The following is a 61,160-nucleotide window of genomic DNA, read 5'->3' as shown; positions in this document are numbered from 1 at the left end:
GCCACTTCCAAAGTCACATCCCACCCACGTACAGTCCCTTTCTCACAAGGACAAGCTGCTGTGCAAAGCCACTCAAACATGCTGGTCACAAAGCATGAACAAAGAGGATCAGCTTCTGATTTAAGAAGCAGATAAATGAAGCCAGCTTGAAACTTTAGCCCAAATGAAGAACTTTACAGGCCAGGGCTGTTTCTGCCTTGTGGCAGGGAGCAGGAGCAGACAACACACGGAAGCAGCCTGCGTGAATGGTGGTATCCAAAGTTTGCGGCTTTTCTGCCTTTTTTTTTTTCCTGCTTTTTTTCCTGTTTGTTGCACCACAGAGGGCACAGATATGCTACTTTAGCTGAATTATTTTAGTCTGTAGCTAAGATACACTTCTTTAAATCAGCTAGCTTTCAAGATGCCTCTTCTCACTACCCGGTTAAATAAATGCGTGTTCTTAGTAGCTAAACATAAGCAAAGAGGTTCATATTTTTATCTCTCATTTGATTACCACCTTTGCTACGAGAGTTCCAATAAATATTCTACAGCATCCAGATGAATGGCTTGTTACAGAACTGGGGTATCAGCCATTACTAATTAACCACAGTTTCATTCTTTATATTTTGCCCTGCTCAAATAATTTAACTGGCTGAATCAGTTTAAGATTAGGGAAATTTGCAGGCCATTTAGAGCTTTTGCAGTCAAGTTCATGACAATTTCCTTTCCCCACAGCCGTAACTGTTTCCCTGAGTACCTGCGTACTTATTTTTTGCTTGGGATGTTTACCTATTACATGGGGAAGGTCAGTAATTTCAGCTGAGACAGATTGGCAGAGTTAAGCTCAACGGGAGCCTGACCCCAGGTTCCATAACCAATAGATTAGATAATAGAAGTTTATTACTTTTCAGAAGAAATGACAAAACTAAACATTAACAGACAGATTGACTTTCCTGTGGGGTCACTGTTCATTAAATTTCCCACTGCTTTTACAATCTGAACCACTACAGTCATTTAGCTTTTAGCTCAAGTCCTTAAAGCGAGAAGATTGTTTCTTTATTGTCTTGCAACCATTCTTCATTTTAATGGCATTTTTCAAGCTCTCAACTTAAAACTGGCGAACACTATCAAAAATGAAAACTCTGCCTTCTGCGGCTTAAACACAAACAAACCCAGCTGCTTCCCTTCTTCTCGTTTAAAATCTGTCAGGCACCGGTTTGTGCCAGGCAGATAACTACGTGGCCTAATGGAGACCGCTGGGTAACAATGAAAACCTCCTTCGCAGAAGCTGATGGTAAACTCACAGCAATTATCTATGAAGGTCCCGCTCTGCAGAGCAGCAGGCTGTAGGGCAGGCTGTAGGAAAGTGTGTACTCGCCACGTTTTGGCACTTAGTCCTGAGGAACCAGGACTAGGAACTGGGGACAGGTAGTTGAACAGAGGAGGACATGCCAGAGAAGGGTTTTGCCACTGGGAGTGTGCTCAGGTGCCCCAAGGCAATCATAGTGCTGTAGCTGGACCAGAAACTAGTGGCTTCAAGAACCCTGACTTTTTTTGTCTTCTCCTTTCCTCCTCTAAATGTCAATATACGGACTTTGAACCGATGCCATTACAGAAGGTCATCCAGGTACATTACAGAGGACTGTTGTGGGAAAGGGAACACAGAGAAAACATAAGAAACTGTGGAGAAACTCCTTGCAAGAGGTCCCACTCACCAAAGAAGAAAGATGGTTTTTATTTATTAGGTAGATATGCCATAACATTTATAACCTTGCAAGAAAAATACATTTATTACACATCTTAATCACATACCATATCTACAGAATTCAATAGCTACACGGACAGTATTTTATGGGCTCTTCTTTAAGGTCACGGGATATTTAAAAATACAAAGGCCACAATATCGAATGTTTGAAGAGTGGTCAGAATAAGAGAACCCTCTTATCTTACATCACTGATTTCCCAAGGAAAACACTTTTTCTGCACATACTACATGATTTGCAGTAATCTAGTTTCCTCATTTTCTGATAACACAGGGCTCAGGTCATAGATTTTTCATTGTTTTGACGGAAGATTGAATAAAACTGTTTCATGCTTGCCTCCTGCTAACAGACCGTGACCCTTTAACTTCGTTTCCTACCACTGACTGATCATGGAGCAATGCAACCTGACTGCCTTCCTTCCTGCCCACTCCAAAAATGAAAAGGTGATGAAAGCGATAGACAAGATAGGAAGAGGCCAACATCTGTTGAATCAGTGTTGTAGGACTTAAAGGTGGTTTTTTTGAGCCCTTAACCCAGTAGACCATAGCAGCTAAGGATGCCTAAACCAAGAAACACTTGGGAGAACTTTGCACCTGAGCAACAGTGGGAGAAGGAGGATGTGCAACATCTTAGGCTGTTCCTAACACTGCAAGCTCCAATTGTTTTTCTTTTCTAAATCCAGATTTATTGTTTGGGGCCATCACCAAAACGTTCTTTGTTTTTCCACCATGGAACAGGTGGCATAATGTGCCTTGCAATGTTATTGCTATGTTATAATTTCATCGGGTCATGCTCAAACCAACAGGTTCAACTCAGCCTACAATAAAACTTCCATTCTGCTGCAGTGCCTATGGATGCATTGAATAAAATAGGTGTTAAAAAAGTTTCAAGTTGCTAAATCAATATTTCATTATTTGTTTCATATTGTTTTATTAGCGACAGAAACAAAGCTCAACAACAGATAAAAGCTTGGAAAGATGTAATGAGAATGGACTTGGGCACAACATTTTTAATCTGTTCATTTCTTAATCCAAGCTTAATACATCTTTTCCAACATGATGAGATTAGACAAAATTGCTCAACTCTGTTCTTTGTAAATTTAGTGAAACTACCAGCAGAAAGAATATTTCTCAAGGTTATACACAAGTGAAAGAAAACTTCTATTATAAATTTTCCTTGGCATAGGCTAGAATGAAAAAGAAAGACTAATCTGTGAAGAGGTATTCTGAAGAGAGTTCAGTTCAAGAGAAACCTGACTAAAGGGGAAGTACCTGAAATACAGCAAGATTTAATTCTGCTCAGTTCTTTATCAGTGCTTTTCAACTGCAGCAAGTCAGCCGTTCAACACATTTAATCATTTAAGGCCAGAAGCAGGTACAGGAACTTGCTACTCTAACCTCAGAGGTATTCTCACGCCCAGGGTAGAGTGGAGTTGATACGTGAATACATAAACATATTTAGAAATCCAACTTCAACCACTCTGTTGATTTCTTAAGGCCAAACTCTATTGTTGTTACAGACAGAGCCTTAAAAAGGAAATGACAAGGAGACGTGTTGATGACAGAAATTATTTTCTTCTACAAGAAAAAACATTGCAAATCTCTTGGCTTTAGGGGACACTTTATCTACTTGCCCTATAGAGATAGCCTTATACACACCACCAAAGGAGCAAAGAGGTGATTTTAAAAATCCTAAGGAATGAAAGCACCTATCCGGTTAGACAATCCCTACACGTTTGCTGGAATAACCTCAGCATTCCTGCACGCCTCCCTCCCCGCTGCCTCGCTGCACGCCAACCAGCCTCCCATTAGCCCTCTCTCCAGGTTGACTCTGTCACACAGATACCACGAATGCCTGCACTGGCCGATCCAGTTTAGCACACCAGTATCTCTGGTTGAGGGTGGTTTGGTGGTTTGTACTGCGTGACTGCTCCACTATTCCCATTTTGATGATTTCCTCGCTGTGGATTCGCCGGGTATCTTGATATCAGCCACGGCATGAACGCAGGCCAAGTCAAAGCAGAGAAGACTGTGTCAACTAGATCCAAATATAGACAATAAAGTTAGAAAGGTATCAGAGATACGTGTACATGAACATAACCAAGGGATTTGGAGGACTTCTAGCACGCCTGTACTCTTACTAGTGTAATTGCTTCAATTGACCTGGCTTCTTCCTTTTCTCTCTTCCTTTTTTATTTATTTTTTAAGAAAAATACAAGACCATTATTTAAGCACATCGCTTTCCTTAGATTTGACATTAAAAGAGACCTTTTAACATTTCTGAGTGCCCTTCCAATAATTAGACTGGCAAACCCCACCCAGTAGCATTCTATTAAAATTAATTAACTCACCTGCCAGCAGTTTAAATAACAAAGTGAAGAAAACAATTTGTATCAGGCACTGGACAGTGAGGGCAGGAACATTTCAAAAGCACACTCACATAATTTCTTTATACTGCCTTCAAAGCCTTGTTAAAAAATGCAGCTTTTACAACATGTCCTCAAGAAATTAAAATTAAAGCCACACAATTTTGAGAGAGAGAGAGGCAACTCCATGGACCTGGAAGGCTTTTGATGGTCATCCAGCTTCCTTTGCAGCACAAATCCAGCCACGATGTTGCTCCCTGTAGTTGCACGTGTTTGGCACAAGGAGAGAAGTGATCTCTCAAGTAGAGAGGTCCATCGCAGCTCAGGGGTTTGTAAAGCAGAACGGCTCCCTCAGGCCAAAGGGCAACCAGCATAGGTCTCACGGCCCTGCAGATATCTCTCTCTCTCGTAGCTTGAGCAATTGTTTCCACATTAGCTTTGGTCATGTGCAGCATGTTGCAAGAGGCTGGAGTTGAAGCAAAAAAGGCCTCTAACCGGTGACAGCATCTGCTTCTTACTTTATGTGTTACTTTATGGTCAAATGCAGCTAGCAGACCAGGCAGAGTGGCTGCTACCACAGGGCATGCACCACAGCAGCCTGCGCTCCAGGACCACGTCCTGTTGATGAGCTCTCCATCAGTGCTGGATGCTCTTCTTCAGGAGGGGGAAAGGACAGCATCTCTGCCACCTCTCTCACTTAGCGACACCTCCATCACATCTATGCCGAATGTTAGCCAGCCTCAGATCAACATAGATAGTGGTTGTGATGGTGACATTCACTGTCATCGCAGCCTGAGGAGGTGGGACACTGGAACAGGTTGCCCAGAGAAGCTGTGGATGCCCCATCCTTGGAGGTGTTCAAGGCCAGGCTGGATGGGGCTTTGAGCAGCCTGGTCTAGTGGGAGGTGTCCCTGCCCAGGGCAGGGGGGTTGGAACTAGATGATTGTTAAGCTCTCTTCCAACTCCAACCATTCTGTGATTCTATGATTCTATGATTTGAGAAAGCAGAGGGGAATGCCATGAAGAGAAGAGGGATAGCAGGGTATTGTCTTGCAGCATATCATCTGTGAAATCTTGTGGAAGAGGAGCATTTGTTCACAACAATCTCTCTTCAACAACAACAATCTCTTTAAAAGAAAGGATTATTGAATTGTTGCTGACTATCAGCAAGCCAATCATTTGTCATTGTCACCAGCACAGAGGAGATGCCAGATGAAAGGTCTACAAGCTGTATCTGACTCTGAAAACCTGTGTCTGACAGCAAAATGAACTCCACAGGTCTCTCTCTCTGTCCTTTGCAAGTCCCGGCACAGAAGAGCTGCTGTAAAAGGACATTCCAGAGGGAAGCGAATGTTTTGGTGATAGGGGATAGCGCTACTCAGCTGCCTGGGAAGGAATCTGGCATATGCCCTGCCCCTGAAACAGCAGTCTGAGAATGGGGCTTATACCTTTAATGTCGCTCTTGGAGAAGCCTTTTCAACAGTACAGCACAAAATTTGGTGTAGGGAGTACTGGTGAAGGGAGGTGGTTTTGCCAGCCTCATCATGATAAACATGATAAACATGTTTTTACACAGCAATGTGGAAATTTCTGGACAAATGAGCAATGTGGGATGATCTTTTTTCAGCCAAGTTGCTAGAAGACATCACCGTAGTCAATCATATAACCATCAACTACTGCTGCTCAGGAATTTTTTTTAATAAACTCTGCTATACTGAAGACTTAATACAGTGAAGCTAAAATTGCTCATGGGACCATGCCAGTTTTGACAAAAACAAGCAAGAAAACCAGCACTGGCAAGGACTTTTCAGGTTCCGGATGGAATTTGTGATCCAAAAAGTGTAATGGGAAGGTTGGTGTCACCAGCACACAAAAAACTAAGAGCAGCAGCTCAAACCCACAAATCCTTTAACAGAAAACTACTGGTCTGCTTTCCAACAACCCATGAGAAGTTAAATAAGTGAATTAAGACTATAGTAAGTAGTTTAAATTCACTCTACGCAGAAATCTGCATATACTGAAGGAAATGTCAAGGCATTTCGAAGTTTGAAAAAGGTGAGGACTGCTAGCCCAGTCTAATGTGCAAAAAAGCCTAATGCCCTGCGATAGAGGAAGCCCAAGTTCAAATCCTCGCTGCAGGGCCGTGGGTGAATGGCAAGGTTGGGGCAAGAACCAGCCTTCCTCGTGGGCTGGGGATGCTTGCCCACAGCCCCGAGACAGGGAGTATTTCGGCACTGGTATCATGATTTTGTGAACAGTCTTCGGGCTGCCAATGTTGTGCTGATGCAGGACAGTAAATGCGGAAATCTGAAAGCATTGCGCGGGACAGAAAACCCTTTTCTTAAACACTTCTCCTGACAACGGAGGAGACGGTAGCGTTTCCACAGAGCCAAGCTGCCTGTGTGGAAAGGCTGAAAGGTAATGAAGGTGCCAGCACAAATAGGTAAGAAAAGGGAAACTGAGCTCCAAATAACACTTTATAAGGCTGAAAAATATTACAGAAGAGAATATAACATTAGAAATTATTTCCAATGCTGCATTTCTTTTAAAGAATCTGCACAATAAAAATACCAACTTTTGCACACTTTGATATAAAAGCATCTGAAAGATTTTAGGAAGGAACGAACAAGGAAGTATTATTATTCTGCAGTGTTATTAAACAAAATGCAAAAATCAGCAAGTTGGTTAAGAGAAAAAAAACGCCAGAAACAGGAAAAAAAAAAAGCATCTCACTTTTTACCACTACTAGACATATCTGACTAAATGTGCTAGGCATCCTTTCATTTTGCAACAGTTATTAAACTGTTAAAAAAAAATCTGGAGCTCGGACGGAGAGTAAAATAGCTACATAAATGTTAATACCAATTCCTACGGCCAGTAACAACTCCAAGTAGGGCTTGGGTTGCCTTGCCAGCGCAGGCTCCGTAGAGGAGCGCTTCACAGGCTGTTCCGAGGGCACAGGGAAGTTATTCCAGGCACAGCTGGCAGAGCCGAGCTGACCTGGAACAGAGCCATTCCCTGGAGACCATTAGGGGCACGTAGATGTTAAAGCAACGTTTTGTTCTCTGCTGCAACCCCCCCTCAAATTTTGCTGAGCACCCACCCACAGGCGGAGAACAGACCCTGACAACATAACAATACGCTTATTGTGGGCAGAACCCACAGAAGGACGAGCATACAATCAACTGGGTTGTGCTAATCGTCAGGACGCCGGTCCTTCTGGCAGCCCACGAGTCTCAGCTCCTGCCCGCAGACCACACGCAGCCGCGCCACAGACCCTCTGCCAGACCCTCTCGGATGCAGTAGAGTCGGTCTCAGGTTTGGGGGCAGCATCTCCTCTGCGTGGAAGGCAGCTGTTTTCATTTTAAAGTTGGTTATTTACCTTCAACCTTCCCCGCTCATCAGGTGCTTTCCCAGAGGAATTCGCTTACTGCTGCCTACGCTACTAGCAAATGAATGTGCAAGTGCGCCCGGCCTTTATTACACTTTTACAAGCACTCTTGAAGTCGCAGGCAAGTTGGAAACGATCCAAAACACTGTTTCACGTGGCTGTTGGATGGAAGAAGTCCATTTATCGACACCAAGCTAATGTTCAGAAACACAGGCCCTTAAGACTGCAGGAGAAAAGGGGATACTGAGGTATGACTATTGGGAGACACGGCAGACATCAGCATGGAACTTTTGGGTTTCATTTAAAACTCTGGCGAGGTGGGTACACATGAAAAATATACTCTGACCAACTCTCGTGCATGAGGTTTTCTTCCAGAGGGCAGATATATTTCATCTTCGTCCACCTCTAAGGTAAAAACTATGATTACAATAGAACCACAAACAGAAAAGCAAGCAATACAAAAATGAAAGGAAGAAATAAAAACCAACAGCAATTCTAAGAGCAAACGGAAATAAATGACTTGTGATAAGACAGTTTAGGCGTACCAGCTGGGACAAACTTTTGAGCTGGTTCCTTTGTCCTTGCTTTTCCCTGACAGTATCACTTTTCACCGAAAATCCTGGCAGGAAACATTGTCTTCAGTGGTTTTAATCTTGGAAACGATCCACGTCTGGTGGCTGTGTTAAGACTGGGAGATAAAAGGCCACAGCTGACAACAGCCTGTGCCTCACCGCATGTCCCAGCAGACTGATGCCTGCCTCTGGCAGAGTGGGTGCTGTGCCACTGCCACCGGCGACGGTTGAGTAAGAAAATAAAGAAAAATTAAATTGGGAGCCTCTGACCTACGGAATCTGGTCCAGGGTCTGTTCTGTGGGAAAATACATCCTACACCACGGCCAGGGAGACAGTCTGGTACAGATTACTCCTTAAGCAGAGATTTTAACTGCTGGAAGTATCAAAATAAATTTTCAGAGTACTTGTTTCCTTCTTGCTTTAAGCCCCTCAACTCACGCAGGTACGTACAAAGTTTCCAACTGGAGAAGGAAAGGGCAGGGCATACTAAAAGGCTCTGTTTTGAGTCTTAGATTTTGTTGTTTCTGAGACAGGGTAAAACAGCACAGCAGTCAGTGTGTTTTTATTGCACGATACACTGAGACAGGACAAGGAAAGAAAACGCTGTTACCAATATTCCAGCAAACACTGTTGCAGAGAGCTAAACCGTAAGCAAATGCTGCGTAACATACACAATCAAGAGAAAACAGGCCAGGCCTTTCTTGCACTGACTTGTTATTTAGCATTCAATAACTCACTGCCAAATCAAAAACACAATTACTGAGATCCCACTGCAGAGGAAAAGCGTAGTTCAACTTTCTGGCAAAGCTCAAAGTTCAATTACCCTGTAGCAAATCAATCAAATGTGTGTGCAGCAAGCAATGAAATAGTACAGATGTCACCTCACTGCTTTCAGCTGAACATGTTTTTTCTTTTTAAAAATCAGCAAGTAGCACTAGGAAATATTTACAAAGTTCGCATTATGCACAAGATAAAAGGGAATCTATCAGTGTGATTTAGAGTGGCAGAGAACAGCGTTCAGGGCATGCAAAACAATAAATAATGAACATTCACCACTAGTGACCTGGCGGGACGATTTTTTTTATAGACACCGAGATTCACGATACCAGTTTAACGTTGTATCTGCCACGTTCCAATAGCTAGAAGCCAGGCATGCAGAGGCAATCATGCATTGAACCACGTGCAAACACATTTGCCAGCGCTGATGGATGGATGGTCAGGACACGGAGCGTGTACGTGCACAGCAAACACCACTTACCAAACACGGAGCGTTCTGTTTGGATGGTGTTGGTCTGAGCTACACAAATAAAAGCTTACCCAGGGGAGCAAGGTGCCACACCACACACTTGACACCTTAGGAAGTCACACACGCTTTGTTGCTTCAGCTCTTTGGGCGCTTCTGACCAGTACAAAACCGCACTCGCGTTCATGAAACTCTAAGATACGTACCTCCTACGGGGCTTCACTAACAGCTCCAGAGTCCAGCCGTGCAGTAACCCAGCGAAAAATACCAGGCACATATTGTGCCATTTACGGGCAGCTGAGTGAGAAAGGATGACACGAAGTTTGTCTTGACTGGAACGGAAATCTTTAGTTTCCGGTAGGGATCATTAGGCAAGGGTTTGGGGTTTTTTCCCCCCTTGTTCGCTATTAATGCGTCATTCACAGAGCTGATGCAAAATCTTGACATCACTTTTTTTTCAAATGGCTGAAGTCGACTTCGAAATTAAGGCCCCTGACTTAAACATTTTTTCTTACAGTGTACTGTTTCATTTTGTTGTAATAATTTCTGCTCTCCCTCTGCCTGTTACTTAGCTGTAGCTACAAGTGCTTTTTTTTAAAAAATGGAAAATAAACAAATTCACAAATCTGATTAAAAATGAGCCCGAATCTTGAAAGAATATCAAGTCTACTTGAAAATAAAATTATATTTATATTTTAAGTTGTCAAAAGAAAACAACTGATTCACTGCAAATGATCAAGTACATAAAACACTGGAAATTAAAAGAGCATCACTGAACTACACAAATTTAATTCTCACTGCAGTTGTGTAGAATTGATATTTTGAAACATGAGGCATCTTAAAAAAATTTATTTAGCATATCCAAAAACAAATGTTACAAAAAATTTTCTATAAACATAGGCAAAAATGTTTAAATAGGATAATTTAATGTAAACCAAACCCCTTTAAAATATGCAATACTGTAATCAGATGTTATTTACATCCAAGTGAAGACAGAACAACCTCCACTAATGCTAAATATCATCTAAGCAAATAATTAATTTCCATAATTTCTTAAAACAGCTACACATATTTAAGTTAGTTTTAGTAGATAAATCATCTCAATCCTAATACAAGATGAAATTCAATGTTACATTCAGAAGTGGGAAAGGCAGTATCCCAACTATTCATGTCATCAGTCAAGATAGTACTGCATTCAGATTCGCAAAACCTTTAGAGGTACAACTGTAAATTTGTAGTATTTATTGCACGACAATGCAATTACACAATAGGTAAAACTACTAAGTGATTTGCAAAAAAAAGCTGTGTAAAAACCCAGTACAAACAAAATTTTATTTTTCAGATTAGAAAAGCCAGACACAATACTAAGCTATTCCCACATTTCACAAAACAGAATAAAGTATTTTGTAATTCAACATTACTACAACATGGAGAAAGCTATTAATGTCTTAGAGGAAATACATTTGGATAACTGTCGCACGCAAGTTTTGTTTAATTATGAAATTTATTCACCAAGGCATAAGTTTATGGCCCACAATGGCATTCATGCTCACATACATGGAAAAGGCATAGCCCAATAAATCCAACTCATAGATCATTTTAGATATTTGGTTGTGGCTTTTTTGGAAAGACAAGCATCATTTTTGCATTGCACATAAAAGTATCTACAGGACACAGCAAGAAATTCAACTTAGGAGCCAGAAACATAAAGCTATTAAAAGTGGCAGTGGAATATAGAATAAGAAAAAAAAAAAAAGGAAAAGGAAAAAAAAAGAAAAGCCAGCTCATCTCTAAACTAGACTGCCCATGTTCAGTGGATGATGACAGCTGCTGAATGACCTGATGTGAAATGGGTGATCTCCATGCATTTCCTACAGGAAAGTCTTATATCCAAACAAAAGAATTTTCTGCTAAAACTGCCAGCTGTGCAGGCAGGCACGGGAGATGCCAATATGGCACGGACATTGAAATACCAGCTCTTTTTGAGGTGGTTCCTGCATGTTGAGATGAGGCACTTTGTTTTGGTAATGTCTGCCTAAAGCAGTACAAAACTCTTGCTCAGTATAAAAGGAGCTTTATCTTCTACAAGTGGCAACTCAGGACACACAAGAGCTAAAACCACTTCAAAAGAAAAGGTCAGGCGGTCCAAAAAACAAGACCCAGGCAATTCTTACTGCAAGTGTCCAAAACACATTGTATTTATCTGCCCAATATCTATTATAAATAATAAATGTAAGTAAGAGTTACATTTTTGACAACAGTTTGGCCTGGAATTCATCCATTAACTCTCAATACAACTTGCTTTAGCAACCGAAGATCCCCGGTAGACAACTTAGGCAACCTACTCTTTGCCAAAAATAAGAACATAAAATTAATTATAAAATCCTTACTTCATTTGTCAGTACATTATAACAAATTCTTACAGAAGTGTGCATATACACACCCATGTATGACCATAGATTTCTTTTCAGCAGCTTGGTGTAAAATTCGTTAGGGAAAAGATGGGCCAAGCCTCCACGAGATTGTAGACACCAGCACACACCTCAGACGTCAACAGCAATTTCAAATGGGTGGCATTGGCATTTCATTTGGGGTCTTTGGAACAAGATGCAGTTTGGGTTTCTGTAGTAAGAAAGCCAACATAATACAGTAGTCCTTCAGGGTTAAATACATTTAATTGGTGCTAATTGATTAGTAGAACACAGAACAATACTGAAGCTAATGGCACACTGCCTTGGTGTAGGGGGAAAGAAAACTGAGATGAATATTCACAAGCTAAACTGAGCTATGAACTTTTAAATCAAGCTGGGAAAAAAGAATCCCCACACTACAGTTTGCACTAGCTTAACTATCATCAGTGTCTAAACCAGTTGGTTGAAATTCTGCACAAGCCTCTATTCTACCTTGTACCAAGTCCGACAGAAATCCAGCCTCAAAAAGTCACTCCAGAGTAATGCTTGGGGGTGCATCTGCTTTGTTTTCTTAGAAATCCAACTTGGTGGGTCTTCACAGTTCTGCCCTACCTCAGCTGGACTCTGCAGCTCACTGCTGGAGCCAGGAGAGCCAGGTTAGCCACACAACTTCTGGAGCCAGCCTAGGCTACCACGCTTCCCAGCATCTCTTACTCTGATGAGCACCTATAACCTAAGAGCTGTGAAAAAAAAGGCTTGTGTACACTGAGAACGGACTGTGCTTTAAAAATTCATGTCACAGATAAAAGCACTAAGAGTGTTCTTCGAAACAATGAAAAATGTAAATAGCTTTATTTGATTATAACATGTTGTTAACTTTTGCAACAGAAGCACCTTGTTGGAACAGGTAAGTGATAAAAATAATTGTTGTTGAAAAAAGGTATCTATATTCTCTGCAAAGGATTTCCATCGTCACCAATACAAGGTGCACACACAGTATATTTAAGTACGTAAGAGGCAAAAGAATATCAGGTTTTGAGGAAGAGGTTTTTATTTCATAGTTGGGGAAAAAAAAAAGTCACACACGCTGAATGCTTTCCCTTTTTTTCCCCCTTTTAAAAGGAAAGTAATACCTTTGGGTTTATGCGTTTATGGGTAATATCCTGGTCCCAGTGAAGACTACGGTTGGAAGACTATGATCAGGATTTTATCCACTCTTGAGTATTTCAGTATTTCGTTATTTACCATTGCATGAACTTTTGAGTTCTAAAGTTAACACATGCACACTTCTCACCTCTAGAATACACAAGTAAAAACAGAGAGGAAAATAGAGAGAAAAGGCAGAACATAGACCAAAAAAATACACTATTAAATTCACAAGTTAGTATCTTAAGTTGTTAGGTTCTAAACATTTACAGAATTTTGAGTTGTAATAGCAAAAGTTTTAGAATACACCTCTTCTGCTAGGACTCTGAAATTATTGCTGTTAAGCCAGAATACTCTAACGAGGTACTGGTTTGAACACAAAGGCATACTGCTCTCAGCCTTCCAAGGGCCCAGGACAGGGTGCAGCCTGTAACAAAAATCCAAGTGAGAGAAAGGAACCAACCAGACAAGAGGCAATACTGCAAAAATCAGTCCCCTTTAGTGTAAATAACTATCTAAAATGTTGCTTAAGGATTCCCTATTTCGGACAATTCTGACGGTCTGCAGTAAGAAAGGGGAGGGGGATTCCACCAGTCTTGTGGGGAATGTGGACAACGTTCAGAATAAAACAAGTGACATCCCTCAAAGCGGAGGTACTTTTGAAAAGTATGACAGAGCACCACATTTGTACCTGCACTACACTCTCAATACAGATTCCTTATGACCTGCTGTAGTGAAAAAAATACCAAACCCAAAGAACAAGTGAATCTAAAACAAAAGTGAAGTTCATTGTACAAGTCCATTTAAATTACAGAAATGCATAATAAGCCAAGATAAAGTGCTACAAAATTATTAGTAATTTTTAAAATGTCCATAGCATTCTTCTGGCTTTACTTAGCACTGGGGACAACAGGAGTTAGTTCAATCGCACTGGCTGAACTGGAATTCACAATGTCTTCATATTGCGGGGGTGGATCTAAATGTTGTTCAGTTTCACTTCTTCTCATACTGCTTTCACCAGTGGCTTCCTCATATGAAGGAGGAGGATCACAGTTTGAGAGCCTTGTGGATATTGAGTCTGACTGTCCATCTGTATAGCTCAGACCTCCTGGAGAAAGCCCACTGACTTCATACATTTCCTCCTGTGGGGAATGAACAATGCTGAGAGGTGGCGGAAGTGGACCTCTGCCGTCAGCCACAGCGCCATCACCCATCGCTTCGTGGGCTCCCCTATGCGCGTACACCGACTGTCTACGCATTTTCTTTTTAAAGAGGCATCTCCATATGACAAAAATGACAATGAGGATAACAAAAAGGCCAATGATTAATGGAAATGCAAGGTAAAATGAATACCAGCTATGTCCTGTGTTACTTTCTCCCTGAAGTCCATTTTTGTAGACTTTCCAGAACTCCTTCTAGAAGAGCAAGACAGGATAAGTCAGAAACTATAAGACAGTTAAAAAAAAATATATATAAACACTGTAATCAAGTTGTTTTAAATGAATGAGAAAAAAAAGGCATTTCAAATACTGATGATTAAATTAAGAACTGGTATGGATAAGCACACACAATAAACTTTTCAATTTTTTTCTGATGTGGTTAGTAATACAAAAAGGTTTTTGTTTTTTAAAACCAACTCCTCACTGCTTTTAAGATTCCTGTGACTGCACTCAATGTTTACAAACCTGCAGCACAGACAGGACTAGGTAAATAACAATAGAATGGTTCGGGTTAGAAGGGACCTTGAAGATCATCTAGTTCCAACCCCCCTGCCCTGGGCAGGGACACCTCCCACTAGACCAGGCTGCTCAAAGCCCCATCCAGCCTGGCCTTGAACACTTCCAGGGATGGGGCATCCACAACTTCCCTGGGCAACCTGTTCCAGTGCCTCACCACCCTCACAGGAAAGAATTTCTTCTGAATATCCAATCCAAATCTCCCCTCTTTCAGTTTGGGGCCGTTATCCCTCGTCCTATCATTACACTCCCTGATAAAAGAGTCCCTCTCCCCATCCTTCCTGATCCTTCCTGTAGGCCCCCTTCAGGTACTGGAAGGCTGCTATAAGGTTGTCTCAGAGCCTTCTTTTCTCCAGGCTGAACAACCCCAACTCTCTCAGCCTGTCCTCATAGCAGAGGTGCTCCAGCCCTCTGATTATCGAATAAAAAATAAAAGTTTAATCAGCATGCACATAAGCCACCTGGTGGATCAAAGTTTTTCAGCACCACTGAAGGTAAAAGTTAGGGTTTTGTTTGTTCGTTTTAAAATTGTAATAATATACTCATACAAATTGACAGGGAAACACTGTTTTGGAATGACAGACCACTTTGGCAAAGCACAACTGTGTTGTACTGTCATCTCATAATTTAGACTTTGCCCACCCTCTGGCTCATAAAGCAATTGTTGTCAGCTTATTTTGAGTTGATTCAGGCGCTCTATTTATAGCTAAAAATAACTTCATCAGTATGAGAATATTCCACAGCTTATTATATTCATGAAATTTTGACAAAACAGCTACAGATAAATGGAACAGAAAGTGAAAAGTGAAAATATGAGCAAGGGAAAACAAAGATGAAGGGGGACACCAGTGCTTGAAAGTAATCTTTGCCATATTAATATGCACAAGCAGGAGTACAAAGATCATGTCACCATCCAATTTTCTCTGCAGCGAACGCTAGGAAAAGCTAGTACAAAGAAAAGCATCCCCTGCCTCAAAAAGGTTGTCATCCTCACCTTTAAGGTCTCTCCTACTAAGAAACTCTTCCACTGTGTTTTATAGCCATGTGTAATTTAAGAAAAGAATAACGACAAAAAGCCTTGAAATCCATGCCAGAAACTCTAAATTCTTTAGTTTCCTTTAAAAATGCAGATACCCGAGCCACTCATATTCATATCATCATTTATTTTAAATGATAATACATATCTCACATGCAAGTATTTGTAAAACTACTCACGAGGTAAACTTGATATGGTCATTGTTTGGTTATTAGTAAATTATGTATTTAGGTTTCAGACTGACTGACTTTGTGCACGCACAAATCAGATATATCAATTTTTTCAGTTCAGAAGTGCTGCCCCATGATCAGCATTAAACAGATAATGCCACCAAACTGGTCTCAGAGGCAGCTTGAGTCCAGAAGCAGCACGGCCCCTCTAATGCGGAGGCTAAGCTTGCCCTGCGCAAAGTCAGGACCAAGACACCATGGACAAAACACATGCCCACAATGCTTCTGGATCAGAATTTACTAAGGTTAAGAGCAATGCCATGCGCATGAAACAACTGGCTATCATGTAGTAGTTTTGTTTTTTAAAAGATAAATTGTTCTATCCCTGTACTCAGTGCAAGTTAAAAAAAAAAAAAGCCTTACTCAATTCTTACAGCAAACCAGGATCAGGTGTTTTTTCTAAATTCCAAGGTTTGACATCGAAGCTGGTCACCACAGTGCCCCTTTTTGCTGTGAGCCCAGGTCCAAATCCTCTAAGCTAAGTCAGGTAGCACTGACTTCAAACAAAGTAAGCAAGTCTTGGAAGATGGACTAACCTCTCTAAATGTTTTTCTACGAGGGCCTTCCTTGATACATTGTTCGACAGAGAATCCCAGATCAACTGTGCTGACTTTAGAAAAAACATTTAAGTGGAAAAACTAACATTAAAAAAATGAAATTAGCTGTACAACTGAGGACTTTTGGGATCTCTGCATGATAAAAATCGACAAAACTAAACACCCCACCTCTCCCCATCGGATCATCAGGCAATTAGGAAGGTCTGTTACCTATTACCTTTCCATCTGGTTTGAATACAACTAACTAAATTCATTAGTGGAATAAATATTCTCAACTGAAAAAGCAGAAAAAGATTCATTACCATTAATTGCTCTTATTTGTACTAGAACCAAGCTTCCCACTTCACTGTTCTGCTGCCTCAACAGCAGCAAAGGAATAAAATGGTACAATTTATACTTTCAAGGCCAAAGTTGCAAAGATTTACTGAAAGTCATCGAATACACTGTGCAAGGATGTGTCATTTTAAAGACCGTGTAAGAGAAAGGTAGTTTTGATGAAAAAGAAGAAATTGCCCTTTTCCTTTAGCAATATATTTTGTGTTGCAGACTGCAGAGGAAATATACCCTCTCCAATGTAAGGGTAGTAGGTTGTGACCGATTTTAGTAATGTTTCTATGTTACTTCTAATTCAGCTCTATCTGCTGGAGAAAACGTCTCTGTACCTTCTTCAGAAAGCTGAAATACCAGCATCTCTCCTTGTCACTCTGCAACGTGGCAAAGCAGCAGAAAAGCTGTTTTCCCAGAGTGGCAGGCAATTAGTTCAGAATAGGGTGTGTGGCTGTGAGGGATGTTCGAGTTGATGGTGTGACCGGACAAGTGCGTATAAAGAGCTTAAGGTTTAAACTGCCTCAGGGACGAAAGTAGTTTAGCGTCCACTTTCATTTGCATGCAAAGAAAAGGAAATTCCAAGACAGGTTAGACACATGCTCCACTGTCAAAAATTACAGTGCTTCACATCTAAGGCTATCTTACAGGCACAGAGGAATAAAGTTCTGCACACAGGTGAAAAATATAAAGAAACACTTGTTTAGTCACATAAAAAAAAAGCTTTCTTTAAATTTTCCTCTTTGGGTGAAAAAAAAAAGTAAACAAAAAACCAAAGCCACAAAAAAACACCAACCAAAAAATCGCTAGTGTACTAAACCCAAGGTTTCCAGCTTGCATTTTTGCAAGCCAAATCTCAAAGACTGTTAGCTCCAGACTGAGGGAACTGACAGGAACTGGAGGAAAATAATACTTCAGGTTCGAGTTTTGCAGCTGCCAAGCAGCTCACCCTCTGCCCTGCCATCCTGCAGCTATGCTGCACTGTAAAGTAAAGGCACAGGAGGACAAGCCACCTGGTCAAAGTCAAATGATGCCCAACAAACCCATGGAGAACTTGTATGAATTTGCATGGTGTGAGGATTTGTACAAACTGCTATGAAAAAAACCAAGAGGGGGAAATACTGCAAACCTAGGAAGTAGCTGTAGAAACTGATACAGAAAGTTAAAGAGTAATTTAAAAATTGGAGAACTCGCAGCACAAACTTCCCTTCCATAGTTGCTGGTCTCTTAAACCAACAACAAAAAGGACTTTCTACTTGAAAAAATTATTAACTTGTGATTTATGAAAACACACTCCAGTAATCATTTACCCTTGAGCACTGTACAGCTGGGAATACCAGGTGTACATGCCTTAAAAGGCTGAAAAACTAAGTTAAGGAAACCACAGAATCAGATAACTGCAACGGAAAAGACTTAGAAATACATCTAACATATCTTCCTGCCAAGAACTACTTTTCTGAATGTCCCTTACTGCTTTGGCAAATCCAGTTTGAAATAATCAAAAGGAATTCTCAAGGGCATCCTACACAAAGACAGTTACGGTCAATTTGCCAGAATTTTGTTTCCCTTTTATCTCTAATACTTCTCAGAACAGAGTCAGCATCAGTCAACTGGATCTGAATGCTGAATCAAATAAGGGATCCACGTGAAAGTTCAGAGAGTCGCACCCTGTTGAGAATATCAGCTGAGGCCTTTACTATATTTGGCAGCATCATCAGCCTCAAAGGACTCTTGGTCAACTGTCTGACTTGTTTTAGAGGTGGACTAATAATATGCCATTGGTATTCAGTAGGTAGAGGATATGGACAAAGCAGTAATGGGAAGTGATCTGGTCTGCCCTTAATTTCAGGTGGCAGGAAAAGATTCACCTCTTCTCTTCTGGGTATTTATGCATCATCCATAATTAGACACAGACTGATGCTAGAAATCTTATTTGATCACATCATTTTAGATCTGGTGCTGACAAGTTTAGAGTTGCTTGCTAAACTTTTATTAGTGTTTTGTTTGTTTTGCTAGAATAGAGCTATACAGAGAACCTTACAGTTTCTGTAATACTTAATATTTGTGAGAAATTTGTAACACAAATAAAGATCTGTGACTTCTAGCTTTTAAAATCTTCATGGAGTATAATTTAAAAATAAAAAGCGTTAATGGAAATAAAATCAGTGCTTCAATCACACCCAGAGACTTTGCCCAGTAACCTTTGAACAAATCTTTCAGTCTCCCAATCACCTTTGACAACTGACCAGTGACCACACAGTGCTGCCTGCAGGCTACAGGTACTACAAATAAACAGCTTTACTAGATCAGACCTAGGGCTCACCTAATCTGTTACCTTCTCTTCTGACAACAATCATTAGAGATTGTCGAAAGAAGAGTTCAAAGATAAGCAGGCAGCGATACTCTCCCAGCTTCCACATATTTGTACTTCAAGAACTTCCATTAGCCAAAGCTGACCCCTTTTATTCAATGGTCCCACATTGATTTATCTTTCGTTCATTTATATTGTTGTTCTCTGAACCTATATAAGCTTTTAGCATCCAAGACATCCTGTGGCAAGGCAGTCCACAGCTCTATTATCTGTGGCGAGAAGAGATACTTCTATTTGCTTTGAACCTGCACCTTCTAGTTTCCTTTGAGGCCCTCTTAGCTCTCCTGTCAGATGGATGCCAAGCGACTGACCTCAGTTCAATCTTCACACTCTTCACAGACATCATCACATATTCCCTGACTTAACTCTTTTCTGATCTATTGTTGTTACAGAAGTCTTTTCATATCTTTGGTCAACTGTCACAGTTCTCCAGTCCTTCCTCAGCTACTAATTTGCTTTTGAGGAGATAGGGAGATCAGAGCTATACAGGTCACACTCAAGATGCTCATATGCAATGGCATAATTATATTAATAATAATAATAATTATGTTATTTTGATCCCTACTTCTTTCTACAGATTCTCAGCAATCAGGTTTTTATTTTGTTTTGGTTTTGTTTGACTGCTAGGCATTAAATTCAAGCCTTCATAGATTCAAATTCAGATCTTGTTCCCCAGTTCAATTCAGAGCCAAGAATATACATAAATGAATGTTCTATTTTCCCCCACGTGTGTTACATTTGTCAACACTGAATTTCATACCCTGCTTTATCCACGAGGTCCTGCAAATTCTTCCCTCTTGGCTCTAGCCTTACTAACATAGCAGTATTATCTTTACAATTAACTTTATCATTTTAAATAATAATTCTGAACCTATCAAATTCCCCAAGGCCACACAATATTAAAGGCATTCAATATTTCCATGACAGCTACGCATGTATACTTAACACCACAATGCTAACTTCCAAGAAAAACTCATGCATCAAAAATAACTTGAGGGAACTGCTTGATATTATTTTAATATTACAAATACGGATGTTGCACACCTCCCCAGAAGACTGCAGAAAAACAAAGAACCAAATGCACAAGATAAAAGATATAGACAGAGATTACACAAAACAAAGTTACCATGAGATAAATAAGCTACAGACCCTATTTGAATTCCACTCTATTTATACTATGAAATCATTGCATCTTTGTTACTCTGAACATACTGTATCATGATCCCAGTCTACTGCATCCGTTTCCTTCCCCTGGGACACAGAAATTAAGTCTTACTAAGTGGCTGTAAGGATGGATACCGCTAGGGGACAATGGACTAAATAAAGCCTAAGCAAATGAGGCTGGTCCGGCACAACTGCACATTAGCAGAGCCGGGCCCATCAGCAAGCTACCAACCACAGAATGAAACAGCTAAGGGAAAAAGGATTCAGTAGTAGAAATGCATTAAAAGGTCAGGACCTTATTGGAAGCTCCTTCTCCCCTGTGACACAAAGGCTGCGGAAATGTAACTGCTTTCTACTTTACTATTTCCCTGCAAGGGAAATGCTATCTACCAATACAAGTGTTCCTAAATGGGGGAAAAGAAGCCAAAGTGAGAGGCAACATGTTTAGGCTATGATTTCTCTAGTGACTTGAACTTCTTGTGCTACTTAAGCAAGAGTGATATTGTGTTACATTTTTGTACAAGTAGCACACACTATTCTTAATTGCATAATGAGCTATCATTAGGAATGGCCACAGCAAGCTGAATTTGGGTGGTAAAAAACATGTGTGTGCATGTTTAAAGATTCAGAAAGAAGCAGCTTCGAAGAGACACCGTGTGGCCTACTACTTCATTTTAATAAATCAGGAAGTTCTTATTCCAGCCTGACCCATCTCCACAGGTATGGCCTCCAAAAAAGAGATGCCAAGAACTATGAAGTTCAGTATGCCTTTACAATTTCTGATGTAGAGCTCGGCCAGTGAAGAGTGGAATGCATCACACAGAATGTGTAACTTCTGGAAATATGCAATGCTCCCTGTCCCGCATCGCCCATTAACCCGTTGGCATTGCAAGCACCATTTCCCTGTGCAAAACCACACAAGGGATAGAAGCTTTTTTTGAATGTAAGTTTTCTGAGTCACATTTTCTAGCATCTGTTTTTCACTTTAGATTTACCCTCAAATTCAGCCATGTCTGTCTTGAATTAATAAATAAATAAATAAATGTTGACTGTATGTGCCACCATCAAAAACCTGTGTGCTGTTTTTATTTGTTGGGAAGCAATATAAGATATGTTAGGTATGATGTGCAGCTATTGTTTGCAGAGCCATTAGCCCACAAGCTTCTTTTAATTAGAGAAGCCAACCGACTTATGCAACAACTCTGTGTGGGCAGTATCTGCTTCATTCCCGTCAAGTTAATGTATCACTGCCCTTGCATAACACACGGTAGCACTGAAATTATTGTTCCTTCCATGTTTTAGATCACTGCCGCTTAACAATACTCTCTGGGGGCTTGCAGATTTTAGCTTGAAGGCCACTAGTCTTTCCCTACTTTTAGATTATTAGTCTGGACACTGAACGCTTTGACCAGCTACACCAGCATCTGAGATTCAAAGGTGTATTTTAAATGGCAAGCTTTTTGAGTTGCTCACTCATTTCATATAAACATATTCAATAAACAAAGTTATTCCACAAGCAGTGAGATAAGTGCAGACTTGTGCCCTCTGCTTCTGTATATTCCCTGTAACAGTCCCAATCCCATCATTTCTCCCAAGCAAGACAAATGATACCCAGGTCAGGCTTAAGTGTGTGGTGACAGGAGAACCAGGACACAGGCTATTTGGGTAAATAGTGCTGCAAAACAGACTGTCTTGTCCACCTTTTCTCAAGTGGGCCTATTAATTCATACTCCTTTTCTGCCCAGCTGCTAGTTTTCACGAGATTTAAGAGCATAATTATCTTTGAGACTTCTGCCCCTTTCAAATTCAGTTTAATTGGGATGAAGGGTTCAAAAGTTATTGCTGTGCAGTCTATCCATCTCCACTGTACAACTTTTTGGCCTCTTTCTTTAAGCAAATAAGAAAAACTAATGTTATGTTGGGAAACACAGAAGCATTCAGTACACCCAAAAATTTAATACCAATATACTCCACCCATCTTTAAATACACATCAAAACATACCGTTTTTTCCTCATTTTCAAATGCTTCTCTTGCTTCTTCATAGCTACAGATTTCTTCTCTGCATTCATGTTCTATGTCACCTTGCTTTAGTTCTTCCAAAAATGTGTTGGCTCTCGGGTATCTTTTTAACACAGAATTGGCTTTGTCCTCTGTTAAGAACACTGAGAAAGAGGAGAGACAACAAAGGTCACTTTTAAAATAGATATCCAAAACCTCATGCTAAAACTGCTCAAAGAAAATGTGCTTTTGAGAAATAAAGAGCTTTTTCAAAGTCCTCCCCTTTATTTAATATGATAAAAGGCCTTTCCTAGTTTTATTCATTATTGTAAGTAGATGGGCCTACAATTTCAGTAGTTATTGCTATAATGTCATAAATGTGATGGATCTCGATTCATCATCACAGTCATGTGTGCTTAAACAAGACCGAAGCTGGTTTTTAAGACGAGTGCTCAGAAGAGACAGGCACATGCTCAGCTCAAGCAACTTCTTAAACTAAGATGAAACAGAACAAACAAATCCTGCCCGTGAACAGCCGAAAAGATATTTGCAACTGCTGGAGGGCATCACGGCCAGAATGCTCTGAAGTTTTCGATATAAATATTTATGAATATTACCCATAATCATACACACCAGAACAGCTGCATTTATCAAAGTTTAAATCTGTAAATTTTCTTAAGCAACTCTGAAGCAGACTTGCTGCCTTCACTCCAGAAATGTCAACCCCAAAAACAGTGACCCTTATGAACGTGGGTGGGAGAAGCAGCCTCTATTTTCTTGAATCATATGCAAAAACTTCACCTTATTTGATGAACCAAATAAAACGACCCCAAAAGGCAACCAACGTTCTGACACAGGTATTCTTTATTTGCTTTCCTTGGTTTTCTGCTCAAGGAAGAGGGCTGGAAGCAACCTCTTTTCTTCTGATGTTCCAGCTTTCCCTCAAACTCCCTGACCAAACCATTTTTACAGTAGGGTGCAGCAACTGGAACACTCCAAAATCCATCAGACTGAATTGCCCGGGAGGTACATCTGCAGCGAATGATGCAGAAATTCTCCAGGTACTTCAGGTCAGGAAGCAAGGACACCATGTCAGTGCAACGCTGATCTTGGGCTCTCACTGCCAGCAAGAGAAACTAATTATTCAATGCGCTGCCACACTAATACACCCGTACCACTTCCCTGACCTGTGCAATCATTACTGCATTGGTTCATTTAGTCTGGGACCACTGATATGCTACGAAAACAAACTCTCACTGTCTACTGAAGGACAATGACTGGTTTAAGCAATGATTTATCTATAGTTTTATATGAATCAGTTTGCTGTACTTTTTTTTTTTCTTCATTATCTGATTCTGGATTTTAAAAAAGGATGGCAGCAAGTCTACAAAGAAGGTCACTATACTTGGGCTTTCTTGTAAGACAGATGGGGTGGCATTTTTCAGCAATGAGGCTACTACCATAATTAGGCTGATCTACTATAATTTCATTTTGTTTAGCCTCTGTGTATACTTTCTTGTAAATTGTTAGTCATCTTTCTTCTGCAAATGATTAAATGAAGATTTGACGATTAAGCTCCAAAACACCAGCTATTCCTATACTTTCACAGTCAAATACATGTAGTAGGTACACGCACCACACAAATTACACTATTCATGATGTTGCCAGAGGTTCAGTACATACAACTCTACAACTGCACCTACAGCAATTTTAGTTTTCTACAGCACCACTGGTGAGCACATGGGCATCTCCTATTGTGTAAGTTCACTGCCTAAATAACATAGAAATTAATATTCAAAAACATCTTCAAAAAGGACAGAAAAAAAAAGGATGGCTTCTTTCCATTTCCTGCACAATTCTCCTGACTCCCCTCTAGGCCTGAAGAACTTAATTTCTTTAAACATGCCTCAGTGATCACATGAAGGACTTGTCCGCATCAGGAAGCCAGCATGCAGCCATGCATGGGGACAGACTGCCAGTGCTCTACCTACTTCTCACCAACTCCTCCTGTGGGCATTCCTGAAGCAGAACAAGCTGCAGCCCAGACTCTCTTAAGAATGTCCATATGTGGAGTCACTGAATGCACTATAAATCAAGTTTCCCTTCCTTCAGCAGATAAAACCTAGGGAATTTAATTTCACAGCTGGAATCCGTCCCTGAAAACAGTAATGAGACAAACTATGATAGCTTTGTACTGGATGCTGAGGGAAAAGAAATGAGGAGGAAAATGCAGGTAGCTGAAAATACCCCGATTTAAAGCTTCTGTCTCTCAGAAACAACCTACAAATCTTTGTTTCTGCATGCACCTCCCAATTTACCAAAGAAGCAAATCAAGAACAAAAGTTTAAAAGCTGGTATGTTATGAAATACTGCATTAGATACACATTGGGATGAGTTTCTAGGTAATAGTTTCATTTTCCAAAAAGCTAGGGATACATTTCTGCTTCAAAAATGCATTGATGAAGAAGAGCAAAAATTAAAATAATTCAATATTCAAGAATGGCCAATATATGACTACATATAAAACCCAACTTTTTTATTTAGCAATTCATATTCAGAAAGTGTCTCTCTTGTCTCACAATACAGAGAAAACAGAAATATAGAATACAGAAAATGCATACATCACAGAGACAAAAAAGCCCACTGAGGAAAGTAAACCACACCCCATATTATTTCTGAATGTATCTGATAAATAATGATCTACGATTAGTCCAGACCAGGAATGGCTTTTGACACTACAAGGCTGGAAAAAATTAAGTACATTAATTTGTTTGTTTTGATTTGACATTTTTAAAGCTCTGCCCACTCCTAGCAACTTTAAATCCTGTTGAGAAGTCAATACAAATGTAGCGAGGAAACATAAAAACATACGCTGATCAAAGCAATCTTGATGGAGATACAGATTGAAACTCAGTGATTTAATGAGAACCAGTCATTGCCTGATGAATCCTATAAAAAGAGATAATGGAACCATATTGCAGAGACCTCTGACTTCTTAGTATTCCAGGACCATCATAATGTAGACATTCAGTTATAATTGCATAGGAGTGTGTTAAAAAAAAAACAAAACAAAAAACCAAAACACTGTGGGTTGGGTGCCCACCTAGCCAAGCTACAACATGGCTGAATTTACTGCAGCTGTAGATCATCAGGGCAGAATTGCATGTGGCAAGAATAAAGTAATAAAGCAAGATAAAACTTAATTTTTCACTTTGTTAAGGAGATTAATTAGCAAATACAAGATAAAGGAAAAAATCAAAATTATGATTGTGGCATTATGAAAGATAGACACAGAAACAAAAAATCTGAAGTCTCTTCCTCTCTCTCAATTTTTGTGGAACATAGATGAAGACATACAACTCCCAAATCTAATGCATTGAAATACATGTTTATTTCTTCAAACAGGCTTGTGCTCTGTGTGTAACTGTAATATTTGGCTTTTAGTAAGTTTTTATGCATCAGAAAGCTACCAAAAAAACATTCCAAAGTCTTAGTTTGACCTACTATTATTCAAGAGAGTAATACAGTCAGATCAATCTATTATACATTCTTAGAAAAACCTGTATGCTATCATAACAGTGAATAGATACTCTAGCAACATGAAATTAAATCAGAATCAGAAAGAGACAGGCAAGGACAGCAAAGGATAAATACATCTCAGCCTGACAGGTGAAGCTGTCACAAGCAAAGAAAGCAGGCTTCAGGTCTTTAGTGATACAAGGAACAGGGAGCAGCAGCATGGGAAAAGTATTCTGGGACACAGAAGTGTTGCTGAAGCAAAGCCCAGGGCACTAGGGACACGAAAACCAGCACTATTAAGACCATTATTGAGACTTCCTTTTTCTGACTCCTTACCAACACCCAAGCAGATTGAAACCACCACCAAATACTAGAAATAAACATTTCATTTTAAATTTGATGCTGCAGCTACTGATAAATTTGAATATTTCTGTAGGTGTCCTTCATAAAACTACTTTATTTGCACAGGGAAGAAGGGAGAAAAATGTTTTGAGCATTTACAAATAGAGCTTAAAAAGTGACTTCTGCTCTGAGATTCTGGTTACTGTGACAAGCTTAGGAACGGTTGAACTAAAGTACACAAGGCTGGAAATTCAGTTTTGTGGTCTTCTTTCTGCAGCCAGCTTTCAAAGATCCACAAATGAGTTTGTGATGATTATTATGGTCTGCATATAATATCTCTGTCAGAACAGATACAATTCCAGTTCGTAGCGTGCACAAAGATCTGCAGCATAGTAACACCAAAATCAGTTCAACAGCAGAGGGCATTTTCTGTATGAACTGACTGGAATTTTGAGCAGATGACAGTTTTGGGGTGTGTCAATGCCCATTTCACAGGGAATAATAAAGAATACACACACATCACTAAGTTAACAAACTTACCACTATCCATGATGATTACTGTCAAGGCAGGGAACTTGCAAGTATCAAGTCTGTAAATAAAAGAGGAAACACCCTATTGAGTTTGTGAAGTATGATGAACTTGGAAAACTTTCTCTTGATTCTGAAATATTGTTACAAATATATGCTGGGAACTCCATGGTCAAGATTAATCATTCCGAGTTGTGCCACTACTACATGCAGACTAATTTCAGTAGTGTAGGAATGCTATCCAAAAAAAGATAACTCTTGTGAAATGGTGAATGCTTTAACCTTTTTCAAAGCTTTCCATATTTATACTATGCAAAAATACAAATATGAAATAGAAGGTGTGTATCATTTTAAACAAACCTGCAACCTCTGTTGTTTCAATTGAACCTGAAAGGTATTACATTCTCCACTGTAATTACTTATACCTTATTTAAGACTTAAATTCACTCTGCAGAGATCATCAAGTCAACTCATTATTTTTAGTCTATGGGTCAGATTTTTTGAAATCAGAATGAACGCATGCAAATTCATTCAGAGTCTGCTACTGATTAAAAGAGGATACCTACATAAAGTTCAAGGGCAGAACAAGACTTGCAATTTGGCAAAGGAACTTGCAAGACACGAGAGGATCACAATCTGCCCTACAAGAACTTACACGTATTTTATACCTCACCTTGGAAGGAGAACAGACAAGAGATGCTCTCAGTTGAGAATTCGCCTGAAGCTCACTGCACCCACCAGGCAGACAGCCAACAAGAAATGCATCTGAAGGCAGCAACAGTGGTTTGAGGGACTGTTTTCAGTTTCTTGGAGTCTTTTTAGTATGGGAGAAGTTAAGAAAATAAAAGCTTTCAGCAAAGAATGAGAAAGGTGCAGCTCTCTAACCAAGTTGGTAGAACACCACGGAGTTAAAGGTTTTCTTTACTAATAAATTATCTACTCCTAAGGTTAGCATTAGTTCTACTTCAGAGGCCAGGTTACACATCAACATACAACACCATACTAAGGTCCTCACTCTCCTTAAAACCAAAACCTCGGAAGGAAACGTCTCTGTAAAAAAAAAAAGTGACAACCATGCACAAAAGTTGGCCATAGCTGCTGTAATAAACAAAGATGGAAAGTTAAGACTTCCAGCATGGCCCATCCAACACTGTAATTTGTCATACAAGAGCAGACTGCAGTACTTGTAAGGACTGCTGCCGAAGTGAATGGAGCTCTATAAGGACATCCCAGTCTGCTAACAAAATTGTAGGATTTGGACTACAAGACATGTGGGATGGAGGAGTAAAATGATTTTAAAGCAAGTTCATCAAATCTCTGTAAAGGCAAATAAATGTGAATAAACACCAGACATTAAAGCACTCTTAAATCTCACAACATAGTGTTTAGCTTTTCATTACCACATATTATAGGGTAACAGAAGCAGAGGACTTTAAAAAAATTCTTCAGAATATATATAACCGCTTTTAATAGCCTGATTTATTTTCTCAGCAGACTACTCTACGCAAAGACAAAACCACCTTTGCCACTTGCTTCTTGAATAAAATAAAATGGAAATTAGCATAATTTTCCGAGTAATCACATTGTTACAACCCAAATATCTGTGCTGAAGAAATTTCCAAGCTTTTAATAATAAACAGGTCACCAAAAAAAATTGGCTATTGGTGTAACTGTTCACCTGATACATCATGAGTTTATCTTGCCATTTATTACCCTCCAGTTTCAGATGGCTCCTTTTCCAACAGCCCCTCAAATAAGACTCACAGCAACAGAAGAGCAAAACCCATGAGTGCTCACTTGCTCTGCTGAGTGGACTTGGGTGTGGATTTCAACAACATTAAAAAAAAAAAAAGAGCAAGACAAACGCATTCACATCCATGCTTACTGAGTCACAACCAGATGGTTGTACCTACTGTGGCAGAAACAAGCGCACCAAGGTCCCTCTCCCCTGCCACGGGATGTTCTCCACGAGGAGCAGAGTGTGACACTGCTTAGGCATGCATTGCTGCCTTGGCATCTGGCAGTAGGTACCTGGTACGTCACAATCTTTGGGAATGAACATCAGAATACACAGATTGGGGAATTGGGAAAAACACTTTTATTTTCTTCAGTGGAAACCGAGGCAAGTATATTATGAGCTAGTGACAAATTAAAGATTTGCTGAATTGGCAGCAAAACACAAATTACATTTCTCTTCACCCTTCCTTCATTACAAAAGGAACCAGTGTGTCCTTCTCTAGGAAATACCACATACAGCTTTCTAGCAGCTGTGGTGCAGAAACTTCCCTTCAACAACCTACATCAGATGCTTACAGGAATCATAAGTATTTAGAGCTCCCTGAAACTAATTATGTCCATTTTCCTACAAATGTGTGTCTTTTATGCTCTCCTGCCTTCCCCCTCCATATCTCTCCGAACTTCTTCATTTCCAAGCTCCCGCAAAACATAGCCAGCTTCCTGCCGTGATACTCAAATACCTACCAGGCAAGAGGCTGATTGCGGACACAGGCAATGGTTGCCCTGCCACTAAATGGACATCACACTCACAGAACAGACTGTCCCACTGCAAAGGAAACGCTTGGATCTTTGCCTTCTACTTAACCGTCTGTCCTGGTTTGAGGTAAAACAGAGCCAATTTTCTGTTCAGTAATTTTACTTTGTAGCTAAGCCTCTTCTAACTAACTGAACTCTCTGAAATTAATGGCGTATTTTTAAAGACTGTGTCTGCTTCCAGCATGATAAGACCTGATTTTTTCTAATTTATGCCAAGGAAGGAATACAGAGAGGCTCCTGCTTATACTTATTGCTGTTAACAGCCAAGTTCAGCTAACTTTGTTATTTGCCCCGTTGGAGGGTCAGAAGCAGAAAAGCGTAGAGGGATTGCACCCAAAACTGACCAACAGGGTATTCCATCCCATCTGCTTCGTGCTCAATATAAAAGCTGAGGGATCAAAAGCTCAGCTCTCTTTCTTCAGGGGCCGGCGTCTGAGGAAAGGAGGACTCTGTCTGTTTGTCTGCCTCTGATCCCTATCTGCATTCCCAAATCCAGATGCCGAATCCAGTTCCCGTCCATCGCTGCGTTCAGTCTGGGACTTTCCCAGTGCCTGCTGATGACATGATCGTCATCCTGGAAACTTGGTACGGAAATGGGAGAAGCACCCCATTGTGACTGGCCCAGATGCTCCGTGCATCCTTGGCACAGACTACCTCAGGAGAGATGGGGGAGAGCAGCTGTTGCTCATTTCAGTGGCCAGTCTGTCCCAAACCACAACACTGCCCCTTCCCCTGAAGGGAAGGAGCTCAATTATATTTTGGTCCTCTACTCTCTGACAGTCCTGGCTCAAATTTACCAAATAATTCAAAAGTTGTTTGGAAGAAGGGATCAAACACAGACAAGTACATAAATCTTTTTTACCTTCCTAAACCACCTAATAAAAATGAACAGGGCTGGCAACACTACAGGAACATCTTGACTTGCTACTGACTCATTTATTCCTCTACTCAACTGTTTGCTTAGTTTCCATCTTTTAAGTCTTCATGAATCTTACTGAAGGCTAGGATGGTCCTATGGTGTCAGAGCAACATTTTTCATATAAATATATATACACACAAATGCAAGAACAAAAAAACCCCAACTCGCAGATAGTATCTTACTAGTAACACCAATGTTTACCATTTCAGGGATCCCTCTTCCAGCTATCTTCTATATATTATCCCCTTCACACCATCTAAGAGGTTATATGTCATCTTAGATTTGCCTGCGAAAAAGTGACAACATGGTGGACATCATGGATAACACTCTAGCCAAGCTGAGCATCAAATTCTGAGTTCAATGGCAAGGTGACATACCTGACCAACAAGTGATCTTTTCTGACTGCCTACCTGGCTGTCAGTATAATGGTAAAAAACCAAACAAAACTAAAACAATCGTCTACTTCTAGTAGAAAATATGACTCAATGTGAAACACAATGAGTTCTGCAGCACAAGACAGAAAAGGAGACATACCAACAAGGCCTATGCTATTCACCAGCAGTACGGTGGTCACCACCAAAGTGCTGTAGCATCTTACTGAGGAGAAACATTTGGCATGAAAGTTTAAGAAAGTAATATTGAAGTAACAAACCAAGCTGCACATTTCTTTCTACAAGTAACCTAAATATTTTTTCCTTAATCTGAAAGTGTCCAACCCTTGCATAGACTATATACAAGCACAAAGCACAGTATATTTTTATACACGTTTCCAAAGCCGGTAATCATATTCTAGCAGTGCAGTATATCCCTTAAACTGGGAAGCTAACTCATTTCAGCATTAAAAGTTGTTGGCTCAAGAAAATATTTCTATAAGAATTTGCTGCATTTGTTCAGATAACCATATTTGGTTGGCAGGTACACCTCTTCTGGCTACATTTCCTGACTACAAGTTCAATGAAACTTGTGTGCAGCGTGTACAATTAAAGGACAGAGGATCTGATGGAGGGCACACATGTCCAAACTGCCCTCACTATTCTCACTCACTGACTGTCATGTATTCTAGGGAAAAGGTAACATCAAGAACAAAGCAGGTCCTTAAGGGAAGGGATCACAAAGAGACGGGAAAATAAGAATAACGTAAAGCAACAGCAGCATTTTCCCCTCGCTCAGTTTCTCACTTGCCACAATAATAGGGACTTAAAACACTGCAAGGCCATCATGCTCCTCTCACAACAATGCGCATTATAGTACCCAGGTAGGAAAGAGGGAAGTGACTTTTTTCATTCTGCAATACAACTCTGACAGGGGATACCATGATTAATTTTAGTTTTGTAATCTGTACAATTAATGAGACCACTGGGATGCAATTTACAACCAGGTGCCACATGGAGCTATACAATTTTTTAAAGTTAAAAATATTTAGGTTCCTCTGGAGTTTTTTATGAAAGCAAGTACATTCAAGGGACACTGCTAACTAAAACACCAGTAAGTGTTCAGTCTAAAAATAAACACCCCTTTTTTTAGTCCCCAGCCCCAAACCAGGTGCAATGCAACAACTGAAACACTCCCCCGGGAGGTTTGTTCAGAAGAAAAATGAAAACATTAAATAATTACACAGGAAGACAGATGATAATTATCTGACTGCCATTTATTCAAAATGTGCTATGTGCCTACCTAAAAATCCCAGTCCCACCGCATGGGTCTTTTACATCCTTGGAAAAAAATGTTACAAAAGACCACAATTTTACTTATTATAATCTGTTTCAAAAGAACTTTCCCAGGAAAAAGTACACAAAAGAATTTACATGGATTCAAGTGCTGGAGAAACTTATTAATTTTTCTCTGAACAGGAAAATACATAGTTTAAGGATATGGGAGAAGCCTACATTTATTAAGTTTGGTTTGATTGCAACAGCAAGGTTTTCCAGGGAATTCAAGTGGGAATAAAGAGGGATAGAACACTTTGGAAACTACTCTATCAGACAAGGATACAAAAGATTTGTCCCACCTGACACTACATAGCACAAGGATAAGAGTGAAATAGAGAACTGAAAAGATATCTCTGCTTTGTAGATGCTATTCAATCACAGCATTATAAAACATTACCATTAATTTTGATTACCCATGGACTCGAAACCACAGATCAGATCATTAAGAGAAACCTGTACTTAGCGTTCTGCCATTACGTCTTAAAACCAATAAAATACATCATTACTCACAGAACTAGCATGCTGAGTACAACTCTCGAACACCGCCCTGTTAGCAAAGAGAAGTTCGTTCCTTATGACTGCTGCTGGACAGGACTTCAGCTGTCTGAGAGTGAAGTCTATGCTTCTGCCTCAACTCCATTACCCCTTCTTTACTTAGTGTTTTTTGTTGTTTTAAAGCTGTGATAATATTCTGGCTGGTTATTCTCTGGTTACTCCCCGAGACCTCCAGTACAAAGGGGGAGTTGCTATAAGCTAAGATATCTCTTCCTTCCCCTCCCCTTCAAAACCAGACAAGAACACTCTCCTGATGTACCCATTTGGTGAGCAGGACATCTAAGAGAAGTAACACCTTCCCTTCGGCAAGGGAGAATTTTGGTGGGTTTCACCGTTTTAAAGTGCGTGGAGACCATCTGGGGCAGTTCCTGGAAGGCATAATTGAACGCTCAGATAACTATCTGTAGGAAAACCAGAACTGCACAAATACTGAAGAGACCATGCTTTTCTGAGCAGCCCACATAGACACATTTCAGACACCTCAGTCTTCTGTAAGGTACTGTTAAAAGACAAGATGTTTCTTTAGGTTAGACAATATCACTATGCTTTGGGAATTCAAATTTGGAGTATTTAACTTGATAATTCATTTAAGTGTTGACACAACAATAACCAATTCCTCTCCTTTTTCAAGTGGGAATGGTGAACAATTAAATAAAGCTTTCACAGTAGGACATATTTTTATGCTGTTTTTGCTTGGACACAAAACTAATGATACTGTGTTACTTATCCATTCCACTTTTTGCTCCCCCCCAATACCTTTTAACTAAATCTGACACTGAGATTTCTTCTTCGGTGCTACCATAAGTTTTCCACAAAAATCAATGACCCAGAAGAACAGAGAAAACCCATTAATGTTCTCACTGAAGTAAAGATGGGGTTTTCCAATTGTGGCAGTATCTCAGGAAGCAAGGCACCTTTGGCGGCTGTAAATCATTCCAAAGTATATCAATTATCTATTTTTGCCAGCAGAAAATAGGTAGTCATGCTCAGGACCAGCCACAGCCTGTACAGGCCTTTGCACGCTGGTAAGTAAAAAAAAGTTGAAGAGATGAGATTAGAGAAAGAGTGCAGCCAGTACATAAGAGGTATCAGAATACTGTGGTGATTTGGCTTACGGTGACAGGAATAAATGTGTTAGAGAATGAAGGAGAACTCAGATTAATAAAGTAGGAAAGGGCAAATGGTAAAAGAAGCAGGAAAAGAGCTTCATTATAGCTCTGGCGCTCATTGACCTAATTGCTGTTTAAGTGTCAGCTTCCAAATCAAACTCAAGTTGTCAGCTACTTTGATATTATCTATTCTAACTTAGGCTTGAATAGCTGGACTCTATCTGAAGCAAGTACAGTGGTCATGAATACTAACCTCTAAGCGCATTATGTTTATCTCTATCCATGACTATATTCACATTAGCCAGGAATGCAGAACAATAGGAGCGAATCTGAAGAACAAAACAGTCGGTGCTAAGGACCCAACATTAACACAGCACACACGTTTAGAATTTTACTTTGGGGTCGCTCTAATTTGATTCCACAAGCTGAACACTGTGCGGCAGTGGGACTGCAACAGGTATGCTTTTGGAGCGTATCTTCTGGTTTACTTTCATCCAAAAGTAATTCAGTCTGAGTGCTTTGAAATGATTCTGCAATACAAACCAAAGCACAGTAACTGGTGACAATTGGGAGTTTTGCTTCCAAAGCATACTCCCAATCTGAACCTAAATGCTACTGCAGATACACTCAATGCGTACTGTATGACTACACTCAAAACAGTAAGAAGCTGTGAGGAAGGAAGCTCTAGATAAACGATTCCTCAGCGAATAACCAAAGGTTGTTATGGAGTGACAGTGGATGTCTGGCAAAATTTCCTACAGAGCTACAAAATTACTCTGACAAACAAGTTGACAGAAACAGAGGTAACGTGCGGCTTTCCCTCAAGCAAAAAACCAAACCAAACAAAAGACAAACCCCAGAAACAAAAAAACCTCACCGCAGTGAAAGAGATTTCTGAAACAGTCTATGTGCTTGTCTCTTGTCTTCAAATGTTGTGTTCTTACTGTGGAAATTAAATACTGCTAATATACAGGATACCACAGGGCCCAATCTAAGAGCTAAAAACCTGAAATACCAGAGTGTCTGTTCAGAAACACCAGAAAAAAAAGAGACATATAGAGCTAACCTGGGAACTAGGAGACAACCTAGCCACCCCTCACCTTCCCCAAAAAACTCCACAAACAATGAAAGCACGTTCTGCCCCTCCACACCCAAAGAGTGGAAACTTGCAATTACGGACACAAAATTAACAGTTTATGATCACCATTATCAATATTTTCAAAAAGCTTCCTCTCCAAAATGTTACCGGCTTCTAAAATAATAAAGTAACACACAAAGTCAATACACAATAAGCCAGGGAATCTACCCCATGATCCTTCTGCCTCACATTTGCAGGTGGCTGAAGTTTTAACTAAGGTATTGATAAATTCTTATGTAATATTGGTAAAGTGACAGATGCTTATTGAATAGCTATCATGTATTTTTTTAAAATTTGTAGTAAAATAAAACAATCAATGGACCTGCTAGCTCTTTTCCAAGAAAAAAACCCACATGAACTGCATCAGAATTGCTGCAGGCTGTCTTCTTTATTGCATATTTTCTCTCACAGCGTCCCTAAACTAGAAGCAGCTTTGAATGTGTACTCTTTTTATTTTCCTCCCGTTTTGTCCCCGTTTTCATACAAATGAAACGTTTGCATATGTTTTGTAAATTACAAACAAGCCAACTTTCATTTTGCAGTTCAGACCATCTCCTGATGCTTTACAGACAACAAACTGAGGAATATTACTCAGAAGCTCTAAACTCTAGTTGCAAACTGGATTGTATGTGGATTAAAAATTACACGCTGCTTTTATTTAAAAAAAAAGGAAAAGAAGAAAAATGCTTTGTGTTTAAATAAGCACTGTAAAACAAACCACTTGGTTCAGAGGAGGCAGACATTCAGCTGATCTAATCATAACACACAGAGTCTGTCTGGATAAGTTGGTCCCTTGGCTATGTACCTGTGACCAGAGAAGAGAAGATAAACACATTACAGCTAACCATTATTTCTCACAACATGAGAAATAGAAGGGTATCCACTGACCTAAGCTGACGTAGATGTAAATAAATCAAAGGACCTGAATTTTCTGAGTGCCTAAGTTATTGAACTTGCTGCCATAAGATGCTCTTCAAGACAAAAATAGAAATAGGTTTAGAAAACAGAACGGAAATCAATGGAGGGAGAGGTTTGGTGATTACTATAACACAATTCCGCAGATGTATCCTCTATCCAATGAACTTTCCAATTCACTGATAACCAGGACTTTACCAGGGAAGGCTCACTCTGTCCATGCTCTGCTCTAAGACTCTTTCCATAGCATCTCCTGCCAGCAGCTGGCACAACACACAATGCCAAGCTGACTTTTTGGCTGATTCGGTATAGCAGTTCTTACTTACATTCTCCAGTATGCTAAAATGGCTAAACATTTACGTTCCAACAATGGCAAAATTGCTAAACACTTAACCTTCCAACAACCTTCATATTATTAAAACCTACTTTAGCATCTTCTACACTTTGTGGATAGACATAATTTCCTAAACATTTCAACCATTTGCTAAAGTTCAGGACACAGCAGACCTTCAGATTTTAGTATTACACAGTTTTCCAAAGAAAGTATGTATTACTATACACACACAAGAGACACCACATATATCTTTTATTGGTAACTACCCGGCTATGAAAGGAGGGAAGCAGTCCGGTGACCAGTATGGAATAAGTAACTATACCCAGCTCCTCTCCAAAGTTGATTAAAACTGGATTAGGACCAGGGGAGTAAATACCAGCACATAATAGAAATCGAGTTATAGATGACAAGTGGTCTCTCTAATTAACCCTACTCACTAGCTACAGTCTCCCATTTTTGTTCAGCTCTGGGTCTCCTATCTGCCCCCAAATCAACACATCAAAACATTCAGGATAAGCAGACAGTAGATTATTACAGTGCTGTCTGCCTTTTAAAAGCATTTATGGGTCAGGTAGAGGAGAAAAAAAAAGAAAAAGAAAAAACATTTTAAAAAGTACTACCTTTACTTCAGATTATACCTCTCCAGACATGAGAGAGAAGGGTCAAGCAACAGCACCTGGGCACTGTCCATTCACAAGAATAGAATTTCATTGCAGGTACAGTGTTTTTGTCCACTCCGCAAAGGTCACAAGATCAAAGCTAGAAATGTACCGTTTTTCCTACTTTGAAACTCCTACAGACTCTTTCTTCCCCAACACAACCTAAAAAGCAAAACTATGACCCAAATGTCACAAATAATACCTTTATGGATTTTCCAATAACACAAACTGGCTGTACAAAATTCAGCCTCCAACTGTATCAGTCTGTATCCAATATCCAAGTCTCTTTTCACAGAAAAAGAGACCTAACAATTCCACACATTTGAAAAGTATTATCTTCAACACACTGAAGGTTTTCTTGAAATTGTTACAATACTGTGAAGGGTAAGGAGCAATTGCTATTTTTTAAAATCAGTTTTCCTCTAAGCTACCAGTATTTTTCAAGCAGCTATTAAAAAAACCCATAAAGACTCCAAATCTCAGAATGCGCATATTTGTAGCCAAAAGAAACCGTGATAATTTCACATTGGCATCTTTGTTTTGCATGCAATAGTTTTATAACAAACATAAGCCTACTTCATAAAGTTTATTTTGCTTTTCTGTAATGAGGCAAAGGTGAGGCAAATGTTCTGTTCTGTACAGAAATTGCATTTAGAACTTGTTTGGTAGGCCAATGTCTTACACCTCATTTAATTTAGAAAAATTAGCCAGAAAACAATAAAAAGTAATTTCTTTGTGAAGTGCTAAACTAAGCTAGAGAAACATGCAAACAAAGCCTTCTCTTCCAAATATTTACGCACTGTCAGCATGTTTTAATACAAGTTTCCACCTTGCCTGTCTTCCCCTGAAGCAAGGCACATATGACAGCATTTCAGAGCACGTTTTAATGGGATTTTCCAGTCAACCAAAAATCAAATTGCACAAAGTGACGGAAGAGTCATAAATGCATATTTCATTTTATTGAATAATATGGTGACGAGGGAAAAGATAATGAGGCAAAACTCCTTTACAGATTTTTATGAAGTTTTCTGTCACACTGGGAAACTGCATAAAGAGAGTGCACAAAAAGGTGTACACCACCAGAATCCACCAAACAGCTGCACTCCCACTCCTCAGTAAAACAGAAGGGTAAACAGCCCAACAAACCAGGAAAAAATAAAATAATAATTTTTTAAAATACTGCTGTTTCCCTCTCTCAACACCCACGCCCATTTCCCCTCACATCTGCTTTACTTGAATTTCCAAATATGCTAAGCTGCACACATTATGACTGCCTTTTTTACTGCATTATGCTTAATTTTTTAAAGTAGGATTTGAACAAACCTATACACAAAAGTACTCCAGCTGATTTACACTTTTGGAGTATAATAAAACATGATGTTTTGGCTTCAGCATTGAAGAGGGGTCAAGGAATTTCTCCTTCCTTCCCATCACTGCTACCCACCCTTTACGGGGCATCAGAGCCCCCAACGTAGGCTGATGCAGTTCTGTGCTCTGCACTACAGCTTCACACCTCTCCCACCTTCCTCCCTCTCATCTTCTACCCCTTTGCTCTTGAAGATGGCCACAGAAAGGAAGTATGAACTTCCTAGACTATATCTGCCACAGAAGCCCACCTATTGGGCAACCAGTTTTGCACCTCTCCTTAGTTACCTTGTAGTGTCAATAACATAGATTACATCTGGTTTAATAACACCAAAGTATCAATTTTTCTTTTAAATGGGTACAATTCTGTAAGAATTACTAGAAATGCAAAAACTGAAAACTTCAGCAGTATTTCTTTTCAAAGGTTGTTAACACAGTTTTCCTATTTTGAGGTTGTTTTCCTTCAGTAAAAGATCTCTTGTGTCTACCCGGCATTTCCTCATGTCCTCTAGTCCAACAATTTTGGTCCTTTCCAATCAACTACTACAAAACAGTAAAAAAACCTTAAATTCATGGAAATTTTCTTAAAGAAAGCACGCTAGTGTAGAGGATGGAGGCACTCTGAACATTATAAGTCGAGAAAAGACTGGAAGAAAAATTAACATCTAATTCAAATTTGTCATTTATGAAGAAATAAATACCAAGTAAAAGCTTTAAGTCACAGCTTATAACCCTACAGCATAAATCCATAGAAAATAAAGCAGTCACAAAACTACCAGTATCAGGGCATATTTATGAAGAGTTTTCTCCACTTTCCAGCACTGTGAAAACACTAAAGCAGCCCCCAAAACTAAAACAGTAATTCTACTGACGTTCTGCCTGTGAGTAGGAAGCACAAGAAAGTATATAACAAAAACAATTCAGAAGGATTTTAGCTTTAGAAATCAATTTTAAAAGATTTAAGGCAAGAAAAATTTTCCACATATTTAAGTTCCTAACACTGACATGCCAAATTAACGTGTCAAATTTGTGTGCAATTAACTGTATTTGAAGATATAATTTATCTTAGTTCTGTCAAAAGCACATACAGAATTAAAATAAAGTTAATTCTTGAAAACTTTATTCACAACTGAAAGATCCTCTACAGGATCTAGCATGCCTAACATTTGTTCTTGGAAGATTTAAAGGGTGTTCCCCTCTACGCCCAAGAAGCTGTATACCTACTCCAGCACATAGAGAATGGGAAGGAGGAAAGGAGTCTTATAATGCAAACACATCACTGATATTTTTTAAATCTGGTAATTTTGTTGTATTCATTAACACATGTAATACATTGCAGAAGTCATTGGAGAACCTTTTAAGACATGCTGCCCATTAGCAGGTGCATCTCTACCTTTTGTATTTCTGATGTAGGTCACTTCATCCCCACAAAAAATTTACAGAACCATAGAGCAGCCCAGGTTGGAAGGAACCTCAAAAGATCACCTGGTCCAACCTTTCGTGGGAATGAACGCCCAAATGAGGTTATCTAGCACCCTGTCCAATTACATCTTGGAAACCTCCAGTGATGGGGACTTCACCATGTCCCTGGGGAGGTTGTTACAGTGAATGATTATTCTCACTGTAAAACATTTATTTCTTATATTGAGATGAAAGCTTTGATCAAACCTTTGCAAAGAGTTCCTAAAGAACAGCCATAGCAAAAGTGCTTTGATACTTCTGTTTTTCTGAGACAACTGCAGATCTGATGAGCTTGTGGCTGGGCACTGCTTTACAGGTTGTCGCAAGAGGCCTTTCCATAAAAGATGAGTTTGTTCACCTTTCTTCTCACTTTCTGAGTTTGATCCCAAGATCTGTTCACCAGGTTCTTGGCCCTCTTGAGGAACTTCCTTGTATCTTCCCCCTTGAGCAGTTTGCTGCTGTTCTTCAAAGACATCCCCAGAGAAAGATACTGTACCACTGCTGCTTCACTGATCGTTTTGAAACCAGCACTTAAATTAATCCCAGCTAAAGCTGATGAGTAGGTAGCCCCTCCACCCCACCCAGCCATGTAGTCGCACTCCCTCCCTTGAGCCAATACAAGGTTTGGCTGGTAGCCCCCAAAGCTAGCCAGAGGTAGCCCAGTGGAAAGCCTTTTGGGTGCATGTGTGTCAGTATGCTTGTTTTAGCTTGGCTGGTTTCATTTTAAAGCAAGTCAGCTCCCCGGTTCAGTTGACTGCACAGCATTAAGAGTGCTAGTGCCAGCACAAGGGACGCAGTCAAAATGCAAAACCTAGCAAGGATGGAGGGGAAAAGCAAGAATTCTTGTTTTCAGGCAGCAGGACAAGCTTAGATCAGTTAAGCTGCTTACAAAGCCACACTCAGTTCTCCAGATTAAGCCATGCCTTTATTTCGCTGCTGCCCACAGCTCTGATAACCAAAAGTAGCAAACAGAAAACAGTACAGTGAGTCCATTTCATTTTTGATACTCAGAAGTGCTCAGCAGTACTGAAATAAAATGTCACGGACTGTGCTAATTTCAGCTGCCACAGGGGAAATCTACAGGAAGACAGGCAAGAGAGTTGGCTAATAATTCTGCTGTTGAGACCTCATTCAACCCTTCACCATAGCCATGAGAATGAAGACTAGGGACAGAAAGATGAACAGAAAGTTGCTTCTCCTCCCAGCTTTATTCAGCAAATAGTTGGAAGAGTAATACTCTGCAAATAAAAGCGGAAGAATATACACAAGGTCAGCAAATAGCACACTGAGAAACCTGGAGGTACAGGCAGGTGCAAAAGTTCACGTCTGATGAAAACTCTATTTCTGAATTTTCATGGTAGCATTCCCATGAACTGCCTCACACCAGCAAGCTAACAAATTCACACTTTTTGAGCCAAAAAGGAATCATTCTTCAATGCTGAGTAGTAAACATTTAGAAATACAGCTAATTATAATAAATATTACCCAGTTCAGACAGTTATATTGAACAGTAAATTTAGCGATAGGGATTTAATGCGGAATGGCTGTAAAGCGAATCTTGAAACTGGTCCATGGCATTCATTCTTATGTTACAGGAAAACTAGGAGCTCAGTAAAACAGGAACATCCAGAAATACAACAATACGGTATAACGTCTTGGTGTAAACAACAAAAAAATACCTCATCTACCCCAGAGTTCTGGCAAACACAGAAGTTCTGCAGTTTCAGGCAATGCATACTTCATCAGGATTGAGAAGTTTTATCTATGATAAACTATTCCAATACGGCCTTTCACAGGGTCTCCCTCTGGATTTTAGTATCACTTAATCTGACCACTGTTGGAGTAATCATATTGGTGCAGACTGACCACTACATTGAAAAACTGAAAGTATGTTGAGCATGTGATTCTTAAGACATGAGAGCCAACTTTCAAAAGTCATTTCAGAAGTGACGTGAGAAGGTTGAATCAAATGTTTTAAAAGAAACACTCCATTGAGCAGATACACAGCACAATGTAAGGTATAAAATGCGAGTGATCTCAAACTTTCAAGATGCAATTCCAGGATAGTCTCTCTCTCCCCCATGTAAAAACAAATACTCTTAAAAAAAACATATTAAAAATTACACAAAGTAGCTTTCTTAGTTTGAAAATGGGACACATTTCTGGTGCTACTACATTGTTCAGGAATCTTAGCCCTGGATGCTAACTCCAATACGTTAGGCTCTGCAAATAGGTTTCTTGTCTGGTTTTACAAGTGTATTTCTGAACAGATGCATAACTTTTATCCAAACTTAAAGATATTTTACATAATGATTATCATTAAAAATAAGTGATAGCCTGAGATACGCAGAAAATAGTTTTCAACAAATGCTTCCTTAGCAAGCCAAAATACATGGTGTGATTTTAGGTGGTTAGTATGCAATTTATTTAACTTCCAGTAAGAAGACAGGCTTTGCTTTTGAAATGTGGCTATTTTAATAATGGTATTCAGCAATGTTGATTAAAACACAGATCACCCGATAATCAGTACCATCAAAACTGTTGGCAACCAGAAAATGGGCTAAGACTATTTCTGACTTTACAAATGCATATCAAATTTTACTTAACAAGAATCAGTAAACAAAACAAAGGTAAACAAGGAAAGGCTTGGGTATTGTCAGATTAGATTTTAAAAGGTCAAATAGTTACCAACACGTGAACTCCAAACAAAAATAGCTGACAGGAGAACACATATTAGACATTAGGTCATTTAATCCACTCCCTTGCCAGTTCTGTATTGTTCTCTACCGCACATTGTAAGTGCTTCTGTTTATAATGTGGAAGAGGAGAGGAAGCAAGGGATTGGGGGATGAAAGTAGATTGTCTTTGGAGGCTGAAGCAAAAACAACATTAAAGAAACACAAGAGAGACAGCATCCTGGAAACACAGCTGATAGGAATTAATGAAAAAGCAAGATGAAAAGCAGCAGAGAAATTCAGAATTAAGCTGAGAAACTGAAAGCAAAAGCTCTTAACAGGATGGTGCAAGAAAATTACTGCCTATAGGAACCTGGTATAATTTGTTGAGTAAATGGCAAGAAATGAAGCATGTAAGATTTATGGGATTAATGGAAGAGAGAAGTGGAGAGGCAAAATGGTTTAGGTGTTTCCCAGCACTCATATTAGGGGTAAGTGGTAGCAACTGCATCTCTTGTTCCCCCGCCCACCCAGCTGTATGTAAGAGCCAGGTAAGAGTCAAAAGTCAGTCATGGTGGGTTTTTTTTGAACCCAATTAATCCTGTGGTCCACCTCACCAGATGGATATGTAAACAGTTACGCTATCACAAGTGAGAGAGGTCACAGACATAGGCAGGACACAATGATGGAAAAGAGGATCACAGGCTGTTTAAACCAAAAATGGTTCACAATACTGTGGTCTAAAATTAGTTAACACTCTTCTCAACAATGTTTTATCCCTGATTTTGCCACAGAACTCATTCATGACTACATAAATTACTTAAAAAATGCTCTTTCAATGTAGACACTAACTACATGCATTTTATTTTAGGGGTGCTTCTCCCAAAATGCGAGTGCTTGATTTGCAAAAGCAGCATAGGCTTAGACCAGATATTCAATTTATTACCGGATATTCAATTTTTTTGCACCTGTGCACTTAATATATACCAGGACACTGAACTCAACACACCGAAAACAAATCAGATCCTACCTGGACCAGATTTGATCTCCATTGTTTTATCTTTCATTCTTCATGTGGAGCAGGAGGATGTTTATTTCCTTGTCTTATGAGAATTTTGTCAATTAAGGGGGATATTTGTTGAGAATTGAGATATTAAAGTGACAAGCACTGCAGAAGACACAAGGAAATTTATAATTCCATAGAATTTGAATGCAGATTTGAGTCATGTTCAGAGAATAAGTCTTGATGTCACACAACCAAAGTAATGAGAGTAAAACCAAAATACTTCATCTCTTAAACACCTTGAGTACAACAGGATTTTTTATGCAACAAACAGTATGTTATTACTTAATAGAAAACTAGTTCAATCTAGATGTATGAAGAGGCTGAATTAAAGCTAACTAAAAAACTTCAGTTCCCCTCTTTTTCATTTGTGAGTGCTTCTAGAAACTACAATATTAGTATAGTTAATCTAACTGTAACTATCCACTTCGAACAAAAGAAAAGTGATGCCATCATGTTATAATCTCAACACCTATATGTGTTATAACGAGATGTGATGCTTTGCCGTTTGAGCCTTCCAGCATTAGTTGGATGCAAATTTCTAGATGAATTTACGTGAGAAAGGGATAATCCCTGTTTTGTCTGGGGATTTCCTGATATTTGCTAATTCCGAGAAAACAGAGATAGTCAGGAATCCCAGGCTCTATCCTAATCTGTTTCAGAAAATAAAATCTTCCTGGCTAAGAGAAGTTAAAGTGAGATGGGTGAATAGATGAGAAAGAAGTCTCACTCCCCTGTTTCCATGCAGTACTCGCAGAAATTCCCCATCCCCTCTTCTGTATCTTCTAATCTCACTCTCATGGTCTAGAAAGATCTACTTTCGCAAACTCACCCTTACTGGATATGTCTACTGAAACTGCTAGTCACCTCTTGCACTTGTAAACCTCCCCCACAACGACTTTATCAGTGGCACTCCCTCTGTCCAACACAAGACCCAGAATGTGCAACATTGTAGCTGCACAATCCCTTTACACAGGTGTGTGCATGCCTATCTTTACACATACACATATGTACTTAAAAACCCCAGTGCTTTTACATACATACTTATTCATTTACACACAAAAAACCCAAACAACTCTTTCCCTCCCCATCGCGCATGTTTGCTTGAGCTAGCATAAGCATCCCTATGGCAGCACAGAAGACCAGATGCAAGTACTAACTAGGTTAGTCAGAAAAAATGTTCAAAAGGTTAGCGTGAATCTGTGGGTAATGCTCTATACCACTTCACCCCACTCCGCCCCCAGCATTGGGTAGAATATGGTACAGAAGGTGGCAACGAGCAGCAAGACTGCAGAAAAAGCACAACTAGGGTTTTTTTTTTTTTCAGTGAGAGCACCAGCCTATAGTAAAAAAATTTTAAAGTGTTGATTTTAATCTAGAACACCAACATCTGTATAACTGCCCCTCTTCTCTCCCCAGACTTATCTACAACAGGTCTATGAAAACTTGAGATTCTTTCAAGTGTCTTAATTTACTTAAAGCCTTCTTCCCTTTACTCACTGACTCCATTCCTGTTTTGTTTCCAACACGCCTAGCCACTGCTTGCTCTTTCACCCCTCAAGCAACCCCACGCTCAATCTCAGTTTCAACTGTGATGACACTGAGGCTCCCTGTGCCCCTCCTGTTTCCTGCGGATACAAACAAATTATTCCCTTGCCAATGTTGGGCTCGGAGAGGTCCATCAGACCCCTGGAGAATCATGCTCATACCTTCAATACACCTCCCCACGCTCAGCATCTTAAAAGCTTCAGCTGCAGCGACTGACTGCCCTGGCTACTGAGGATCTAATAGAAATGGAGTCTTGGGGTGACCCTGCCCAAAGTGAAAAAAAAGTTTTAACAGGAACATGAAAGCTTCGGATGGTTACGGTTGTATTTTGCGGTTTTGTTTTGGTGGTGGTGGTTTTTTTTAAAAGTTAAAAATTTATTAGCTGCCTATTTTGGAGACAACCATTAACCTCTTTCAAAAGAGAAACTCCGCGGGATTTTCCTTTGTTAAACACAATCAAAGCATTTTCTTCCCTGGCTTAACTGGAAACGGCACAAACCCCTCGAGAGAAGTTTTCCGGGCGTCCCCGCCGGCCCCAGCAGCCGCCGGAGCCCGCCAAGGGGCGGAGAGCGGGCGGGGAGGAACGTTTCGCCCTCTCTCCCCTCCAAGGACCTCCCTGCCGGCCCCGACCCCAGCCCCACACGGGACCCCCGGCCCCACGCACACCCCCGGGACACTCCGCGGAGCCCTGCCCCGCCCGAGGGGGCGGCAGCGCCTCAGTCTCTGGGTGCTCCCACAGGCCCCACGGGGCGACTGCCCGCTCCGCTCCCGGAACACCCCGGCCCGGGCCAGCTCACCGCCACCGGCTGCCCTGCGCCCCGGCGCCCGGCCCAGCCCGCGGGACGTGGCCAGGAGCCCCCGCGGCGACGAAGCTCTGACCGACCGCCCGCCCGCGCTGCTCCGCACTCACCGCTGCCGCCCGAGGCGGGGATCCGCCGGTACACGGTGTGAGGGCGGCGGAGGTGGCCGAGCGCTGCCGGCCCCGCGGCTACCGCCGCCCCGCTGCACAGCCCCCGAACTCCCCGCTGCCGGCCCAGTGGAGGAGCAGGCGGCGGCGCCGCGCATGCGCCGCGGGCGGCTCCCCCCGTGCCGGCCGCCAGGGGCCGCGAGGGGAGGGCGGCCGTGAGGCGGGGCGAACCCCCGGGACACTGGTCGCCCGAGGGCTTACGCGGCCCCCCGCTACAACCTCCGCCTTACCCCGCTGCCGCTCTCCTGCGCTGTGCCTTCCGCCGAGGCCCTCTTCCGAGCTGGCTGCGGGGTCAGCGGCCCCCTCCCTCTGGCAACCCCTGCCGCTGCCCGCCTTTGGGGGCCTCCCCTCGGCCCGTCGTCCTACAAGACCCCATTAACGGTCGGAAACGCTGGCCCGGCGGCCGCTGCCTCAGTGCTGCCCGGCTGAAACGACCCCCCCACCAGGTGTTTCCAGACATAAAGTTTATATCAGTTTATCTGTATAGACGGACGCAGCCTTTTCTTGTGGTAGGGTAGTCGCCTTCCCCCACCTCCCCCAGCAATTGTGCCCTTTGATGGAGAGCTAAAAGTGACACAAAAAATTATGCTTTCCCCCTCCACTGTGTCCCCAGGGGTGGCTGTATGGGCTGGTAGGTCTTGTTTCACTGAGGTCTGCGCCTTTGGGTGGGCTCAGATCTCACCCCACAGTAGATGTATTTCAGGAACCCTAAAACTCTAATGTTCCACGTTAAAAATTAAGAGTAGGTTGGTTATCTGGTTGTGGGTTTTTTTGTTTGGTTGGGTTTTTTTTGTTTTGTTTTGTTTGTTTGTTCGTTTGTTTTCTGCTCAGAATTGGTGCTTGCTAACTTTTGGTCCTTCATCTGAAACCGAAGAGTTTGTAAGCTTGTTTTTCTTGGTTCGTGACTGGTACCTTCATTTTCGCCTCTATGATTTTTAATGGATGCATACGGAAAGAGGATGAAGTTGCTCAGAAATTTCACAGCAAATTAGTAATCCCTACCTGACTTCAAAGGTGCTGTTGCCAGTGGTGCAGTGGCCTGGTTATAAATGACTTAGGAACGATTCACAAAAATAACAGCTTGGCTTGCCAGAGGAGAGATTGAAGTCTAAATGGCGTGGAGCGTAAAATACCATTTATTCTGTGAAAATGGAAGTGAAGCTCCCTATAAATATGCAGTGTTTTTTGAAGTTTACATTGCTGCTGCCTTCATATTCAATGTTCTGTGGCTTCAATTTTTAGTGGATTACTATGTTGTATTACCAGTACTTTTTACCTTTAATTTTATATTAACAGACACCTGACAATCGTCAGAAAAAGGAATGAGGTAATAGTACAGTCACAGAGATGTTTAGGGAATAGAAAGATGAGACGCAGTTTGCAATAGTTCAGACATGTCTCAGCTTCTTTAATGGATCTTGGCCTATAATTAAAAATTAATGCTTTTGTATATGTCAATTGAGACCTGACACTGAGACCATCAGGATTTAAACAAAAGAAATTACATTAATGTATCTGACAGTACTTTGACAGAATTACCTAGAAATTCAAATCCCCTGAATCAATGGGAGACAAAATATCTCTGCTCTTTGAAAGTTTGCTGAGGCCCTGACAAGAACAAATGGCCATCAGTAAGTCCTGTATAAATTTCATACATAGCTGAATCAATCAGGGTCACAATCAAGTTTAAGGAGAAAAAAAAAATATGGTGGTTGATTGTAGGTAATATTAGTATTATATGTAATATATCTTTCCTAGTTCACAGGAAAGACAAAATCTGCATTAAAAAAAAAAGAATGGTTCAACTGAACAGAAAGTTTAACATCACCTACATACATAGATTTTTATTTATTTGTTTAAAGCATTGATTATTGTCAACTCAAGACAACAGGTCAAAAATCAAAGTTGAGAGGAGGAAAGGGGCTTTGAAAATGAGAAAATTGTATTACATTCTGTATAACACAACACTATTAGCAGTGTAATACTTTTATACTTGAAAGGCTGCAGAGACACACTGTACAAGCAAGGACTGTGTATAGAGAAGAAAAAAAGAATGTCCTGAATCATTTTCGTAGATGTGTTTCATTTTGTATTACATTTGTCACAGTAAGATGTATATTTAGTGAACATGGATTCTTACATGCTTATGACAGTTTTTTACCTTTTCCACATGGAAAAGTTGTTGTAAACCTATTTGATCTCTTGAGAATTATCACCTTTATAAGTGCCACAAACTTTCAGCCGTCTGCAGAGACAAAAGAGGTTATTCCTGAGTAATTTCTAAACCTGGTTGCAGAAATTGCCTTGGGGTATGAGCAATTTTCATAAATTACAACAATCACCAGGCATTTTAGTTTGTCCTGAACACTAACCTACACTGAGATGGTTTCACTACAGGAAGAACATAAAATTGTTTTAAAGTTACTCTAAGTTGTTTCAGTTACCCCTTGTCTGCAGCCAAAGTAATACAATGTTTGCCAAGACAACAGTGACATGTTAAGGAGTGCCCAAGTGGCATGACGAAAACCATATGATTTTCAAATGCTGATAGTCTGATGTTTCAATAAATGTTTAAGTTTTACCAATTGCAATTCAAAACTGAAGATGAAAATATGAAATTTTATATGCAGTGTTGACAGACTTTTAGATCAATTTCTCTTTTCCAGAAGAAAAGTTTCCTTTTTTATCATCCAAGAACAGTTGCATCAGTGAAAAAAACAGCATTATTGCTTATGTTGATAATACTTCTTGGGACTAGAAAAGCATCTTCAGTGCTATGAAGAAAGAATTCAGAGAAGACTCAAAGACATTTAGAACAAAAGGTACATTTTAAATCACAGTATTGTAATTGCTTTTGAAATACAGATAAATTTATATTCTATTTACAGTTTGATCTGAATCATCAGAAAGTAATTTTTGAATTGTAGACACATAATTCACTAATCTAATCATTTATTTATTGTCTAAAATGAAACTGTATTTTGTAATTCAATATACAGATAGCAATTAGGTTTAAAGACAATAAAAATAAAAGACGGCATTTTATGACTCAGCTGCAAGTTTAAAAATATTTTACTAAATAAATGATAAGAAAGGTACAAATTTTAGAAACTCTCTATATCGTAGACTAGAATATTCTTCACAAGAATGGCCTCAAGTTTGTACTAATATAATACCACTTGAAATTTCTGTGATATGAACAAAAAATAGTGGCAAGCTCCATTAGGTTGCTTGAGAGAGTAAGATGCCTTCCTCAGGATGATCTCATCTGACCTTTTGCGTTTTCTTGTAGGTGATTGGGAGCGATTTTCATGTGAAAGTCTGAATTTCTCTTCCTGCCTACCACAGGTAGGTACAGGTACCATTGATGCTCTTGTCCCTGCTGGTAAATGGTAGTGGGAATATCTAGCGGCTCATTCTGTCCCTCTCACAAGACAGCAGCAGGGGCAGTCCACTCTCCTCATCTCAGCCTCTTCCCTTCTGCTATGTGAAGCAGCAGCTCTTCTGGGTCCTCCTTCCTTTCTTTTCCCCGTAGTTATTTGTAACCTGGAAATTGTTTGGCAGATTGCTGCTGTTGTTTGAGAGGATGAAAGGGGGAAAGCAATTCCTCGTGCAGAGGTGTGGCCATAGGCTGCTGCAGCAATTTGCGGTTCAGGACGTATGTATGGCTGAGTCATGAAACTTGGATTTGACCCCTAATCCCAATGCTGCCAAGGTTGGCCCATTCTGAATCTAGGGCTTAACATTTTCTTCAATGTCTTGACACCTGATTCTAATGCCATGATGTCTAATGACAAAGCACTTTACAGAGGTCCCCATTCTCTATTATTCCCATCAACCAAGGCATCCATCTGATTTCTTCCAAATACATAACAAACAAAATGGGAAACTGTGATCCTTCTCAATGATGAGGTTAGAGTTAAGAGCTCCAGTGTCCACACACCTCTCTGAAATTTGTTTGTGGGGAACTGACCAGCTCTTCCGTGCACTTCTGAAATCCCCCCATGAGCATCTTGGAGATCCCTGGAAGTCTGGAAACAGGAGATGTGCATGCACCACGTGAAGAAAAGAGTAGGAGAAGTCAAAGGCATATGTGTAGACAAGGCCTGAGAAGGAGCACCAAAGAAAGGGACCTGTTGCCACTACCTCCTAAAATGTCTGTGGGAGGGGCTGTTCAGCAACTTGTGTGGAAGCTCAGATTCATTAGAAGGCAGGTGAATGTGAAACAAAGTACAGCAAAAGTACAGTTCTTGTGGTGGAAAGCCATTTAAAATGTAGAAGACAGCAAAATAAAGAAAAGTAGATTTGACAAGTCTGTATCAAAGGTAGCTAATCAGGATAGGTATAAAGAGACACAAAATCTGATTCAGAAACTGTGTTGTGGAGAAAGAAGCTTTGGCAATTGTTAAATTTGTCTTTAAGGAATGAAGGAAGCTCCCAGCCAGGTACAAGCTATGTGGATGCCTGGAATTCAGCAATCTCCCTGCAGTTCAGCTGGACAATGGAGACAGGCACACATCATCGTACATTAGGTCTCCAAGAATCTGCCTTTCTTTGGAAGGCAGGGAGTTTTTCTGTAATAATTTATGAATGCTTGCCACAGGTTGGTTGAATATGTAGTACTCGACCATATTTTTTAACTTAATAGCAGGTGGTTGGGAAGGAACCAGGAAAGGCAATAGATGAAAAATTTCTTTATGAGGGCTAGGAAACAATATTTAACTTAATAATTATGCAGTACTTTCTTCCTTGATTCCAGATGCATTGCACAGTTTGTTTGTGAAGGCTTAGAGCCAAAAGCTCAAAAGGGCAATGAAAAAGTTAAAAAAGACTCTGTGAACAGAGAACAAGAAATGTCACAGACATATCGGAAGAGAGCAAACTGTCATTGAGCCTTGCTGAAAGGAGTGGAGGCATAAAAGCAAATCAATCCTGAAGTAGAACTCATTGGAGAAATCTTACAGTTATGCAGACTTTCTCCTCAGAAATTAATCAATTTTTAAGGGTATAGTTTAATAAAATTTAAATTGGGAGAGGTATCTTTGTTCCAAGGTGTAATTTCCAGACAGAAAGAGACCCATTAGTACAGGTAATAGATTTGCTGTGTAGCTACTTTCCTTGGATTTTTGAAAATTAATTGAAATCCCTGCTCTTCTACTTCCTGTACATGAGGTGGGGAAACATTGTGTCCCATATCATGGAGATGTCTCACTTTATATAAATAATTAAGTATTCACCAGAACAGCAGTAATAAAGCCACCTGAAGGCCCTAACTTCCTGTTAAGCTGAATGACTCTCAGTTTTCATGAAAAAGTCTAAAACCTCAGTTTCTTCCCAGCTTCTCTTGAGGTATAGAAATCCTTTCGAATTTTTATGTCATATCTGCTTTCATCTCTATGAGTAAACAGTCAGTTGAATTTAAAAAGATTGTTATAGGCAATTACACAATTGCTTCTAACTCCAGGGTACCTTCTGTAAGTCCATTCCTAAATCCTGAAGAAATGAGGTACAAAAGTGAGAACCCAGTCAGACCTTTCTGGGGTGAAATAATTATCATTATCATGCAGCTCAGGAGCAGGACAAGGAGTGTGAGAAACAAGGGTTCCAGCTGAAGGGAGATGGAAGTCCAAAGCCTATCTCAGTGAAAGAACTGACAAGACTTAAAAAAATGGAAGGAAGCAGAGCTGTGGCTAGCACAATAACTATGATACTATACTGTTTTCTAGAGAAATATATTATATATATACACACCTTAAATTTAGGCAGTGTACATATACAAAGGAAGCGTGTCTTACAAAGTCTTCTTTTTTAGGTGTATAATATGATACAAGTAAAGATACTTTTAAATACATAACTTCCTTGAAACAAGCAAAGGGGAAATATATAAAGTATAACTTACTGCCAAGAATAGTGCAGGTTTATTATGAGTGCTGTCTTTCAAACTCACATATTAAGTTTCCTGTTTATGCTGTGCATTGTGTTTGCACAATACCTTGCGCTAGAGCATTTCTCTGGATGTCACACTTTCACATAAATGTAACTGGTTTGTTATCTCTTTGTCATCAAACAAAGCAAACAAATGTAAAACCAAGAGGTTTTTAAAGTGCCATGTCAGACATAGATCTAACATCCTCATTACTCAACGTTTCCTGCTCCGTGACTTTTTCTGATCTCCTGACAAATGACAAATTTCAGCAGTGAAAGGGCTAGTCTGATAACAAGACAACAACACAAACTTTCCCTCCTCCTTTTATCCCATCATCTTGTTTTGCCATCTAGTTCTGAAACTTCTGATGACACAAAGAAGCAATAACCTCTGTGGGGAACTGTACAATATTTTCCAGCGTATTCAGCCCTTTCTCCCCTCCAGTCCCCCTGCCTTGAGATCCCAGACTGAAGCAGTATTCCTCTCAGCCATGTAGGGCTAGATTAGCTTCTCTTTAGGGGTTAAAGTTGCCTTTTAATCAGGCAGAAGAGTTGGTCGGTAATGGCAGCATTGATGAGTGATATTCCCAAGGAGCTGAGTGCCTTGCCTCAATAACCCCTAACCCTGCTGCTGCACCGGAGCACTGCCTTGCAAAATCTTCACATCAGCAGACAGGCTTCACTAAGCAGTTGCTTGCTGCATTATGTGAATTTACACCACATTAATGAATTATACACTCTTGGGCTATTTTCATGTGCATTTAAATATCACTGTGTAATACATTAACTCGATTCAAATATTTTAGATTTTTTTATAATCCTTTATTATTCCAGTGTAGCGACATTGGAATGTTTAGTGTTCTGAATGACTGACCGCTCACATCTAAATGGCTTTGTGCTTTCAGAAATTAATTTATGATTTGCTACACTCCCTTCCCAAACACTGTCAGGATTTGATGTGTGTTCCAGTTGTACTGTGAATTGTTTAGAAAGCGCTATTTTGCATCCGTGAAGGTATTCACCTGAATCACTGCAGATCACACAAGTGTGACTGATCAAAGCCAAACATTACAAAGTAATTGCAAATGTATTTCTATTCTGTAACCTGCAGTAAGGGGAGCAGGATGCATATAAGTCCTATACCATTGCTTTTATAGTGTATATTTTAGTTTGATTTGTGGCCTCCATGTGACCTATGAAAGTGCCATAATTATTCTTCTGATCCTGAGCATTTATATATCTTGTAATTTCTTTTGTGGTGTTGAAACAAATAAAGGGGAAAAGAAAAGGAAACAAATAAAGGGAAATATTTAAAAAACAAACTAGGTGCTTTAACTATGTAGTTCTTCCCTACACATTAGCAACCACAAAACCCCCAGTATTGTATGACATGACTTGGCAAGTTATTTAGGACAGTAGTAAACCTTAGAACTGAAGATTATGTGCCTAGATCCCTACTAGGGCAACAAAATAAGCAATGTTCTAATCAGGGCTTCTAAGTAGCTTTGTTTCTCACTGGATAAGAATGTGAGAATATTCAGACTAACATCCTGGAAGGAAAACAAATAGCTGATGAAATAATACCATTTTTAAAAGAGAGTCTGACAACTGTTAGGAAAATTCCAGTTCCCATGATATTTGTGGAAATAAGTGATTTTGGAGTCACACTGCTAGGCTCTGCCCTTGAGTATGGAATGTATTTCCATACTTTCAAGAAAAGAGAAACAATAGGAAACAGATGAGTGACTTTTTATTTTATAACACCACGCAAAGCTTTTAAAAGTCCATTTGATATAAAAAATAAATAAGCAACTATGTTTAAGAGGGCTGTTCTAGCAATCTCAGCATCCCCGTAATGTCAGAAGCAACTCAGATTTCTTTTCTGTGGTTTATAGTGTCTCTCCAGAACATCTCAACAAAATAGCATCCGTGCAATGCATCTTTTTTTCCTTGAAGTCTGTTATGCTGTTTCTAATATATATTTCATACGCACATTTAGTGACAAGGTGAGCATACAAAAAGAGCAAATATCCCTAGTATAAAATCCAATGTAAATTCAAATGACTGGAAATTGACTTATTTAGCACTTTGTTACTTCATGCTGTCAGAATTCCACTGACATGATCTTATAAAATGCAGCACTAGATGCCTTCTGATTGTTAACAAAAGCCTAAGGAGAATTATATTTATTCTGTATGGTCCTCCAAGTACACGTCTTGAATTTCCTCACAACGCAATAGTGACAAAATCCTCTGTTGTGCTATAATTCTGCTAAATGAGAGACCTTATTAGAAGACCCCGCTTCTTTTCTGGGCAGAATAGGTCTCTTGTGATGAGTGACTGATATACCAGATGGGCATTCTGCCATTCAGAGGGACCTTGGCGAGCTGGAGGGATGGGCCAACACAAGTCTCATGAAGTTGATCAACGGGAAATGACAAGTCCTTCCTCTGGGTAGGAATAATGCTGTACAACCGATCTCCTGGAAAGCATCTTAGCGGAAAAGGACCTGGGAGTCCTGGTGAATGCTAAGGTGACCATACCATGTGCCCTTGTGGCAAAGGTGGCCAACAGCATTCAGGTCTGCAGAGTGTCATCAGCAGCTGATAGAGGGAGGTGATCCTTCCCCTCTGCTCAGGCCTGGTGAGACATATCTGGAGTGCTGAGTCCAGCTCTGTTCTCCACAGTACAAGGCAGATATTGACTTACTGGAGAGTGTCTGGTGAGGGACCATGAAGACTACTGAGGGACTGGAGCATCATACAGGGAGAGGCTGAGGGAGTTGGGACTGCTCAGTCTGGAGAAGCTGATGCTCAGGGGAATCATCATCATAGAATCACAGAATCATTTAGGTTGGAAAAGACCCTTGGGATCATTGAGTCCAAACATCAACTCCACTCTACAAAGTTCTCCCTTACACCATATCCCTTAACACCACATCTAAACGAGTCTTAAACACATTCAGGGATGGTGACTCCACCACCTCCCTGGGCAGCCTATTCCAGTGTCTGACCACTCTTTCTGTGAAGAATTTTTTCCTAATATCCAGCCTAAACCTGCCCTGCTGCAGCTTAAAGCCATTCCCTCTTGTTCTATCGCTAATTACCTGTGAGCAGAGACCAGCACCAACCTCTCTACAATGTCCTTTCAAGTAGCTGTAGAGAGTGATAAGGTCTCCCCTCAGCCTCCTCTTCCTCAAACTAAACAGTCCCAGCTCCTTCAATCGCTCCTCATAAGATTTACTCTTCAGGCCCTTCACCAGCTTCGTTGCCCTCCTCTGCACTCGCTCCAGCACCTCGATATCTCTCTCGTATTGAGGTGCCCAAAACCGGACACAATACTCAAGGTGCGGCCTCACCAGTGCTGAGTACAGGGGGACAATCACCTCCCTCCTTCTGCTGGTCACACTATTTCTAACACAAGCCAGGATGGCATTGGCTTTCTTGGCTACCTGGGCACACTGCTGGCTCATGTTCAGCCGCGTGTCAATTAGAACCCCCAGGTCCTTTTCTGCCAGGCAGCTCTCCAGCCACACTTCCCCAAGCCTGTAGCGATGCATGGGGTTGTTGTGGCCCAAGTGCAGGGCCGGGCACTTGGCCTTGTTGAAGCACATTCCATTAGCACTGGCCCATCGCTCCCATTTATCCAAGTCTCTCTGTAGAGTCTCCCTATCCTCATGCAGATCAACACTCCCGCTTAGCTTCGTGTCATCTGCAAACTTGCTGATGATACACTCTATGTCCTTATCAAGGTCATCAATAAAGATGTTAAACAGAAATAGTCCCAACACCGAGCCCTGAGGAACACCACTTGTGACTGGCCCCCAGCTGGATTTAACTCCATTGACCACCACTCTTTGGGACCGCCCATCCTGCCAGTGCTTGATCCAGCAGATCGTATGCTCATCCAGGCCATGAGCCGCCAGTTTTTCCATGAGAATTCTATGGGGAATAGTGTCAAATGCTTTTCGAAAGTCTAGGTAGACAATGTCCACAGCCTTTCCCTCATCCAATAATCGGGTCATCTTGTCATAGAAGGAGATCAGGTTCGTCAGGCAGGACTTGCCTTTCCTAAACCCATGCTGACTCGGCCTGATCCCCTGCGTGTCCATTATATGACTCGTAATGGCACTCAAGATGATCTGCTCCATGACCTTCCCTGGTACCAAGGTCAGACTGACAGGCTTATAGTTACCTGGATCCTCCTTTCTGCCTTTCTTGTAGATGGGTGCTACATTTGCTACCCTCCAGTCCATTGGGACCTCCTCAGTTAGCCATGACTTCAGGTAGATAATGGAAAGTAGCTTGGTGAGCACTTCTGCCAACTCTTTCAGCACTCTTGGATGTAACCCATCCAGTCCCATAGACTTGTGCGCATCCAAGCGGTGTAGCAGGTCACTGATCACTTCCTCTTTAATTGTAATGACCTCGTTCAGCTTCCCGTCCCTGTCTCCTAGCTCATGAGGCTGGGTGCCCAGGGAACAGCTGGTTCCACTGCTAAAGACTGAGGCAAAGTAGGCGTTGAGCACTACAAAAGGTGTTGAGCCTTTGCCTCAACCTTTGTGACTATGTTTCCCTCTGCATCCAATAAGGGAGGGAGATTTTCCCTAATCCTCCTTTTGTTGTTAATGAATTTATAGAAACATTTTTTGTTATCCTTAACAGCTGTAGCTAGGTTGAGCTCTAGCTGCGCTTTGGCTCTCCTAATTTTCTCCCTGCATAGCTTCACTATATCCCTATAGTCTTCATGACAGACCTACCCCCTCTTCCAAAGGTCAGCATCATAGAATGTGTTGGGTTGAAAGGGACCTTTAAAGGTCATCTAGTCCAACCCCCCTGCAGTAAGCAGGGACATCTTTAACTAGATCAAAATCTAGAATCTTATCCATGCGTATGAATACCTGATGGGATGTTTATCCCATAGAAGACAAAGCCAGACTCTTGTCAGAGGTACCTAGTGAGAGGACAAGAGGCAATGGAAAAATTGAAATATTGAAATAGGACATTCCATTTAAATATAATAATTTGGTTTTTTTGTTTGTTTTGTTTTGTTTTGTTTGTTTGCTATGATGAGGGTGCTCAAACACAGGAACAGGCTGCCCGGAGAGGCTGTGGTGGTATCCTTGGAGGTATTAAAAACCTGACTGTACACACCCTTGAGCAACCTGCTCTGAGCAGATGTTTGGACTAGATGATCTCCAGCAGCACCTTCCTGCCTCAGCTTGTGTATGCTTCTGTCTCCAGACCACTTCCACGTAAAAGAGAGTTTTGCAAGGGTAAGGACAACAGCAGTGAGTCTGAAACTTAGGACTGGGACAGGTCTTGTGTTTTGAACCAAATTGTACATGTTTTGAGTAAAAGAGAAAAGACAGGTATGAGGAACTGAGTACCAGTAGAACAGATCTAGCTGCAATATGAGGGTGTAGGCCTAATTTATGGTACCAGGGTGCAGCAGGTGGCTGCCACTGGGTGATGATCAGAGAGCAGGAGCTGTGAGTGGCTGTGTGCTTAGAAACAACCCCCAAATGCCTCCTGGCCCAGGACAGAAGCCAACAATAAGGCTTCCTGATGCTCTTCCTTGCCACCCGATGGCTTTTACTACCATGATCATCTCGGAGCTGGCCCCTGCTCTTGGTGCAGGTATTGCAAGGTGCTGGGTTGCTCCAGGCCCTGACATCTAAATTGTGCCCACTCACTGTCCAGTTGAAATAAGCAACTGTTTTACAGCTATTCCTGACTAACCTAACTGAGTGGTCAAAAGGGAGCAATGAAAGCGATTTTAATGTCAGTAAAGATGTGACTGTTAGTGTCGGGAAAGACAGCAAGCAGAGGACCCCCTGGTGAAGCACTAACTCTTTGTGTCAGTGAGTAAGCATGTTAGTGAATGAGAGGCTTTCAGTTGACTGCACCCAAGCCTGCATGAAATCACAAGGTTTGAGCTTCTGTGACAGTATCAGTGATGTAATTGGTTGCCTTTGGCTCTGAGGCTTATCTTTTTTAGTGCAGCAAAGAGCTAGTGACTTGCATGTATTCATTCACAGTTTATTTTGAAATGTCTTAACTATTGTTTCTGGATATCTGAGGAAATTGTAGGATGACACTGGAGGATTATTGCTGGTTGGGTAAAGCCAGCTTCTTTCTACATAGCTAACAGCCATATTAGCAGATAATTGATTTGTGGTCAGGAGCAGGAGCAAAATTAGATTTAAACTTATTAAACTTTTTTTCTCCCATTACTTTAACTTGGTAATATCCAGCAACCCTGAGAAAGGTCTTTTTTCTTATAACTCATAACCATGTTGGACGTCTATCCAATGGTGAGAGCATTCTGATAAGCATTGCACAGTTTGCATCTCCAAGGCTGACAGAAGAGCGGTAATAAATCATCTTAACAAAATCATGCACTCTTAAAGAGAAGAAAAAAGAATACAAGAATAGGGAACTATGTCAGATGAGTGAAGGTGAGTATGATAAAATGGTGTGGGTGTGTAGGGATATAATCAGAAAGTTTATAGAACAGCAATATGCAGAGAACATAAGCAACATAAGGGGTAACAAGAAGTAATTCTGCAAACATGTTAACGATTAAAGGAAGACCTAGGAATGGTCTTTAATGAAGAGGAAGAGCAAGAGATGTGTGGAGAGTAGTTATCAATATCTCATAGACAAGAGGAAATGGCCTCAAGTTGTGCCATTGGATATTAGGAAAAATTTCTTCACTGAAAGGCTTATCAAGAACTGGAACAGGCTGCTTAGGGAAGTGCTTCAGTCACCATGCCTGTAGGTATTTAAAAGATGTGTAGATGTCATGCTGAGGGACGTGTTTTAGTGGTGGACTTAGGAGTGCTAGGCTAATGGTTGGACTTGGTGATCTTAAAGGTCTCTTCCAACCAAAATGATTCTATGATTCTGACTGTCAAAAGAGCTTCTGGTGGATTTGTCCATAGCCCTGCTCCATTCAGTGAGTGATAAAGCAGAAAATATGCTTATTACATTGTCAGATAATATGTGGAGAAATTGCAAGTATGCTTGAGGACAGGATTAGAATGAACAATAATCTTGATAAACTGAAAAAATATAGGATGTGACTCTATAGAAACAATTGAAAAATAGTACACATAGGCAGGAATAATCACCTGCACAAATACGGTATGGTATATCAGTTCTTCAGAGGAGGATCTGGGGAGGGGTGGTGATATGGTGGGTCACAAGCTCAACGTGAAGCTAAACTGAAATTCTTATTTGGACTTATAAACAGTAATAGATTGAAGGACGTAAAAATTCTCTTTTCCATTCTGCTCATCACTGTAAAGGTCTCTGCTAGAGTACCGTATCTAGGTTCTCAAAGAAGATCAGTGAAAATTATCAGAGGTCTAAGAAGCATGACTTACCAGGAAAGATTGAAAGAGCTAGGATTGCTTAGTAAAGAGGAGAAAACTGAAGGGAGACCTGATAGCAATCATGAAATACATAAAGGCTTTTCCAAAGAAGAAGTGAATAGTCAGTTTTCCAGGTCCTTGGTGGAGAGGGAGAGGAGCGAAAGAGATTTATGTTAGGTATTGGGAAATATTTAAATAATATGTTTATGGTTAAAGAATTCCAGGTATTGCCAGTCCAGAGGAATTTTAAGAATATTTACAACTTTAAAACCTGTTGGGTTCCTGTATCCTGGCAAATGTCCAGTAACTCAACTGACTACCAGCAGAGCTACCGACGACCTGTGATTTCAGTTGCCATGCAATAAAAACTTACTGTTGTTCTTAACCTATAGGGTTCTTTTAATCTGTGTATTTGGCTGTCAAATGCTGGCATAAGTTTCTCACATAGATCGGGATCTTAGATTACTGGGTGAGCAAATTTTAATTCCACATGTATTCATCCTATATATCCGTCATGTGGTAGCTGCACCCCTCCTTGCCTGCAGGTCTGGCCAGAGTGGAGGATTTGCATAAGGCGGTCTGCAGTAGAAGGCAACACCCAGGAACCAACACTGTGATGATTCTTTGAGTTTTGAGTTTAGCACCAAGCCATCACCTGTGTCTGCTCTGCAAACAAAAAAATTGGTTCTGAGGTACATGCTATGATCTTTTGGCAACAGAAATGCCAAAGAAACATTACTTTCTTGAAAAACAAGCAAACAAAAACAAAACCAAAACCAAAAAACAATGTCTCAGTGTCTCCTTTTATGTAAAACAGGAGTTCTACATCATGCCACAAAGAGAAAACAGCACATTACCTGAGATTTGTATATGGTCTTTCTCAAATATTTCCAGATACTTCCTTTCTTCTGCTAAGAAAAAGAAAAGCTGCTTGTAATATGATTTTTTTTTTTCTTATTATTTGCCAACAGTAGAATTTCACCTACTTATGGCAACAGGTATATTTCTATTGATTGGGAGAGCCTGGAGAATCCTTAGTGGTTTATCTTTCCCTTTCCCTGTTTTTTGGCGCCTCTTGGCTGTAAGGATCTCTCATTTTAAATCTTATTTGGTCGGTGCTATTAAATGGAATGCTGACCTATATCTGATTGACAAATTGAAATTCCTGGTGTCCTGCCAGTGAAGAACTTGTGTACCCAAAAAATGCCTTAGAAAGAAGATGACAGGTATCCCTGATAGGTCTGCTTATCTGCTAGAAGAGAGGGCTTACAGGCTGATTGAAGACAACCTCATCACTCTAATTCCACTGCATCTTGTAGTGAGGTGTTAAGGATGGGGAAAAACCAGAGCTATATGATAAAGCATGTAATATTATGTCTTTAGCTATTGTCGTGTACAGTTCTGATTAATTAGATAGCCATTTAACTTTATGAACAGCTCCTATAGGCAGTGCACTGTATTCTGTAGTGGAGGCTTTCTGGTTGTTGGCTCTTAGCTTCCCTGAACAGCTTCCTGCCAAAAAATGGACTCTGTGGACCTGGAGCATTCCCACCCACAGCCTTCAAAAGGAACAGCAGCATTTTCACAGCCCTTTGCAGTTATGTATCATTCTCTCAGTGCACCTTTGGTCGTTTACTGTAGCACTTTTCTTATCTGTTGCAGTTGCCAAGTGAAACAAGTTTATATAAACATTCAGTGTCAGCTTTGTCCAAACACATTTTATTGTGCTTTCCAGCCCTCTAGCAGTATATACCTTGTCAACAGTTACATTTCAGCTGTGAGCTGGCCCTTTCAAACTCAGGGCTAGTAAAATATCAAACTTTTATAGCAAAAAGTGAAGTATTATCATGCTCTTTAAATGTGCTAGTAATAGTATTTTATACAAAGTATTTGATAAAGAACAACATTTGTTGTTTCCCCAAGGAAAAATGTAATGAAATTTGTACTGTCATAGAATCAGTTACTGTGTCCAGACTTACAGCTAAAGAGACAGGAGGAAGGCTTTTAAGAGGAAAACAGTTTAAACTACTGTGTCAGGCAAACCAGGGACATCAAAATTGTATTTTTCTTCCTGATACTTGTGATTTTACCAAATTCACTATACCAAAATGAAGACCATATTTTTATTCCACAGTGTAATTTTTGCTAACACGACCCTCTAAATATGCCCTTGCAAGCTGATTTAAAATGGTGAATGATCAATAAAATGT

At 40.4% G+C, this 61,160-nt stretch overlaps 1 protein-coding gene across 1 annotated transcript; it reads right to left on the bottom strand.

Annotated features, from left to right (window-relative positions):
- Positions 1-10,147: 10,147 nt before the first annotated feature.
- On the bottom strand, positions 10,148-45,725 carry PRRG1 (proline rich and Gla domain 1). The gene is made up of 5 exons (XM_054183663.1): positions 45,591-45,725; positions 27,351-27,491; positions 26,690-26,739; positions 22,292-22,452; positions 10,148-14,286 (listed from the first exon to the last, which is right to left on the bottom strand). Exons 3-5 carry the CDS (start codon positions 26,697-26,699, stop codon positions 13,762-13,764), a joined length of 696 nt encoding a protein of 231 aa, XP_054039638.1. The 5' UTR covers positions 26,700-26,739; positions 27,351-27,491; positions 45,591-45,725; the 3' UTR covers positions 10,148-13,761.
- Between the last annotated feature and the right edge of the window lie 15,435 nt (positions 45,726-61,160).

This window comes from Rissa tridactyla, chromosome 1 (assembly GCF_028500815.1).
Source record: "Rissa tridactyla isolate bRisTri1 chromosome 1, bRisTri1.patW.cur.20221130, whole genome shotgun sequence".
NCBI classification, from domain to species: Eukaryota; Metazoa; Chordata; class Aves; order Charadriiformes; family Laridae; genus Rissa; species Rissa tridactyla.
This window is presented reverse-complemented; position numbering and strand designations above follow the sequence as displayed.

Bases quoted from the DNA above. Each gene is read 5' to 3' on its own strand.
- PRRG1 (XM_054183663.1), bottom strand. The intron at 14,287-22,291 runs GTATGTTTTGAT...TTGCTCTTCTAG, and splicing joins TTGAAAATGAGGAAAAAACG to AAGGAGTTCTGGAAAGTCTA.